Source organism: Spinacia oleracea, chromosome 3, assembly GCF_020520425.1.
Source record: "Spinacia oleracea cultivar Varoflay chromosome 3, BTI_SOV_V1, whole genome shotgun sequence".
NCBI classification, from domain to species: Eukaryota; Viridiplantae; Streptophyta; class Magnoliopsida; order Caryophyllales; family Amaranthaceae; genus Spinacia; species Spinacia oleracea.
The window spans coordinates 7,114,750-7,186,838 of NC_079489.1; the positions used below are offsets into that span (position 1 = coordinate 7,114,750).

The following is a 72,089-nucleotide window of genomic DNA, read 5'->3' on the forward strand; positions in this document are numbered from 1 at the left end:
AGACTTATTTTCAGCATTTTATTCCTAATATTTCTGTCTTTTCACAGCTGGTAGGTTATCTTCCTAGAAGTTGCTGATCATGGTCTTGTAGTCATCACATTCTGTGATGTCACCACATGTGAAGGAAATGAGCTAGCTGTAATTTTGGGGTGACAAAACTAATCAATGAAATAAGCAGCTTGGTTTCCAAACAATATTGCCTACATTTTTACTCTTCATGATATCAGACCAAGGTTCAAAAAATCTGAACTTTATTTAAGCAAATTACTTAGATTAATCAAGTTGATAAGTTCATTTATTTTTCAGTTGAAATCTGTTGTTTTTTCAAGTCTTATTCTTCGTATTTATTTCTTCCTATTTCAGCTTTAGTTATATAGATCTGATTTCATAGTGTGATACAAAATCAGTATGGTTGGATTAAGACATTCAGAGCCCTCTTCATTTGCATCCATCAGACAGTCAAGCTGTTGTGAACTGATTGGTTCTGGCCATTATAGAGAATGGAGTAGATCATTGGAGATTGTCTTGTCATCCAAGAGAAAGCCTTGGGTTTGTAGATGCTACCAAGGGTGACCAGTGGGACACATGCAACAACATGGTGGTTGCATGGATCCTAGCCTGTTGTAGACACCTACATTTGACCCCAGACTAGAAGCGATAAGTTCAATGATGAAATAAAACATCCAGTTGTCAAACGTATTCCTAACCAAGAAACGAACGTATCTGCTATTTATAGTCAAACGAACGTATTCCTCAAACAAATATTTCTGTTTATAGTAACTGCTATTTATAGTAGATGCCATTTTAAGTATCTGCTAAATATATTAAACCTTCCAAGATAGATTTACGTCAAATGGCAAAGTTGCACTCCAACTAAACCCTACAAGAGATGGAAAAGCATAAAAAGAGTTTTAGTTGGAAATAACTCGATATAAGATTGAAAAACGTAAAAACGTGTTTTAATCCGGAATAAAACCGGATTAAACTAGATAAAACGCGTGGATAAGAAACGTGCGCAAGAAATTCCTTGCGCACAGGACTCTGCACAACAAAATATTTGCGCCAACAAACACGCGCAAGAATTAGTCTCACTCTCTTATTTCAGTCTAATCAAAATACAAATCCTGAAGCTAATCGGACGCAAGCCAGACAAATCAGGCGCATACGCTTGTCCGAGAAATTTCTCACGCCCAGGTGTTGTGCGCGAGAAATTTCTTGCGCACAAAAGCGTTTCAGCAGTTTTAAAACTGCGAACATCTCTATCTTTCACGACACCTTTTCACCATAAATAGGGCTTTAAGCCAACTGAGTAAAGGGAACCAAATAAAAAACTCTATACTATACCCGAGTTAAGCCTAAGTCTAAGCCTTCCGTACGTCCCTATAATCGTCCCGTATTCATCGTAGTTCCGTTGTTCCTTTTGCACGGTCTGCAATGCACAATTTTACCTTAAAATGTTGAGTTAAACTAACAATTATGTAGTGCGTGGTAAGTATTAAACTTTCACAGTTTTCACCTTTTGGGTACTCATCTTTTTTCCCCACCGTTTAGGTGATCAAGGCTCAAATCCAGCCAAAAAAAAATTTAAACCCCCTCAAAAATTTAAATGTTAAAGGATACTAATACTTTTGAAATATGCTCGTTTTTCACATAATTCCTAATCTGCCGTTTATACCACTAACATTACACTCATTTTTTGCCACTAGACCAATATCTCATTGATACACATATACCTCTTTATATATATTAAAAAAATATGTGGTCCATGAACTTAGTCTCAATTACTAGAAAGTAGAGCTGTCAAATGGTTACTTGAATCGGGTCGGGTCACTTTGAATCTTGGGTTATGATCTGGTATGGTCACTTTATTACCAGGGTTTAAGTCGGGTTCGTTTTAGGTGGGGTCATGTCGGGTTTTTTTTCATTTCGGGTATAGGTCGGGTATGGGTCGAGTTATATTAGGGTTAAGTGTAATTTCGGGTACGGGAGTCATATTAGGATTAAGAGTAAATTTGAGTTTTATTCAAATCGATCGATCATCAACTCATCATGTGTTCTTTTCAAGCCAATACATATATAGAGTTATTATGGATTTCGAGTCTGATTTGGTCATCTAAAAATGTTAAAGCGTAAAATATAGATTTACTCCAAATAATTAAATTTTTGTTATGATTTTAAACTCACCTTTTTATTATTTCGCCACAGGTCGAGTCACTAACAAGCTGTATTGGGTTATAATTGAGTTCAAATCATTGTCGGATCGGGTGCCGGATTGGGTTCTTATAATTTTGCGAACGATCCATTCTCTTATCGACCATCTTCCATTCGGGTGTTGTGTTCGAGTTCGTGTCATACAATATCGAGTCAAATTCGGTTATCAATTTTGCCAGGTAGGATTAGGCCAGGTTACAGGTTTCACGTTTTAACAACATTTCGTGTCCCGGTCGGTTTCGTGTCCGAGTGGATTCAAGTCGGGTTCTCGAATCAAGTAATTAGTTTTTAACAACTCTACTCGAAAGTAAAACCCTACTCTTTATAACGTCCGTATCGTTTGGTATAGGTTGCGAGCAAACGAGTATTGTTACAATAGATAGCTAGGGTATAAAAATAACTTCCTCAAAGGCTCTAAAAATTAGGTTTCCCTTCTTTCCTTCAAAAACTTTTGGGCTTAGCCTGCCTCCTTTCATCAGTACGGAGTATAACACAATGAAACCCTAAAATAAATTATTTTTTCTTATAAAATCCGTCCCTCAAGAACTCTTAGTCTCTAGGGTTCACGAAATTGCAACCACATTCTACAAAACCTTTATCAATGTCGAACAACAACCTGACTTCATTCGATCTTCGAGTCGATGATCCTAAACAATTTCCTTGTTTGTGCAACAACCTTGGCAATGAAGAAAACAACGTTGTTTGTAGGATCGACGATTAGGTGATGACATATTATCCATCATCTTATCAAGAATAACAACATCATGGAAACCTTTAGTTCAATACCGATCCGTTTCGAAGCGTTGGAATACAATCATCTCTCAACCGGAATTCCATCGCCGTCTTTCCTTAAAGTTTTCCCCGTTCACCCTTTACCTTGAAAGCTGTTCGAATAAAATCTCCATAATTTCCGAGCACCCATTTTTCCAATCCAAGAATCTCCCTTTCAGATTCGATTTTTACCCTTCTTATGATCCTGAATCCGAGGTACGTGTCATAGGTTCCTACTCCGATCTCTTGATTTTTTTTCGTTGCGATCGGTATGTTGGTCGAATAACCGAACCACCTTATTATATAATTTACAATCCAATTACTAGAAAATACCTCATATTACATGAAGACCCCAATTCGTATAATCCGTTAGGCAATGTGAAGGCAATTGGACTTGCTGGGAATTTGGAGGGCGTTAGTAGTATTTGTGTTAAGGTTGATGGTGAGATCGATGGAGGTTTCAGATTTGTGCGTGTCCTTACAGATACCATGGAAGTATTTTCTTCAGAAACCGGTGAATGGAGAACATACCCTAACATAATTGAATTCAGTTTTCATTACGTAAATTCAGTAACTCTAAACAACAAGCTTCATTGGTTAGGATATGATGGTATTCTAGTAATTGATCCATTTAGCGATGACATCACACAGTATCGCATAATCAAGACGCCCAAACATTATTTTTGTAAACTTGGGGTATGCCAAGAAAGACTTAGGTTGGCGGAGTTGTCATATGACTATGGTGATGGTAGTACCACACTGACTGTGTGGGAGCTCGAAGATTATGATGATGACGGAACTTGGGCTGCTGTGTATTCCAAGACTTTTAACAACAGATTTCTAAATGGTGTTCATCCTTCATTTACGGTTGAACAATGTCATATCAAGGCAATTACATTTCATCCCTGTGATTGTGATGTTGTATATCTGGTGAACGAGAACAACAGAGTTTTTCGGTATAATCTCAAGAATGGGACATTCAAATTGGTGCTTGACTGTCAGGACTCATGGCGGAAATTACTCCCGCTCGTGAATCCTTTGGTGGCACCTTAACAAATGCATGCTTTGAATTGGCCGCATCAACATGTTCTTAGTAATGCTTTGTCCAGATACCAAATTATCCTTGTTTCATTTACTAGCACAATGGTATATATATAGCTTCACATTGCCTTTTCTCTCTCGCCGTTTTTTCTCTCTTTTTCAAGGGTTTATTTTCTTGGTCGTTGGAGGTTGGATTACACCATTTCCGACCCTTTGTCTTCAATTAATTTTTCTATTTTCTCTTAAATTCAATAAATTTTCACCATATGGACGGAGTTCGTCCTTGTTCGTTAGTCTGTGGAGTTAGTTTTAGTTTGTTTTATATCAATTTTTCGAGTACATTCAGATAAATCTGGTGGAAATCATCCTCGCGGCTACTGTGCAAGATCTATTCAACGTATGATTATATTCTTTATTAATGAATTAATTTTCCTTTCAAAAAAATTTACTAGCACAATGGTACAACACTTGTGGAGTAGTGGGGTGAATCGAATCCTAGCTAAAATGTCGAAATTGAACTGGCTAATTATAAAAGTCCTTGTGATCTTGATCGTCTATTAATCTCAAAAAAGCTCTGTCCATAATGCGAGAGATTACGAGTCAAAGTAATGTATTGAGAAGCGTATATAAAGTCAACATGGTGCAATATTTAAGTAACAGAAGAAGTATAGGAAACGATAAAGATAAGTTTCAAGAATCATAATACAAAACTCTATGTATATATACAATTCAGACCCTACTCCCTAGTCTATCGATCAAAAAAGAGTAGGCGTTGGACTTTTAAAGATAGAAGAGCTTCCAAAGGTTGAACTAAATACCTCCCACATAAGAGATAATTCTTGCGTGGTGAACAGGATAATAGTTATAAACACCAAGACAATAATGCCAAACCATGGCCAACCTTGGTTAAAAATGATATGAAACGTTGTAGTGAAAGTAATAAAAACTATCGAGAGGAAGAGCAACACAAGGCCTATGATTAACTTACGAGGCAACGAATCGAGAAAATCTTTTTCAGCATACGTCGAAATCAAGATCGATAAAAACATTAGAGTTGAGGCAGTGGATGTTATTAAGGATAGAGAATCAGAAATTGCGAACACCAAATACCACCCACTGTAACTAAGAGGGTTAACCAAAGATTCAGCGTTGTTTCGCGGCACTTTTAATAGAAATCCAAATACTGCAGATGCAATCAAAGTGGCAACAACACTGCAAGAACTAGCCGTTTTTCTCATCCATTCTTCTCCTGCTGCCCTTAAATCTTTGTGTTGTTCGGTAAATAAAGTGAGTGGTGTTTTCCCAGCTGAATTTTGAACTTCTGCAAATTGGGGCATGACAAGATCTTCAACCTCCTGTGCCAACAAATTATGAAACACCTTGCATTATTATCCTTAGATTTGCTCTGGCATAACATATTTATCCAATATATAAAATCTACCAAGTATTACATTACAAAAAAACCTTACAAAAAGAGTGATAGATAGTGGCGGATTAGCGAAAATTTCCGTAGTGTATTTTTAGTTCTAGCCCCCTTCAATTTTAAAATATAATTGTATAAATTAAATACTAATTGGCTCTGTTCAGTTCGTCTTATTTTAACTTATTTCAGACAAAATAAGTTCAGATAAGTTCAATTAAGTTCTGATAAGTTCAGTTAAATTCATATAATATATGTTCAACAAAAATAAGTTTTTTTCCACACATTTTCATCACACATAAATAAGTTTATTTCAGATAAGTACAGTTCAGAAAGTTCAGATAATATAAATTCAATCAAAATAAGTCCAATAGAACGAAGCGTAAATTAATATTGGTTTAAGATTCGCCACTGGACTACATGTGTCACTTACTTACTAATGCAAATTTTCCCGCCAAAAATATTTTTTCTTAAAAAATCTCTACTTTTTCTATTTATTTTCAATCCTTTTATGTATTTACTGTTTATGTATGAAATTGTTTATAAATTATGAAAATAATATATACCACATAATTACTTTGTGTTTTGCTAAATATTATTTTTGGCACTCTATAATATTTTAATCAAATCGTTACATTAATAATGAATTTATGAAAAATTAATGAAATAATTTTAGAATATTCGTCCATGCACGGGATCTAATCTAATTGCTACTATTTTCATACAGTGAAGATGAAAAATTATACCTTAAACCATAACATCTCACGCTGCATTTGAAGAGCTGCCCCTGATATACAATTAAGTCTATCTGAAGATGGTAACATCGCAGCCAAGTGGAGTATATTATTATTTGTGTCTGTTTCAAGATAAGCCGCCAACAAATCTTTAATTGCACCAATCTCATATATTAGCCTGAATATCTTTTCTTGGCGATGTATAACAGCCACATGAAATATGCTTAGATGTTTGTCATTAAGTTTCCATATTAGATCGGGATAAGCACGAAGTAAGGTAGTCACAAACTCCACATTGCCCACTTCTACTGCAACAAAGATTACTTGCCAAGGTTGTCCCATCAATCTATCTATTTCATCCTGGTTTTTACGTAATATTAATTCCCATAAGCGTTCCACAAGTTCCAGACCTATATGTTGTAGAGGAACTTCCTTGTGCCGTGACCGGCGTCTACCCCTTTTAACTGTAAGTAAGGATTGAAACCAATGTAATAACGAACTGTTTTTCTAATCATGTATGTACGGATTAAGACTTTGTTCTCTTTACCTTATTCTTATTGTTTATTAGGTCAGACCAAATCAGGAATACATTTTGACCATAGTTAAAAGATTTGACCAGAAAAAATCAGACCAGATGCGACCTGACTAGAGACTAGAAAAATCAGACAAGTCCAGGTAAAGAGAATAAAGTCTAAGAAAAATTGTTATCGTTAAGGATTTGTGGTAAATATTTAATAATATTTGGTGTCTTGATTTATTACTACAGTAAATATTTTAAAATAAAATGCAGGAAGAATCTAACAAAACCCTGGAATTCTAAAATAGCTTTACAACGTTGAGTTTGAACAACATCTACCATTGAATAAAAAAAATCAATGGCTCATATACTATCTTTCCAAAATATTCTTATTTTTCCTCATCAATATTCACCTCCTGATTTTCTCTTCCCACTAATTCAAGCAATTGATTTTAAAATATATGGTTTAGAAACAACTCTATTTAGAGTTTTATTAAAACTCTAGAGGATCCGGACTCTAGTGTTCACTACTTATAAATCACAACACATGGTCAAAGAGGGGTGCAGTGTCTACAGACTAAAGAGAGTATAATAAAATATTATATGGTTGCAATATTTATGGAATGAAGGAATAGCATACTGACAAATGGTGCAGCAATTGGAAAGGCTAGTTGCACTTGACTTGACACTCTTTTTAGCTAGAACATGTAGCGGTGTTTCTCCGATATTTATATGACCATCGTCATCCTGTGTCGCTTCATCCCTTGCCATGACCAATTGTTCATTACCACTCAGCATAACAAGAGCTATATCTGCATTAATTTGATAGGATATAGCTTAACAAGAAGCATAAGCAAAAACACAAAGTTCGAGACACCGCAACATACCATACAAATCAGAATTAATTGTGGTGATGAAAATAGCACAGCATTCCTCATAAGAGAGACGATCTTGAGTAAGTCGTAAGAGATACTTAACCATTTCCCTGTGACCAAGCAATGCTGCCATATGGAGTGGTGTCAAGCCTGATGTGTTTCCTGGGATTTCTAGCAGGCTTTCATCTGCTTCTACCATCACCTTCGCAATCTCGACAGTTCCAGATGCTGCAGCAAGGCAAAGTGCTGTATTTCCATTGTTGTTTCTCAAGAATAACAAGTGTGTACATCTATCTTGCACCATTAGAGCCACTAACTTTACCACAAAATCAGTCCGCTTTGCAATTGCAGCAATATGCAGAGCTGTATCACCCTGTCTTGTAATCTTTGTAGCAAAACAATGTTGATGCGTGAAATGGATTTGATTTGCAGCTTCCCAATCACCTTTTAGAGCAGCTTTGTATAATGGCACGCCATAATTCAAGTACTCCACCCGCCTATCATCTTTTATTTAACATTGTTTTAGTGAACCAGCAGTAAAGAAAAAAGTTGACCAGATGAGACCAAACCAGAAAAAGTAAAATACACTCCCACATAACTTTAGATCAGACCAGACTAGACCACAAAAAACAAAAACAAAATCACACAAAACATTTTCAAATCGATGGGCGTGGGTTCAGGACCCGCCCAGATCCGATTGGACCCGACCCATTTTTAAGGGTCTGGGTCTAATTATTTGAGACCCAATGGATTTGAGGCGGATTTGGATTCATGTGTTTGAAAACGAGTCTGGGTCTAGGTCCAATATTCTCAGACCCAGACCCGGTCCAGATCCGACCCATGTACCTGGTCATTTATTAGAAATTAGAAATAGTCTAATTAGATACATGCCCACATTAGTATTTTGGCACTAATTTGCGAATTGTGATATTTATGTATCGAATGTGAATATGCAATGGTAAATGACAGTTAAGTTAATGGCGCAGGAAAATTTTCTAACACAAAAATGTTAAAAATAAAAAAGTAACACTACCATTGTTGACCCGAGACCCATTAGACCTATTGGATATGTGTATCGGTCTGAAATTTTCAGACCCAATAGATCTGGGGCGGGCCTGGGTTTGCCTAAAAAATATGGGTCTGGGTCTCACCAGACCTGGTCCAGATATATTTATGTATCGAATGTGAATATGCAATGGTAAATGACAGTTAAGTTAATGGCGCAGGAAAATTTTCTAACACAAAAATGTTAAAAATAAAAAAGTAACACTACCATTGTTGACCCGAGACCCATTAGACCTATTGGATATGTGTATCGGTCTGAAATTTTCAGACCCAATAGATCTGGGGCGGGCCTGGGTTTGCCTAAAAAATATGGGTCTGGGTCTCACCAGACCTGGTCCAGATCCGGCCCATGCCTATCCCTAGATCAGACCTAATCATAACAGAAACTATAAAAAACATATCAGATCAGGTAAAAAGAACAAAGCCCTCAACAAAAAAATGTGTATTAAATGTGTGAAACCGTAAATACATACTCTACAAAATCAGCACTTGATTGTTTAACAATCAACGCATGAGTACTATGACACTTAATATCTTGAATTATGCATAAGTAAAAATTAGAAACTCACCGGATAACAAATCACGCGGACACTGAGAAAGAGGAGTAGCCCAATTATCCTCTTCCATCAAATCTACTGTCTTGCTAACTCACTTCAGAGTTTAGCCCCATGAACAAGAGGGCTTTTTATTACTCAATAAGAAAATAGAGTGTTACAAATCAGCAACATCACTTACATGTACTACTGCTTCATGATCCCCAATTTGGTAATTTTAAATTAAATCGATCTCCACTTCTTTTCTCCATTTTAATGATATGAGATGTACTAAGTGATTATTGAAACTAGTATAGTAGTATGTTTGTTAACCCAAAGCCATGTTGATTCCCCTACTTAAAATAAAAACCCGGCCAGCTAGCAGATCAAGCAATGTCGATCGATCCGATCGATACCCTTTGGATTCTCTTAATCGAATAATTTAAAATTTGTTTGTGACTAATTAAGGTCATTAACCAACTATATTTACCATGTGCTTCTCTGAGTTATCTTGTTGTTCCGGGTGTGGAACTGGGGGAGCCCTGCTTGGTGATGCTGCCCTGTCAGACAGAACGAACGTAAGCTAACCTCGGGGGTTTAACCGAGGAAACCCCCTCCGATGCCTAAGTCAGCAAATGAGATAATGTTCTAGAGAGAGAAAGTAGAGAGGGTTAAGAATTGCACTTGTATTGAACGTGTCCGCAAATGAATGGGGACGGCAGTATTTATAGGCGTACTATTCAGTACTTTGGCCTATTCAGATGTTGCCGCGTGTACGCTAGTGATGTACTTGTTGTTTGTCCTTTTGCTTAACGACGTGTCTATGTTGTCGTCTAGCAGGTCGTTTCCCCGCAGACCTGAGGGTCTGTGCGGTTCTTGAGGACTTGTGGTACTTTCAATAGGTACTTCCTGCGGTTGCTTTGCTTGATCTGTCTTATCTGATGTCCGATGGTCTGCTGTGACATGGATGATCTGCTAGGTTACTTCTACTCCGTACAACTAGTCCCCAAGAGTAGGGCTGACTACTTGGAGTTAGACCTGCTCTTTCAGTGTTCTTTGGCTGCATCCTGTACAACTAGTCCCCAAGAGTAGGGCTGACTACTTGGAGTTAGACCTGCTCTTTCCGGTCATAACTTGCGCGATTGTCTGTATGTTTTTTTTTTTTTTTTTTTTTTTTTAAACCGTCGTGGTTTTACTGTAGTTAGCATTCGAAAGGAGAATAAATCGTCATGATTTATTGCGCCCCACGTGTCCTTCATCCAGGTAGGTGACTCGAAGGGTCTTCAAATCTTGGCCGTTTATTTCTCCTTTTAAATACGGGTTTCAGTTACTTTCTTCTTCTCTCTCCTCTTTCTTACCTTCTTCATTTTCTTACTCTCCTCTAACTTCGCTTTGCTTCGAACTTAATTTCGCCATTTCCCGAGTACTCTAACTCCAAGTTCTTTGCTTTCTTGTGTTTTCATATTATTCCGGTGATTGCGCATTCGCTGGTGGTGGTGTTTTCTTCTGAAATTGTCGAGGTTTTCTGGGTTCGTGTTTTTCTTCGAGGGTTTCTAGTCCGCCATTATTGTACTTCTTTCTTCGCCCTTCTCTTTTCCAGGTAATTCTTTTTCTTTTTCTTTGCTGCATTCTTTGGTTTTGCATGTACATTCAACTGTTTTAGTGGTTTTTGTGAGTTTTTGTGGTATGTGTTCTTTGAATGAAATGTGGGAATGTTTGTGTTCTTTGGCTTCGCCATTTCTGCGTTTCTTGGAGTTTTTCGTCTTCTTCTTCCTTTTCTCTTCTTTTTTTTTTATTTTTACATTACATGTATATTTTTGTGTCGTTTTGCTCTTTTTTCTCTGTCGTTTTGCCTTGACTTTTCTCCTTCTACCCTTTGTTTATTCTTCTTTCTTTCTTCTTTTTTCTTTCAGTCAACATGTCTGATACCTCTGATAGTGCCAACCCTAGTAGCCCTGGGTATATGAGCGATTCCTCCGAGCCATATTCTCCTTCTTCCCCTTCCTCTGTCTCTTTACCCTCTGATGAAGAGGCTAGGACAGTAGCAGAGAATAGAACTAAGTCTATGCATGATGTTATCTCTCGTTCTGAGCCTGCGGTGATATCTATCTCCAGTGGGTCTTCCTCTGGGGGTGTGTCTCCCGTCGCTGGCAGGGCTACGCCTGTTGTGTCAGGGCCTACTCCTGCCTTTCGTCAACGTCTTAGAGAACTGCGCCATGAACATTTGGCCAGTGCGGTTCGATTGAACCCTCCCCCTAATGCCCCTATTGGGTTAGACATCCAACCTCTGGCCGAAGTAGCTTGGTTGGACAGTTTTGATCAACTAGACGGGCCTTTTATTGGGAGTACTGATGGGTCGTTGCATGTTTACCGCAGACGTTCTCCGATGGCAAGTGGTCCTAGCAGTGGTTTCGGCGACGCAGAGCATCATCCTGAGAATCCCATTCTCGAGGAGGTGGGGCTTCTCCGACCGTTTCCGTTGTATGTTGAGGAAGATCTGCCCGTTGGCTCGACTGAGAGTTATTTAACTCCTGAAGTTTCATATGGTCCCTTAAACGCTGCGCCGGATGCGGATTGGCTCAATGCAGCTCGTCAACATGATTATCCTGGTGTTGGAAAGGAGCTTTATGCTTTTCCCCTGGATACGAGCTGGTTGTCCCCGCAGATGATGCTCGTATTACTGCTCCTCCCCCAGGTCATATTGGGTTGTATTCATATCATCTGGACTTTGGGCTGCGTTTTCCCTTGGATCCAACCTTGGCCAAATTCTTGAAGGCTTTTAATGTCTGCCTGGCGCAGCTTCATCCGTTTGCTATACGGACTTTGGTCTGCTACTTGTGGGTGGTGCGTTTCAAAGGCTTCCCTGAGACTCTCTCTTTGTGTAAACGACTGCACTGTATTCGAAGCAGTGATAACAAGGAAGGGAGCATTGGTTGGTTTACCACTTACACTGCTCGAGGCAAAATGACCTGCTTGGGCAACCCCACTGGGCAGAGGGATTGGAAGGGTCGATTCTTCTGGCTTCGAGTTCCCGCTGACTTTCCTTTGCCTCGTAGCTTTGTTCCTCCAAATGGCAAGATGGAGGGTGTGGAGGTTTTGGTTGGTCATAACTTGGAGGATGCTGCTTATGAGTGGTTTGACTCAGTGATTAAGCGCGACGCGAACGGAAAGGACGTCGGCCGTGCCCCTAAGAATTGGCTGCCTCAGTCGATGTATATTCTGCGGAATGATGTTTTTTTTTTTTTTTTTTTTTTTTTTTTTTTTTTTTTTTTTACTTAGCTTTTTTTTATAGAACCCCTTGATATGAGCTCCCTGGGTTTAAATAACATTTTCTTATGTTTCCTTGTCCTGCTAGGTCGTCAACACCTTGATATGAGCTCCTTGGGTTTAGCTGCTGATGGAACCCCCCAGACTAACGAGCCAGCTGAAGACCCCGCCAATGCTTATCGTACCATAGCTGATGTTGTTGGCGGACGCAGAGCAAGCTCTCGACGAACTGTTCGAGGGGGGAGTTCTGCTGCTAGTCGTACTGCTAGAGGTGGGGGCTCTGTGGCTAGCCGCACTAGCAGGGGGGGAGGCTCTGCAGGAATAACCGCTGGGGCGAGCACCTCAACGCCACGTTCTGCCCCTGTCTCTCGGGTTACCCCTTCTATATCTGCCTCTGCTCGGCGTGGTCAGACCACACGGGGAGGGGGTAATATCGCGGGCCAACGTCGGCCTCGTCCTGAGACGGAAAGCGTTTCTGTTGACGTTACGCGAACTGCTGCAGGCCAATTGCAATCTGCTCATCCTGACCAAGTCGTGAATTCCTCTATCTCCGAGCAGGTGGAGATTGTGACCGAGGAGCAGGACGTCCCTTTTGTGCAGCGCCCAGGTAAGCGCATTTGCACTGGGGAGGGTTCTCGCTCGCAGGAGCAGGCCCAAGCTTCTGCCCCTGCTAACCAAAGCACCGCTTCCCTTCCTACTTCATCTGCTGCTCTTGCTGCTTACTTGGAGGAGCAACTGAGGTTGCCTGAGTCCTCTGTTCCTGCCTTTGTGAATATTAGGAACGGGGAATTTCTGGAGAAGGAGGCCATTGATGTTCGCCCTGCGGTGAACCCTGAGTTGGCTGCCTGTTTCTCCCCTGCGCCGATTAGCGATGACATCTTCGCTCCTCACTCGGATGTTAGAGCTAACGAGTCTTTGTATGCCAGCTTCCCAGAGAAAGGCGAAACGTTGGCATACCGGATGCTGAAGGTATTAACACTGCCAGCTGACCGCCCTCTTGAGCGTGTTTACACCCCTGGGGCTAACGCCTGCCAGAAGGTGCTAGAGGTAAGAAGCTTTTGAATCTATGCTGTTTTTATACTTAGCCATTTTTTGCATGTTTTTGTACTTAGCCATTTTTTGCATGTTTTTGTACTTAGCCATTTTTTTATTATTATTATTTGCAGACTGGGGTTGCTGTGAAGGAGCTCTGTGACTTCTTTTTCTTCTATCAGAGGAAGCATGATGAACATCTTGCTCTTCTTGAAGAAAAGGACAGGCAGATCCGAGACCTGACCTTGGAAAACGAAAGAGCATCCTCCTCTCTCACTATTGCCAATGCCAATGTTCAGACGATATCCGTCGAAAGAGACAACTTGGCTAGTGAGGTTGTAGCTCTGCGCCTAACTGGGGAGAATTTAGCTAAAGCTCAGGCGGAGGTGGAGGCGGAGAGGAAACGCACTGAGGATTTGGCGGAGCAGCTAAGCTTTGTTGAGCAGAGGCATGCTGATGAGCTGGCAGAACTTCGCCTTTCTGTGCAGAAGGAGGTGGCTGCTGCTGTGCGAGAATTTTGTCGCTCTGACGCTCAGTATGCCCTTCTAACGCAGAGGTATGATGGCGGGTGGAAAGCGGCCTCTCTCATAATCAAGCACAAATATCCGCAGTTTGATTGGAGTTTAATCGAAGAGGACTGGCTTGCTGGCCTGCACCTTACCATTCTTAAGGAACTGCGGGAGGCTGAAGCTGCTGAGGGTCATGCCGTAGAGCCTAGTGATGTGCCCGACTTCTGCGTCGAGAACATTCACCCTGGAGATTTGCCTTTCTCAGATGAAGATGATGTTGCAGGCAATGACGAATAATGGGTGTGGCGGCTATCCCCCTGTTCTTCTTGTGTGACTGGGCCTGTTATGTAATAGTTTAGTTTTTTAAACAATATTATTTAGGGTTTGCCCTGTTGGGTGGTGGCGTTTGTGCCATTCTGTTTTTGGAACAATTTACAGTTAGTTTATTTCTGCCTTTCTTCTCAGATATTCTTGAGCTGGGCTGGTGTATTTACTGCCCAGAGCCATTTTGTAGGGCTGTACTTTATTTGTTTCCTTGGTTTTTAATGAAGGTATAGCCGCCGGCATTTGATATGCGTATTTTTGCTAGGTACTTAGCCAATTTTTGATATCTTGTTTGTCTTTTGGAAGTTCTAGTCTTGATCAAAGTCAAGCTTTATAGCATGTTTTATTACTACCTCCCCTTCTGAATTGTCTTGGCTTTTGCCAAGGCAAACTTAGGGACTGCTCTGTGACATTTGTGCGGTATTCTAGCTAGCCTTTTGAGCTACCTTCAACCTTGAATTGCTTTGGCTTTGGTCAAGGCAAAAACTCGGAAATTGTTTTGCGTATTTTAAATAGGCTCTTTGGGCTGCTTCCAATTTTGAATTGTCTTGGTTCTAGCCAAGGCAAAACTCAGAAATTGCTCTGCGATATTCTAACTAGCCTTTTGGGCTGTTTCCAATTTTGAATTGTCTTGGTTCTAGCCAAGGCAAAACTCAGAAATTGCTCTGCGATATTCTAACTTAGAAATTCATCATGACACTGTTCTTCAGCTGACTTGAGTGATCAAGTCAAGTCATCTGTTGAATGTGTGTGTCATGACGTATTTCTAAGTTACGTCGTGCTTTGCTTATCACTTTATCTTTTCTTGGAACCGCCAAGCTCATTTTATTATATGTATTCTGTAAGAAGGAGTACAAAGAGGGATAATTTTGGCTTATCCTGCCTTATCATTGTGTAGGTCATCTGTACTAAACATAGTATTTTTTGAGCATGTTGGCGTTCCAACTATTCTTTAGCTCTTTTCCATCCATTGTCATAAGATGATATGAGCCAGGGGCTATCTCCCTTGTGATCTGGTATGGTCCTTCCCAATTTGCAGTGAATTTCCCCTCTGCCTTGCCCTTTCCTGTAGCTGCTGTTCGTCTAAGTACCAGGTCTCCCACATGCATAGGCCTGTGCTTGACTCTTTTATTGTAAGCTCTGCTCATTCTCTCTTTGTTTGCTGTGAGCCTCAGCTCTGCTAGCAACCTTACCTCTGGCAGAAGGTCTAATGATTCCCTCATGAGTTGTTCATTGGTGCTTTCATCATAATACTGCACTCTGAAACTGGGCAGGCCAACCTCCACCGGTAATACTGCTTCTGCTCCAAAGGCTAACTTGTAGGGACTTTCTCCTGTCGCCTCCTTCTCAGTTGTTCTATTGGACCACAAAATTTCTGGTATGAGGTCTGCCCATGCACCCTTAAAATCCTCTATTTTCTTTCGCAGAGCTCCAAGGATCTGTTTGTTCGCCGCCTCGGCCTGTCCATTGCTCTGTGGGTGGCATACTGATGCGTAAGCAAATTTGATTCTTAGCTCTGCGCAATAATCTTTTACCGGTGTGCAATCGAATTGTGTCCCGTGATCAAAGACCAGACTTTCTGGGATGCCAAATCTTGTGATGATGTTTCTCCAGATGAAGTCTTTCATTCGTTTCGCTGTTATGCTTTTTGTGGGCTCTGCTTCTATCCATTTGGTGAAATAATCCACTGCCACGATCAAGTATCTTCTTCCTCCACTCGCGGCTGTAAACGGACCTAGGATGTCCATTCCCCACTGAGCGAATGGTATGGGATTGACGATTGGTTGCAGATCATTTGAGGGCTGATTGATTACTGGAGCGAACTTCTGGCATTTGTCGCATTTCTTCACGTATGATTGCGAGTCACTCACCATAGTTGGCCAATAGTACCCTGCTCTGAGGGCTTTCAAAGCTAGTGTTCTACCCCCAATATGATTACCGCATATGCCCTCATGAATTTCTTCAATGATTCTCTGTGATTCCTCCGTTGAGACGCATCTCAGCAGGGGTAGGGAGAAGGATTTTTTGTACAATCTGCCCTGGTAGATCACAAACCAGTGTTCATTTCGCTTTATCTTCTTCTGTTCTGGCTCTGCTGTAGGGAGACCCCTGCCAAGCTTGTACGATACTATACTGTCGTACCACTGAGGCTCTGTGCTGATGGAATTTACCATGGGCCTCTTATCGATACTCTTCTCTTCCTGTACTTCCACCATCACTGTTCTTTCCAGGTCTTGCAGCGAAGAGCTTGCTAATTTTGAGAGAGCATCTGCTTGGCTATTCTCTGCCCTGGGGACCAACTGGATCTCGAAGCTTTCCAACTGGGCTACTGCTTCTTTCATCAGTGCCAGATACCTCTGCATGGACGGTTCTCGAGCTTCATACTCGCCTTTATACTGACTGGCCACTAACTGGGAATCTGTTTTCAACACGATTTTCTTAGCATCCGCTGCCTTGCACATTTGAATGCCTGCGATCGCTGCTTCGTACTCTGCTTCATTATTTGAGGCTTTGAATTTGAACTTTATGGCATATTCAAAGACATTACCTTCTGGTGAAGTCATTATAATGCCTGCTCCTGACCCTGTTACTGCGGCTGAGCCATCTACATATATCTGCCAGGTCCCCAGAGGTTCTTCTTCTTCTTCGTACGATGCCTCAGCTATGAAGTCTGCTAATGCCTGTGCCTTTATGGCTGTTCTTGGCCTGTATTCAATATCGTACTCTGAGAGTTCTACCGCCCATTTCAGCAATCTGCCTGAGGTATCCAGCCTTCGCAATGATTTCTCCAAAGGCTGATTTGTTAATACTTGTACCTTGTGAGCGTCGAAGTATGGTTTCAGTTTCCTGGCAGCTATCATAATTGCGAAGGCCATTTTTTCGATCAGTGGGTACCTCTGCTCTGCGGGGTTGAGAATGTGACTGACGAAATATACTGGTTGTTGGGCTTTGTCCTTTTCCACTATTAAGGCTGCTGCTACAGTCTTTTTGGAGGCCGAGATGTACAACTGCAAAACATCTCCTACTTCTGGTCTGGCTATTGTTGGGAGGCTCTTTAGGTGATTCTTTACCTCTGCGAATGCCTTTTTTTGCTCTGCTTCCCACTTGAATGTTTTGTTGCCTTTCAGTACCTGAAAAAATGGGAGGGATCTATCTGCAGATTTACTGATAAAACGAGTGAGTGCTGCCATCTTTCCCGTTAATTTCTGCACATCTCGTATGTTCTTTGGCTCTGGCAAGTTGAGTATGGCCTCCACCTTCTCTGGGTTGGCATCTATTCCCCTTTCACTGACCAGAAATCCCAGGAACTTTCCTGACTTAACACCGAACACACATTTCTTTGGGTTTAGTTTCATGCCGTACTGTCTCAACGTAGCAAATGTTTCTCGCAGGTCTGCGATGTGATTGGCCTCTTTTTTGCTCTTGACTATGGAATCATCCACATATACTTCCACATTCCGGCCCTTTTGCTGTGCGAATATCTTATCTACAAGCTTTTGGTAGGTTGCACCCGCATTTTTCAGGCCGAATGGCATAGCTTTGTAGTTATAAACTCCAGCGTCTGTGATGAAAGCAGCTTTCTTACGATCTGATTCGAGTAAACTGATCTGATGGTAGCCGGAAAATGCATCCATGAAACTCAAGAGAGCGTGTCCACTGGTGGAATCAACCAGCTGGTCTATTCTGGGCAATGGGTAACAGTCCTTCGGACAGGCCTTGTTTAGGTCCGTGAAGTCTACACACATCCTCCATTGACCGTTTGCTTTCTTTACCATCACAACGTTAGCCAGCCATTCTGGGTAATCGCACTCTTCTATGAACTTGGCTGCTAGCAATTTGTTGATTTCTTCTTGGATGGCCACATTCTTCTCTGTCGAAAAATTTCTTTTCTTCTGTTTCACTGGCCTAACTTCTCTGCTGACATTCAGTCTGTGGACCATGACACTGGGGTCAATCCCTGGCATTTCGTCCGCTGAGAAAGCAAATATGTCTGCGTGCTCTCTCATCAGACCGATGAGGTTCACTCTGAGGGATAGGTCTACGTCTGTGCCAATTCGAACCGTCCGGTCTGTCAACCCTTCCTCTAATTCTATCTCCTCAGTTTCGTCGGTTGGCGTGGGTTCCAACAGACCTTCCTCCCGATGCTCGAAGTTTTCCATGCTTAACAACTTGTCTTTTTTGCGCTCTGCTCTCTTTCTTTTTCGAGATTGGGGAAGTTCTTCTTCTGCCAGTGGTGGGGGTCTGGGTGGTTGTTTTAGCGCAGTGTGGTAGCACTTCTTGGCCTGCTCCTGACTGCCTTTTACCTTGGCTGAGCGGCCATCATTTGTCGTATACATCATGGTAAGGTGATAAGTGGAGACTACAGCCCCTGCGTCATGGATGAATGGTCTGCCAAGAATGACGTTGTAGGCTGCGGGGACTTTCACAATCATGAAGTCTACCATGATATCCTTGATATCCTTCCCTTGGCCAATCTGCACCGGCAAACTGACTATCCCCTCTGGTATCACTGTGGCTCCTGTGAATCCGATTACTAGGTAATTGACTGGTTTTACATATTTCTCATCAATTTGCAACTCTTGGAAAGCAGGCCAGAATAAGATGTTCGCAGAGCTACCTCCGTCTATCAGAATACGGTGGATTTTTCTGTTTGCTACATTCAGGGCTAGTACCATGGGGTCGTCATGGGGGTATATTATGCCTTTACAGTCCTCCTCTGTGAAAGTGCACTGCGGGATTTTTGGAGGGGCGGGCCACCTGCCAGAATTATGGTAATTAACCTGGTGTTTGAATTCGCTCACACTGGCCTTGGCCCCGCTAACAGTGGTTCCCGCGTAAACTGGCCCTCCTGTTATGACCAAAATGTCGCCCATTCTCTTTTGGTCTGCTGGGTAGCTCTGCTTGGGTTCCGCCTTCTTATTGTCGGACCTATTATCATTATCTCTGTTCTCATAGGTCCTGCTATACGAGCTTTTTGCTTTGAATTGAGTCAAGTATCCCCTCCGGATCAGATCTTCGATATTATCCTTCAAATGAGTGCACTCTTCTGTGAGGTGGCCATGGTCTCTGTGAAAGTCACAGTACTTTTTTGGGTCCCTGTACTTGTTGTACATTTTGGGAGGTCTCTGCCACTTCTCGTCTTCTTTGCTGATGGCAAAAATTTGAGTTCTGGATGCCACTAAGGGGGTATACTCATTAAACTTCCCCCTTTTCTCAGTTTTAAACTCGTTACCTTTGCCTCTGCCTGGTCCCTGCCAGTCTCTTCTTGGCTGTGGGTTTTCTCTTCTGTCTGAGTACTCTTTTTTGTATGGCTCTTTCTTGCTCTGACTACCGTAATTGTTCTCACTTGCCACATATCGACGTGAGGTTGCTCTGCCAATTTCTTCACTCTTTATAAATTCATTCGCCTTTCCCAGTACCTCTGCCAGGGTTGTGAATGATTTTCTGCCCAGATAACTCTTGAACTCTCCATCCCGCAGACCAGTCATCATGGCCAGGACTGCTACCTCTTGCTGCAACTTGGGTATATTTGACGCCTCCATATTGAATCTGGATATGTATTCCCTCAGAGATTCCTGAGGCCCCTGGATGACTGACATCAGCTCCCCTGTCATCCTTTCTCTGGCAATGTTTGCCACGTATTGGGTGCGAAACAAGATAGCTAGCTGCCGGAAAGATGTTATGGTGCCTTTGGGTATTTTACCAAACCAGCTCTGTGCCATCCCCTCTAGAGTGGAAGGAAAGACCTTACACCACATAGAGTCTGTGTTGGTATATAGCATCATGTGTCCCCCAAAGGCAGAGAGGTGATTCGTTGGGTCTGTCTTTCCGGAGTATTTGCAAGTGGGCATTTTTATCTTTTCCATTCCTTCAGAGAGTATTTCATCGCAGAAGGGAGAATTATCAGGTTTAACTACTGCTCGGATGGGATTGGGCATACCTGACATGGAGTGGTGTCTTTGACTGGGTGCTTGTTCAGTCCTTGCTCGGGGTTGAGCTCTGCTTGGTGTGATACTCTCTGCTTCATACTCTTGATTATCAGCCCCTTCCATGTCCTGCTGCAGATTCCTCCTCCAAACATTCGGACTATGCTGGGGTCTGGGACGTTTTCTCCTCTGCTCAACCTCAACCTCTGGGGCTGTTCTCATGACCTGGGCTTGTGGGGTTGTTTGAGTAAGGAATGTCAGGACTTCTATTGCTGTGCGCATCTGGTCGGGTGAGAACTGTGCCCCCAATCGTGCTAGTGAAGCACTGGTTGGAATTGGGACACCCTGGCCCTGGCTAGGGGTTGCCATAGCTCTGGGTTGTGGTGTCTCTCTTGGCGGACCAAGACTCTGAGGCATGCCGAACAAGGGTACATTTGTGGTTCTCTGGTTGTTTTTTGAGGTGGGTGGTTCTATCTGCTGGATTATCGGTTCGCTTGACTCAGTCATTGCGTGAGAGGGTAGGTCTTTCAGAAGCAAGGTCTGGGATTCCCCTCCTTCTAGCGCCACTTGTTCCGGGTGTGGAACTGGGGGAGCCCTGCTTGGTGATGCTGCCCTGTCAGACAGAACGAACGTAAGCTAACCTCGGGGGTTTAACCGAGGAAACCCCCTCCGATGCCTAAGTCAGCAAATGAGATAATGTTCTAGAGAGAGAAAGTAGAGAGGGTTAAGAATTGTACTTGTATTGAACGTGTCCGCAAATGAATGGGGACGGCAGTATTTATAGGCGTACTATTCAGTACTTTGGCCTATTCAGATGTTGCCGCGTGTACGCTAGTGATGTACTTGTTGTTTGTCCTTTTGCTTAACGACGTGTCTATGTTGTCGTCTAGCAGGTCGTTTCCCCGCAGACCTGAGGGTCTGTGCGGTTCTTGATTACTTGTGGTACTTTCAATAGGTACTTCCTGCGGTTGCTTTGCTTGATCTGTCTTATCTGATGTCCGATGGTCTGCTGTGACATGGATGATCTGCTAGGTTACTTCTACTCCGTACACTTGTAGTTGCAAGTTGAAACAAATTTAATATTTAGTACTCCGTATGTACTCAATTCTAAAATGCATCAGCAAAGTTGATAAGGTGGGTTGGAAATAATATGGAATTGATACTTGACAACAAGCATGGCAATAGAGAGTATAAGATGAACGGTTAGACTGGAGTGAAGTCTATGATGAATAAGGGTAGATGGAAAAATATTCACTAAGGGTCTGTTACATATATACTCCGTAGTAATATTCCACTTTCTATTGTTCACGTTAGTTCATACATATTTTATATCACTTTTATCTCTAACTATATACATTAGTAAACATTATTAGAGTACTCATTGAAAGTAATCAAACAAAACCCCACCTAAAGATTATTACCAAAAAAATAACCCACATGAATATGTTTTTCATTGTATATAGGAAAGAAATTACGATATTCTCTTCGAGTGTAAATAGTTTTCAAAATTCTAAACTGTAACATTATTATAGAATGGAATTAGTAAAAATTATTATTTTTTTAAAAAATAAATATTTAAAAAACTTAAACCAAGACTAATCCAACAACATAATAATATTACACAAAAACATTTATTTTTTACTTCGTATTCATTAGTAAGAAAATGTGGTAAGATTAATGTATGAGCTAGTTGCCTAGTAGTATAAAAGTCAAAATGATGCCATTATTCACTAAAGAAGGGAGTATTAAATGAATAATATGAATTAGACTCTGTTCTCTTCACCTTATTTTCACTTATTTCAGGTCTGATAAGATAAGATAAAATAAGATAAAATAAGGGTCAATAAGATAAGATAAGATAAGTTCAGGACCAATAATATAAGATAAGATAAAATAAGATAAGTTCAGGGTCAATAAGATAAGATAAGTTCAGGGCCAATAAGATAGGATAAGATAAGATAAGATAAGATAAGGTGAGATAAATATTACATAAGGTAATACTATAAGTTTCAATAAGATAAGATAAGGGTCAATAAGATAAGATAAGATAAGGGTCAATAAGTTCAGATAAGATAAGATAAGATAAGATAAGGGTCAATAAGATAAGATAAGATAAAATAAGATAAATTAATGGCCAATAAGATAAGATAAGTGAAATTCAGGTGAAGAGAACACTACCTTAATATTGTAGAAATCTAAACTAGAGGTGTGAATAATTGAACAAAAAAATAGAAATAAGAGAGAGAAAAATGATAGAGAGCTAAGCTTTCATGAGGAGGTTACCTCCTTGATCTTTCCGCCCCTCTTTTATGGCCCTTCTCTGCATGATCATGGATTTTACTCCTCAATTAACCTCCTTCCTTCCATGTCCCCCTTCTTTGTTGATAAGAGTTTTAGTTTGTTTGTTTTGTTTTTTTTGGGAAATTCAAACAAGATTAATTGCTTCTTGACCGGCTTCTAGCCATGGCTCACATCTTAAGATGCCATGACATTCAATTTGAGGAAAAAAACATGAATTTTCTTGTACTTATTGCAACCTAATTTGTCAATGACTACAGAAATTAAAACATGGTGTGCATCTTATTTTGTCAATTGCTGAAATTATAACACGATCTTCCTGTCATTGTTGAATTACTCTACATATTATGTTGGATATGGTTGTAATTTCACTACAAGAAATTGTACTATTAACGACGGGAAATCCCGTCGCGAAAGGCCAATAATCGTTGATTAACGACGGGATTTCCTGTCGCGAACCCGTCATAAAAAGGGGCGACGGTTATTCCCGTCATTGTTTGGTTGTTAGTCCCGTCGCAAAAGGCTTTTGGGACGGGATTTTTGACCCGTCGTAATTAGGTTGTCGTTAAAGATACAAATTCTTGTAGTGTTTTAATTAATTTGACATTTAAGAGATATTTCCTTTTTAATTGGACTTGTTTCTTCCCTTGCATGTTTGCTTTTATATGATCCACCATCATTACCTTCTACTGCGTATCTATCAATTATTTGACGTACTTCTCTTCAATAAATTTCACATTTTACCGACTCGTTCATTTGTTTTTTTGGTTCTACTACAAGGAGTTCCCACCGCTTTCGGCGAGTGGACTAATCTACCGCGGGAGTTTGCATGTGTACCTCGATGGGCAGCATCCCTCCCAGTTGAGATTTTTTCCATTACCAAGGCTCAAACCCAAGACCTTGGTTAAGGAGCAAGATGCCTTTAACCACGTTTATTTGTGATACACATCTCATCACACACTTTGTTGTTGATGCACATTATCACCAACGCCATATTTTCGGAGCACCTCTATCCGCACAAACTTGTGAAGGACTTCTCTTCACCCATGATGCACATAATCATCATCATCAACAATATGTTTTTCTTTAACCACTCTTGCCACGGTGGTTTTCCCAATCATTTCTTCACTCACAAAATAGAAAATGGCCTGCAATAGCTTACTTATTCTCTCTCTCGCCTTTTTTTTATATTTTTCTTTTATGTGAATACTTGGAGATGAAGGAGGAACTTTCATAATTTATATTCCCTCTATGTCTAAAAGATTTTCTTATATTATTTTTCCAGTGTCCCTTTAAAGTTTGTCCCATACCTTAAACGAAAATGTTTTCTACTTGCTTTCTTTATGTCTCTTGCTTTACGAAAATGTCTCTCTCTTTATATTGCTCTCTTTACGAATCTACATGTATTATTGACACCCAAATGATGGATTTTTATCACAATCATAGAAACTGAATGATGTATCATAAGCAATCAAGCTGCTGCTTTTCATGCTTCCACTAATCATATACTTCAATTTATCCACTTGGCCATTTGACAGAGGCGATCTGAGCATGAGCAGGGTAAGACGGAACATGCCCCTCAAACCTATACATCTCTTATTGACCCATTTAACAAAGGTCAATTAATTTTCAAAATCCCTCATCTCAAACATTTTGTGAAATTCTTTTGTTTTAAAAAAATTAGGTATTTTATTTATAGGTGGTTGATACAAAATGTAAAATGAGTACATTATGTGTATGGAAGACGAGTAAACGCGTTCCCTTAGTACATTTGCCATCCCTAATTTAATAATCTTGAGTGTACGAATTAACAGAGTATATTATAAAACAAAAAAACGAAAAGGCAAATTTGCCAAAAAGGACCTTTTATAACTCAAATTTTGCGAGAAAAGACCTTATATAATTTTTTGTGAAAACACACCTTAAAATATATTTTTTTGCGAGAAAGGACCTAAGGGAAGTTTCCGGCATTGACTACGATTTTCCGGCCATTGACTTGCACGTGAGCAGCACGTGTGGCTTACGTTGGCTAAAGACATTGATATTCCCGAGTCTTGAACTTTCAAACTTGATTTTATTTCGATTTTTTTTCAACTTTAGGTTTTAAAGCTTAGAATTTTGGAGGAAAATTGGGTGTGATTAGCAAAATAAAGTCACACGTGTTTCTCACGTGCAAGTCAATGGCCGAAAAAACTCAGTCAATGCCGGAAATTTACTTTTGGTTGTCCGTCGCAAAAAAAATTACATTAAGGTGTGATTTCACAAAAAAAAAATTATATAAGGTCCTTTCTCGCAAAAAAATTTACATTAAGGTGTGATTTCACAAAAACAAAATTATATAAGCACCTTTCTCGCAAAATTTGGATTATAAAAGGTCCTTTTTAACAAATTTGCCAAACAAAAAATATAATAAAATAAACATCAATCATGTTTCTGGGTTCATAAGATAACAAAGTTTAATTTATTAATTATAGACCAATTCAATTAGAGTTGTCAGCAAATCTATATTAACAGTTTCGCCACCCATTTTACTTTATTAAACTGCTGTACACCTTATATTCCGCCAATTGGATAATAAATATGACTTACTAAATTGTCAAGTCTTCTCTTAAGGAATATTATATCGTGAACAAGTCTGAACACCAATAATTGTAAATAAAAAATATTACAAGGTGATTAAATCCTTAATACATTACTACAATTTCCGTGTTTTAATACTTGGTATACATTTACTAATCTTAGGAGATGGCCTCATGGATGACTAAGTATGTTAATGTGTTATGTCGTCGTGGTGCACGCAACTTGAATATTAGCTTATAGTAGTAGTAGTAAACTAGTAATGCTTTGCACGCCAAATACGAAATCGATGTTTCAGCGAAGATATAAGCTGGTCGATGTTTGGCGTTACCGAAGTTTGAGAATTCCTACATTTGCTTCCTTTTCATTTCATTCCAGGTATGGTACGTTAATTTTGACAATGTCTTGCTATTATTTTAAACTTGTTTTTATTTCCAATTTGTATATAATATTATTTTTATTTTTGATGCAAGCAAAATAAATTAAAAGTTAAAGTTATTTCGTATTATTTTTGGTCTATGAAAGGCGTAAAAGGCACATATTATTCTTATTTTTCCTTATTCTTTTTATTTAGCGATGTAGTATTAGTTGTTCTTTTATTTATAAAGTTATCTCTTTAGAGCAACTCTTATGGTGAGCTACAAAATGTTGTGGCTAAGTTTACCACATCAAATTTCTAGCTACAATTGATTAAAGCTACAAAATGTTGTGGCTAAGTTTGCCACATCAAATTTTTAGCTACAATTGATTAAAGCTACAAATTTTCACAGTGGTCGACTACAATACCTTATAGCTCCCTATAATATTTAATTAGTAATTTATTTATTTGAGCTATATTTTTGTTTGACCTATCTGCCCAAAATAGCTAAAAGGTTCTAACAACTGCTTATGTCATTGATGTACCAACGGTGGACTACCTGCTCACATGTTTTTTTTTTTGTGAGCAGGTCATTTTTTAACCATTGGAATTGCTCTTAGAACTATCAGATATGTTCCTATCAGATATGGGGAAGATAGTGTCAAAATGACTCATAGCTAGCTAGATTTTAGGCACATGGTGTATGCATTTTGTTAATGGCTCATGGTGGGTCTTTGCATTGGTTTATCTTTTGTTACGTACGTACTTATTAATTATTACGTAGTAATTGGTTAATGGGTTATTGAATTCGCTCTATTCTTATTGTGTGAATTTAGATGATACAATGTATTTTATGCACTTATAAAAGGCATTGATGTAAGATGTGATTATTTGATGAGCTTATTTTGTTGCGAATGTTTTTCTTTTGTTTTGGGTCCATTAATTACATATCATCATAAAATACTTTTATTATGAATTGGTATCAAGAGAAAATGATCTTCCAAGAATCCAAGGCCGCAAGGTTATCCAAAAAAAGAAAATTTGGGAGTGTGCGCTAAATATTGCAAACAATCGTGGGGAGAGTACGCGGCCAAAAAACGTAAAAAAAAAAAAAAAAAAAAGTGTATCATGTAGAAAAGTGCAACAAGTAGGGAGAGAAACGCTACGAAGATAGGGTGTTAGTGATGTGAATCAATCAAAATTAAAAAAAAAAGTAGGCCGGTGATGGAATTAATTAATATGCATCACAAAGTGAAAAGAAGAAATCATACAATTTCTATTAGGCTCCGTTTATTTTGATGGGAAATACTCTCTGGAAAAATAATTTTTAGATCAATTTTTATTTATTTGTTTCGTTAACGCTACGTGTAAAACAATGTTCCGAGAGGTGAAAAACAACTTTCCTTTTGAAAATAAGAAATACCACATTTTTCTCTCTAATCTCTTACATTTATTTTGCTTCTCTAAACCTATATTCCATTTCCTTTGAAATATTTCTAATTAAAACAAGCCTAATTTTGAAATACGATATCGTGTTGGAATTAATGATCGAAAGTAGTGTACAATTGGTCTTTAATTTTAAAACGTTATTATTACACGCGTTTTAATTTTTTTAATGGCTAATAACGAGTCTATGTAATCATGCATAATGCCATTTTTTTAGTGATTTGGTGCTTTTTATTAACCTATATATAACTAAAGGAGTTTGATGTAGCAGTAGGCGATTTGTGAAATTATTTTGTTGCAAATGATCTTCATTTACTGCTTTATTATTTGTTGCAGGTTTTCCAAAGTGGGTTTTGAGATGAAGTATTAATTATTGTATGGTATAGGTTCAGTGTTCTTTCTTTCATAACAAGGAAACTTAATTATGAGGGATGGAACATTGATCTTAGACTATCCAATGATTTTTGCAATGGAAAACTGGCTAGTTGTTCGTTGATGATCCAAGGATCGATTCTCGACCGAGACTGTATTATACTCCACGTAGGTATACAAAACAAGTAATTTCCTCCCTCCCTTCTTATTATTTAACTTTTGATTGTCATGTTGTTTAAATGATTAAATCAACGGTGTTATGTTTCATTATGTAGCTTTTGCCTTAGGAGTTAAAGTACATAATAAGTTGAAATACTCAAAATCCCCAAATATGCCCAAGCAAGTATGATAAACTTTAAATTCATTATCACTACAAATTATGCATCAATTAAAGATGGATTTTGAGACGGATACAATAAACGTCTCAAACTTGAGACGAGTTACTAAAATTTGGTCTCTAAATAAAAATTGAGATGGAATTGTATATGGAGTTTCATAAATTCCGTCTCAAGTTTGTAATGAATTTGCAAAAATTCGTCTCAAACTCTTAGATTTGTCCTATTTCCATCTCAATTCACCAAAACTATTCTCTTAAGAATCAAATAAAGATCGAAAAACCGTTACGTGTGTTATGTTCAAAATGTTGTACCATGGGAAATATTTCTTGCTAATCAAATCGCTAAAGAAAAATTCATCTTTTTTTACTAAAAAGATTTTTGCTAATTACTTGTTTTCCCTTGAGAAAATGCAATTACCTCTTAAAATTAACTACTATTGCACCATTTCTTTTCATAAATGTATCAAATAAGTCAATAAGATATTGAGGTGCTCCAAACTTTATAACAGAGGAGAGTCGACCTCCTCATTACAACCAGTATACATTAGGGAATCATATACTAGTTATTCAATCTGTCTGCTGCTCGATTTGCTTTTCTTTAAAAACAATACGCCGTATTGACCAATTCTCGGAATATAATTTGTCCCGAAAGTCAAATATTCTAATTAGGAGTGCCGATTGGACCGCCGGCACAACATTCACCGGCCGGTTAACCCAAAACTAATTTTGGGGGACGGAAGGGGCCGGGCTTTTGGGCCTTTGGCGGGCATGCTAACTTGCCAATGACTACCTGATATTGGTGCACTGGTAAATCCCATTATTGCCCTTTACCAACTAAATTTCGATTCCTGGCGCACAGGGTCGCGAACTCTGAATTACGATAAGTCTCCCAGAATCCTAGAAGCTGCATAAACACAAATGAGATGGATATTATAAAGTTGTTTTCCATAGATTTTCCATGTCCAAACATCTCTAAATTTAATGTATATTCCCTCCGTCTCTTAATACTCGATCTATTTTGACCGGACACGTTTGTCAATGCTCAACTTTGACCACCAATTTATTTAACTACAAATTATAAATACTTATAAAAATATTATATTTTGAAAATATATATTAAGATGAAGCCAACAATATATTACGGAGTATATACTAACATTTGTTTTTATATACTAGAAATAAAATAGGGTCAAAGTTAATTATGTGAATAGTACAAAAAGTCAAAACATGTCGAGTATTAAGGGACAGAGGGAGTAATATAACTATACTCCGTAACACGGAGTATAATCACAAGTTATAACCTATACACTAGTTCTAAATTACAAAAAATAACTATATAAGAATATGTGAATAGTGCTAAAACAAAGATGGTGCAATTATTAAAAAATGGAGGAAGTATATACTTTCTTCGTTTGTTTTAAAATGTAACGTGTTAACGTCTGAGCTATATAATATAGCTTGACTAATTTAGTAATTTTATACTACGTAAAAGAAACACATGAGAGCATCTATTCTAGATTTCTAGGTGCAACCCATCAAATTTCCCTGGTTATAGAACTTACATGAGTATGTGAGCTTGCCTATGTTAAAAGGTGCACTTTATTCATGAGTACATATAAGAAATTTTAGAAAATATATTTATTTGAAATCTTTTTATATTTATCTTAATATGTATTTTATAATTTTAATTTATGGAAAATTAAAAAATTAATGTTTGAACTTGAATTTATACATACATAAGCGTAAAAATAAACAAAAGGTCTTGCGCGCACAAGATGTACAATAAATTTATCGTACACCAAACTAACTTTTACCTAGTTTTTTGTAACTTTTACTATGTTTTGGTTAACTTTTATATTATGAAAAAAAATTGATAGATTAACATTTTAAAAGGTTAAATGATTAATTTTTATACATTATTAATGATTTTGAAGAATTTTTTATTAAAATGAAAAAAATTATCAATAAAAAATAGATAACTTTTACATATATAAGGGTAACTTTTATGTATTTTGAGTCAACTTTTAATTCGGTGTACAATATTTCCCTTGTAAATAAGAGTTTGTGAAAAATAAATTGTAGCATCTTGGGCAGGAAGTTCGTTGGGATAATTAGGGCCAGGTTCGGATATAAAGGACTCTTGTCCCTATCATATTTGTATTGGTTAGAGCTTATAAGAGGCCCACAAGAGAATATTTATATAGTGTGATTGGTGAATAGTCTGAATACCAAATATAGGTTCAGCAATAAATAGCCCAATAATTTAGTGGGTTTTGAAACGGACGCAATTGTTTTGTAGTGTGCCGTAAACCTGTCAAATGTATTGGGTCGGGTCAGGAAATACATTATTTTCCAATTTGGGCTAAAGGTCATCTTCAGGTCGGTTCGAATAATGACACGACAACTTTAGATATGGTTTGAACCAACGAGTTAAGAAATTTCAAAATCTATTATATTTTAATTAGTGTGATAAATGTAAAATATAAAATATACTTCCTTGTAACGTTTGGACTTTTAACACTATTCACATCTTCTACTTTGATTCTTGTTGGTGATTTATGTGTAAGATAAAATATAGTGTTGTGGGATCTTGTTAATTCGTCTCAATGTGTATTTATATCAATTTTTTATAATTTTTAATTAAAGAGATTTAAAGATATTAATAATCAAAATTGTGCATTGACATGCAACGTTGCGAGTAAAAACGATCGGAGGAAGTATAAAATATACGTTCCAAATAACAAAATATATGCTAGGTAGTAATACACAGACTTCCATGAGGAAACTTATAAGATATTTGATGTCTACCTAAAGTGTTTATATTACCTCTGTTTCATAAAGATTTTTACGGTTACTATTTGCACAAATATTAAGATAAAATTTTGTTAAATATATTATTAAAATATGGATAAAGTAAGAGAAATATGTAAAATGGTGGGGGTGTAAGGGGAAAAAATGAATAAAGTGAGTAAGAGGAAGTGAATAGAAAGTTGTAAATAGTATGGGATAAAAAATGTATGGTAGTAAATTTCATGTCCAGAGATAGAATAAAGTAGAGTGTAAAGAACATTATTAAACGGACTAAAACAAAAAGTGTAAAAATCATTTTGATACGAAAGTAGTACATATTATTATCTCTCGCAAAATAGTTAGGAAAAATTGATTCTAAAAACACAACCTTGAAACAATCCGGTTAAAAAGGGTTAACTTTTAGTTTAATTAAGAATATATAACACAACTTTTTAGACCAATCTTCTTTTAAAGAGCCAGAATCACCAAATAAAAAGTTTCATAAAGATGTTTATAAAGTTAAAGAATACATAATTATTTAATCATACTCCGTATAAGATAACTTGAGAGTTAGATTAGTAATCATATATTCTTTGAAATCTTCTAAGATAGTAGTAGTATATATATTGTATAGGTATCATAATATACATACTACTATTTCCTTTATTTTTACAATCAAGAACAAACACCAAAATAACTGTATATTACTTGATGTTGCCTTAAATACGTCGAAATACCTAAAGCCTCGATCTAATGATAAAATATATAAAATGTACAGTTGACTCAATGCAATGATGTTATATAAAATATAGCACACATAGGGTAAGTGGGGGGTTGAACTATCGGAGATCAAATGTTTTCCATACTAACTACGAAATGCAATAACTAATGAACTATCGGGGATCAAGTACCATTGGTTTGGTGTTGTTTACACACTTGTCAAGAATTGCACAAACGGTGAGATCTATATTAAGATATAGATTTATGAAAGAGGGATTCCTCCTAGCATGATCGTGACAACATAATTCTCTCGTACTTCACTCATACATGAACACAAGTTGATTTACTTATAGCCTATTGTGCACTAGCACAAAGAATTCTCAGTTGCAGTCACGACGAGGTTAATAATGTTTTGGGTTGCGTTTTCAATTCATACCTAAGCTCTGATCGGTCAACCGAAACACTAAGTTAATATAAATGATGCTCAACACGCATTATGGTCACTCTCTTAGGGTCGACACGAAGAACAAGCGATTTTGTTCTGGGCCCGTTTCCACTGTCAGTAGCGGAGAACAATCATCATCCATGCAACACATTTCCCTTGGGTTTGGAACAAGACACAAAAAACATACAAGGCCAACCTAAGTCACCTAACATGCTCATATACCATCTCAACCAAAGGAATAAAGTCACAACACCTATCAAAGACTAAAATACACCAAGAAACTAATTTAGGCAAAAGTAAACCATTATTTTTTAAAACTTTTTTTGTTTGCGAAAGAACTATAGAGACAATATAAATTAACAATGGGGGAAGGGAATACGAAATGAGACAACATATTTACATAGACCTTCGGTCTTTACAACTGTAGTGGTTTGTAAGTTATATCTATACAAGCGTATATCTTCATAACTTTAATTACTTTTTATACACAACAATTTGTATCTTATGTTTGCTATACAGTGGACATAATGTTTATATTGATTATTGTACAAAACCTTTTTTCCACAAGAAAATAATTAGCCACACAACAAAACGAAGTTAAACGCTGCCACACCGATTCACAAGTCCTCGGTAACAAGATCCAAGGCGAGTAATAAACCCACTTGACATAAGCCAATTCAACACTAACCTGCTCTATTCTATTTAGAATTTTTTCTAAATAAATTGAGATAAGTTCCGATGTCGTAAAAATAAAACTACCCAGATACACAACAGAAAAGTAAGTGAAATCACGTGAATAGAACACACTAAATACATAAATCAGTTAAGGTTGTACTTGCTATTATTGTTTGTCTGATTTGATTTAACCTATCTAACCTATATGAACTTTATTTGAGGGTAAGTGACGAATCCACCAACCTCATATTATGTCACCCAATCCTCAATCTAACATCAACCCCTCCTATACAGATTGGAACGATATGAGCCACTCCTATACGGATTGATAGATCCATTATCTAACATCTAAAACCCATTGTTTGACTCAATGTGTTTGGGCAACTCTTTAAGGTCAACAACCCTAAACTCCTTACCCAAAAAAAAAAAAATTGAAGAAAACATTGGAAGCTAATTCAAATATTAAACTCTAAGTAAAATATGTGAACCATTGTATTTGCACCTATTCATAATCGATCTGTGATAATAAAGCGAATATCATAGATCTTAAACTTTAACACTGAGGATTATATTTTCACCCAGTTTTTTTCAAAAAAAGGACAATAAATAAAAAGGATAAAGAAAGGAAATTACCTAGGTAAAAAAATCTGTGGGGTGATTTAGGTGGAGGTGGAGGTGGTTCATCGACAGCCTGAACGGAAGGAGAGCCAACAATGGCGGAGAAGAGTATGGAGCTACTACGACTCCGCCGTAAAGGGAACTTATCCGGTGTCGTCTGCAGCGGTAGTGGGTCGCCGAGGATGAGAGAAGCTCGCGACAATTTTCTTCGCTTGATTATCACGGTATTAGATCCTGCCGTTTCCTCCTGAATGGATTTTCGATCAGGCGGTGGCGGCGGCCTTATCATAGTCATAGATCTGATTCTACGAGGGTGGTGGTGGTTTCTTACCGCCGATGTTATAGAAGGACCAGCGTCTAATCCTGTGATCGCACGTATATTAGAGCTGCACATTTTGTAAAATTGAAACAATTTTTTTTTTTTTGGGTTTTAGGGTTTAGAATAGAGGAGGAAAAAGGAGGCTGGGGCCTGGGAAATATCGATTAGGTCGGGAAGTGTTTCACAATTTAGTGAGTATTTATACGAAGTACTTGTTAAGACACGTGCATCGTCATCATTTTTATAGAATCCTCTAAAATGATTTTCTGTTGCCGCGAGTTTAGGAATGCAATCTAATGATGAATGACGTGGCTTTTAACGTTAATCACATCCCCAAATCAATTTCATTCACAGCTGGTATTTGACTGGGCGATGGGTGCAGGGCCGGCTAAAGGGAGGTCCAGGTGGACCTCCATCACCGGGCCACAAAATTTTGGGGCCCCAAAAAGAAATTATGTTGGTTAAACCCCAAAAAACAAATATTATATATTTAATAGCTGCTTTATAATTCAATATGTAATCTTTATCCCAGTTGGTTTGGACTCATAAGTGTGGTAGCTGAAACCTGGGTTCGATTCTTCCCCATGCCCCCTTTTTTATTTTATTTTATTTTATTTTTTTCATGTCCATCGAATCTTTACATCAATTTTCTCAAACCATCACACATAAAACGTTATACCATATTATTAATTTGACTCTATATTTTGTATAAATAAAACAATATTAATATAAAAATTATGTGTTTATCTTAAATAATTACCCGTAAAAATTATTAGGGGCTCAATATCTATATTTTAGCACAGGGCCTCCAAATTGCCGGAGACGGCCCTGGATGGGTGGGTGGTGGGAGAAGGGTCAGCAGGACTGAAAGCGTGGGTGATCCGTGTTCATTTCTTCGTTAAGATTTAAACTTTTCTTAACGTTGAAGCGTACGTGGGTCTTGTCAATTAACGGTGTCACTAGGGGGTTCAGTAGGGGTCTTGTCAAACTGAACCCCTAATGGAATTTGTATATTCTGAAAAGAGAAAAAAAAAAAGGACAATTAATAAATCCCTGCTTAGCCAAACTCTTAATGTTTGTTCTAAGGTTTGTTTGTTTTAATTTATATAGTTATTGTTTTTTTAATCAAATTAATTCATTGATAAAAAGTCATATGACGTTTGCAAAAGAATTTGAATCTAATAAATACTACCTCCGTTTCAAAAATATCTTTACAGTTACTATTTGCACGGACTCTAATGCAATATTTAACTAATAATATATCTAATTTCATATGTGAAAAAATTATAAAAATTTGATATTATGAAAATACATCTCGAGACCAATCTAACAAGATCTTACATGTAACGTTTTGATGTATATAATGGTGAGAATTTACGGTCAAAGTTTTTATAATTTGGACACATTTTCCAAAGCGTAAAGAACTTTCTGAAACGGAGGTAGTACATAACAAACGAATTAAATAAAAACTTATTTTCACCATAGCTATGACCAGAGTATATCAAACATTCTTTCGCTGTGTTTTACAGCCTTTTTCGGCGAGGGGATCTATAGATTTGTTGTAGCCGTGACAAATATGATTTATGCCTGATTTATCTAATTGTAGTCGAAAGATTGACCTCCTATTCGATCCCGCACAAATCTTTACCAAATAAACAACCTGAACTAAACTAAACACACAAAACTTAACTAGAATCGAACCTACCGTAGGGGTACTTACTACACAACAATGTAGTTTAATTGAGATTTAACGCAAAAACAAAACAGAATTGAAGAGAAAGGGTCGGAAATAACCAAATTTCCAAAAAAAAAAAAAAAGGGCTATTTCGGCCCTAAAAAGGCACTACCTTTTGAGAACCCTAAAAAGAATAAAGGAGAGAAGAGGAAGAGAGGGAGAAAGTGGCCAAGTAACTTTACAAGTTCGCATATAGTTATTGTTCTTTGTGTATCCTTTGTAGGTAATGGTTTTTTTTTTTTGTGTGTAAAAGCTCAATAGTTTAGGGGGTCTTTTCCTTTTTTCAATCAAACATTAACATTTAAAAAAAACACTTTTTTTTAATAGTTGATGTTCTTTGCATATCCTTTTTACTCAATGAATTTTTTTGTAAAAGCTCAATAGTTTTGGAGGTCTTTTCTTTTTTCAATTTTTTTTGTAAAAGCTCAATTTTTTGTGTTTGGGGGAACAAGGTGGAGTATTTTGAGTTTGAATTGAAGGTTTGGAGCATGGCTTCTTGGCTAACAGTTGTAATCCTCAACCAGTAAATCTGCTTCTAAGCTTGACCAAGAAGTTTGTCAGGGAGAACATAAGAGGAATCTTTAGCTGATCAGTCAAACAAGTATGACGACATGGACTCATGGACTCACTAAGGTTACGGTGTACATGCTTAAAAAATCTAGTCTGATTTCAGTAGTTATCTGTATTCATATACTCCGTATTTCGTAGGTAATGAAGGCATTGGATTTATGTTATTTTCTCTTGAAGTTTGTCATATGCTATGTTAATTCAATTTGCAGTAGTAGTTGCCTTAATGGCTAATGATAGTAACTAAAACCTGGTAGTACAAAGGCATATAATTCATCATACATACTAACTTGAATGTAAGGGTGAGTTTATCTCAAGCCTTAAAGTGATCGAGTCTTTGTTTAAGTACGTCTTAGGAATAATGTGGTAGAAGACATTTAAGACTCATTTAAGAGTACACTTTTTCTCCAACCAAATCAAATTATATTACGTCATCATATTTTATCCTATTTAATTATCAATGCATAAAAATAAAGGGAAAGTCTTGTGTTGAGATTGGGATGAGTGTGAGGGATAAACTCACCCTGATCTCGGATTCTAATTTGTTTAAATCTGTCAAGATGATCAGAATCGCAAGACAGACAAAGTAAGTAAATTAAATTGTGCAAAGTAAATTAAGATAATAATAGCATTAGTGGCAACACAAATTCTTATTTACAAATTCTTATTTGCAATGGGTGTACAATAAATATTGTACACCGGAGTAAAAGTTAACTCAAAATGCTTAAAAGTTGTCTATTTTTCACTGATAAATTATTTCATTTTAGTAAAACTTATTTCTTCAAAATAACTAATAATGTATAAAATTAATCATTTAACCCTTTAAAATATTTATCTATCAATTTCTTTTTACTAACCTAAAAGTTAATCAAAACTAGGTTAAAGTTAAAAAAAAAAAGTTAAAGTTATCTTGGTGTACAATAAATTTATTGTACACCTTGTGCGCACAAGACCTTTTGTAGTAGCAAAACCAACATATTTAATCTTTAATACCAATGTAAGAACACAAAAACAAGAGACATATATATTCCTATCGAAATTCATTCAAAGGCCCATTGGTTCTCCTTCTTAATCGCCTCTTCCTCCTCCGGTGTAAAGTCGTTCTTGATGTTGAATATCTTCCTAATTTCCTCCGGATTCTTTCCTTTTATCATATCAGCGACTGCTTGGCAAGTCAAGTCAAGCAGACTCTTGATGTTCAAGTAATTAGCAGCCAAGATGAGATCGAATAGGGTGCTCTGATCAACATTAACAAACTCCGCATCCCACTTCTTGAGTTTGCCATCAACAGCAGTACTACTACTACTAGACTGATTCTCGGAAGAAGATTTCGAAGCAGCAGCAGCAGCAGCAGAGTCAACGTGTTTCTTACAGTACTCGATCACCTTCGCCAGAATCTTGCTCGTGACGTTCGGCAGAGGAATCGCGTTGTCGGCGCAGTCGTCTTCGATCATGTATGTGCTTGACTGTCTCTAATTCCAGGGCGACTATTTCGTCGATGCTGAATTCCTCGTTATCGGACGATTTCAGGATCACCTTCTTCGATGATGTGGATGCCATTGATGTGTTTTTTCTGACGACAGAGAAAAAAAGAATTCAAGGAAAGCGAAAACCCTGGCAGATCGACAGAGAAAAAGCAAGGAAGAGAGAAAGTGTGAAATTGTTTGATCCTATCGACCAATATTTATAAGGTTACCAAGTGCTAATTATATTCTTATTAGGAATTTGGGAAATTAACATCTTACGTAGTAAAAATATTCTTTTATTGTATGTTTGATGTTGATTAGAATTTGGGAAACTAACATCTTACGTAGTAAAAAATAGATTAGGTTATTAATTTATCCTAAACCTATAAGGAAAATATTATGCGTTTATTATTTTAGCCTATATCTATAATCTTCTATTCTTACTAAAATTGACACTAAAAATTGACACAGGTAACCCCTATTTATAATTCTTAAATGAATTTGGTTCACAATAAATGTATTGTAGACCATGTCTTAAGATAAAGTTAACAACTTGTGCTTAATTTATTTTGGCATTTTATTAGGATTATTATGGAAAAAAATACCTAATTAGTGTCGTGATACATGTTGTGCTTGAATAATGTGATTTTAAGTCATAATTCGCTTTTAAAAACATAGGGTTACTATGCTTCAAAAAATAGTTACTATGTCTAAAAATGTTGGTGTTTAATTTATTATAGTTACTATATGAACCATAAAGGTCACTATGAGTGTAAAAAGGTGCTAGTGAAAATTACTCCGTATTAATTTTGGGTCCACACTAATATTATTGTGGACCAGGTCCACGCAAGAATATTCCAACTCCTATAGTGTAAATTTTTTCGGCCAAAAACTTTTTCCTAAAAAAATCTCCTACTTTTTTTTAAAAATAAAAATTCTATCTTTTTTTTTAATTGTTTATGGAAAAAGAATATTGGTATATACTCCCTCTGTATTTAACTAAAAGATACATTTTCTATAATCGTTCGTACTTAAGTAAAAGATACAATTTTTTTTTTTTTTGTCATGTGATGGCTTTCATTTTTTATTATTTAATAGTTTTCTCCTTCTTGTATTCCCCCACACTTACTCACGTCATCTTTTTACTACAATAAATAATTCACTCACTATCTCACATTCATCATATTTTAATAAATTTAACTCTCTCTTTACACTACAAGAAATTGTACTATTAACGACAGGAAATCTCGTCGCTAAAGGCCAATAATTGTTGATTAACGACGGGATTTTTCGTCGTGAACCCGTCATAAAAGGGGGCCGTCGTTAATGGAAAATTCCGTCGTTAACCTGTCGTAAAAAACATTTATGACGGTTGTTCCCGTCTTTGTTGGGTTGTTATCCCTGTCGCAAAAGCGCTTTTGTGACGGGATTTTTACCCGTCGTTATTAGATTGTCATACACTACAAAAAATTGTACTATTAACGACGGGAAATCCCGTCGCGAAAGGCCAATAATCGTTGATTAACGACGGGATTTCTTGTCGCGAACCCGTCATAAAAGGGGGCCGTCGTTAATAGAAATCTCGTCGTAAATTCGTCGTAAACCCGTCGTAAAAGACATTTGCGACGGTTATTCCCGTCAGTGTTTGGTTGTTAGCCCCGTCGCAAAAGGCTTTTGCGACGGGATTTTTGACCCGTCGTAATTAGATTGTCGTTAAAGATACAAATTCTTGTAGTGATAAAAGATACAAACTTTTGTAGTGTTAAACCACTTGTCTGTCAGAGTGTGTCTTTTAATTAAATACGGAGGGAGTAGATTATAAGATGTCACGTAATAATAATTTGCCAAAATTGGGTTTTGTAATATTTTAATAATTTAATCAAATCGGTATAGTATAAAATATGTGATTTATACGTAGTAGGAGGTAATAAGACGAAAAGCGCATATTACTCCATATATAATTGAGTATGTTCAAAATCTGTTAATTATTCGGTAATTTTAGGGAGAGGAATATGTTGGTCAAATATATTTTACAAAAATGGTCAAATAATTGTAGAATACTCGGGCGTGCACGAGACCGATTTAGTTCTATATAATATACAGAGTACTTTGTAGCTTCCACAACTATATATTCCAACCAATTTAATTTGTGCATATGCAAACTGCAAAGTAATTAATGATGTTTTATTATCCATCATACGGAAAGTACGTAACTAGCAATGCCTTTGTCAAGTGGAAAGGATTGCATCTTTCAACCAAAATGTTGAGTGTTCAATCTCCATTAGTGGCATTTTGAGAGATGGTTCCCGTTACCATTATAAAGTTCTAAACAAAATAAGTTTAGTTAATGTTTGATTGAACAATACAACTTACTCCCTCCGTTCCACATCACTCGTTATATGTTTTCTTTGCATAAAGTTTAGGTGATTAGTGGTTTTTAGATTATCAATTGTTAATTTATTAAAAAAGTAGATGTGATAGGAGTTAATGAGATATTGTTTTAATTGAATGAAAGAGGATGTATGTCCAAACTTTTGTTAATGAGAATAAAGAAACAACATAGAAGTAATAATTATGGGATCATTCATAATTTAAAAGTGTAACAAGTAATGTGGGACAATGTTACACCAAATCTTATCTTGATGGGGGAGATTAATTTCATAGTTTTTAGTAAAAAGGAATCACGCTATCAGAGAGGCCTCTTAAAAGTCACAGAAGGCTGTGGTAAACCAGGTAGAGTCTCCTCCTCCTTCAGGCTTTTTCCAAATATGGTTGGTGTTCATATAAAATCTTATTGATCATGACCTTTAGGTCCAAGTAATGAGTAATTCTGTTTTGAAAACATTCTTTTCATGTTATTTAACTTATTCTGCCTGCTTAAGTGATTCCATTTGCTAATTTTCGTATGTTCTTTTTTTTTTAGTGTCTCTGACAATCAAGTATAGTACGACTTTCAGTGCTGGCAGAAAGTTGAAGTTGTAAAGCGGGAGCTGTGAATGGTGACAATGGTTAGCTTTAGGGATGGCAATGGGTCGAATCTGGACCGGGTCCGACAAGATTCAGATCCAGACCCGCTTTTTAAGATGTGGATCCAGATCCGCTGGGTCCAAAAAAATCAGATCCAGACCCAGATCCACTGGGTCTAATGGATCCAGGGTCGGATCTGGATCCTAAATTGGTCTAAGCGTATTTGTTTTCCAAAAAACCTTGTCCCTCATTTTTCTTATATTACGTAATTTTTTCGCCCATTTTTTGTATGCAAACGTAACGTTGCTTTAATAAAACCACTAAATATGGAATATTGGTTAATTTTGTTTAGGAAAACAATCATATTAGCCTTGTAATAAAATAAGTATTTAAAGGGTCCAACCGGATCTGGGTCGGGTCTTAGACCCATTGCCATCCCTAGTTAGCTCTGTTTTTTTTTTGTTTTTTTTTCTATAGTTTTCTCTCATATTTTTCTGGTTTTGATGCCTGAAATTTTATTTTCTTGTCTAAGGTACTTGAGGTTTGTCCTGTGGGTTCAAAGTTAAAAGATATTGTTTTTGAAGTTAAAAGAAATTTACAAAAGTAGGAATATAGAGCTGTTAAAATATTCTTTATATAGCACCTTATAGGCGCTCTTATGCTCAACGCTTTATAAATATTACTCCGTATAAAATGGTTAGAAGAGACGCTTTATATGTCTGATTATACATTGTGGTGGTTTGAGAAAGGCGCTCTATATACCCTTTCTAAAATCAATAAATGGAGAAGGAATATAGAGCGGTTATCATAGTTAACCGTTAAATAAACATTAAAATAGGTAACAGTTACGACAGACAACCGCTTTATATGCTACAACTTTTCCTAGTTAACCGCTTTATAGTTAACCGTTAAATAAACATTAAAAAATTGAAGAAGAAAATATGTTTTGAAGAAGAAATTATTTGAAGGATGCTAATGACAAGGGCATTAGCAGAGTATGTTGGTGACAAAAAAAATATTCACAAAAATAATTTTTAAGTTTGCTAATGACATGAGCATTAGCAGTGATGGGTGGTAACATGAGTACCACAACAAAAGAAAAATTTGGAGAAACAAATGGCAATGAAGAAAATGTAGAAGAAAATGTTTTGAATTTTTTTTTTGAAGTTTGCTAATGACAAGAGAATTAGCGGGATGGTTGGTGACATGAGCACCAATAACAAAATAAAAATTGAAGAAAAATTTAGGAGATGACTGGTGACATGTGCATCAGTGGGATAATTGGTAACATGGATACCAACGAGAAAATCATCAAGATTAATAAAAGGTATCAAGAAGATGGAGGTTGGTAACACGGGTGCCAACATTATTGGAATTCAAGCGTTAATGAAGATTTGTGGTTGATGACAAGTGCATCAACGAAATTTTCGAAAGATAAACATTTTGGAGTACAAGATTTTTCAAGATTAAGGGGTAGTGTTGAAATGTTAATCTAGAAAAATCTAGATAATGTGGTTGTAAAAATATAATAGTGAAATGTATTGTGTAGAAAAATCTAGAAATATATTTGTAAATTATAATCTAGAATAATCTTAGGAAATATCTATAGAAAAATTTAGTAAGTAAAATGTCTAGAATTATCCTAAGAAAAATCTAGATGATGAGGGGAGTAGAAAAATCTAGAAATCGTAATACAACAACTATAAATAGGTTGTATTTGCATAAGTTTAGGGTGAGCCAATCAAGATAGCTCCACACAAATATGAGTGAGGGGTAGAAGCAAGAGTTCTACCAGAGAGATAAGTGAGAGACATGAGCTCTCCCAAATATTGTTGTAAAATTCTTGTTAATGTGATCAATGATAAAAATATAATTTTGTTATATTATCCATGCCCATCAAAACTTACACGTGCGTCCTCGAATTTCTATCAGGCGATATGTCTTCTTATTGTACACGTACATGTATTTTTGTTTTTATCGATTTAGAGATCCCTGAAGGAGAGGCGCTAGGGTAATTAGAAAAGTAAACATGTTATCAAAGTGACGTTGTTACAATAAAATTGCCTTAAATTTATATCATAAATCACAATATATACAGTAATACAGGTCGTGTGAAGTTGACTACATCATACGAGTTTGTTCTGCACTAATCCCGGAATAGCTCATGTTGAGGACGGAAAAGATATTTAGTTCCGAAAGTAGACCGATAAACAACAACCAACAACGGAAAATGCAGCCGAATATAGACAACGCCGGTGAACCAAGCAAACACAGCAACAATAATCCACACAGATTTGTAAGGCAAAAGGATAATGATTGATATAGTAAAAACTAGTAGTATTGTCAATATGGAGAAGAGAAGCATAGCAAGACCAACCATCAATTTCAATGGTAGTGATACTAAGAAATCCTCTTCCGCATACGTTGATGTCAGAATTGAAAGGAATGTTAATATTGATGCAGCTGATGACAACAAAGAGAATGCATCTGAGATGACAAACGCCCAAAAGAGTTTCTCATTGTTTCCTTTGTTCGGTGGCTGAAAGATTGCTTGAAAAACTATGGTCGCGACAAGAGTTGCGACTACCATACATGAAGTCGAGGTCTTCCGCATCCATTTCTCCCCTTCTATCCTAAGATGTGCATGTTCTCTATTGAACATCTCTCGTGGCGTTTCATTGCTTTCGGTTGCTTCTGTATCGCTTATTTGTGTTAAGATAGAATTCTCTGAATGAGCATATTGGCGTGGTACTATATTTTCAACTGCCTGCCATCATCATCATCATCCTTGCATTAGAAGTCAAATACATAAAAACTATTACCCATTCATTCCAAATTAGTTATATGGACACTTTCCCGGCGTACAAGCACATGCAAACTAATGTACAACACAGTTAATGATGTATCATTCAATCAATCGTGTGCAAACTAATGTGGAATAAGAGTACTAATGCATGCGTATATTACTAAGTCTTTCGAATTGCATAATTCAGGCAAATTAAAACTAAGGCTCTGTTTTATTCGACTTATTATATTGATTTGTTTCAGACAAAATAAGTTCAGAAAATATAAGTTATTTTCATATATTTTAATATACAAATAAGATTATTTTAGAAAAAAAATTCAGATAAGTTCAGTAAAATTCAGATAAGTTCAAATAAGTTCAGTTAAGTTCAGATTATATAAGTTGAATAAAACGAAGCCTTAGTTGGAAGATGAATCACCTGAAACCATAGGAGCTCACGCTGCATTTGAAGAGCTGCACCAGACGCGCTATCAAGTATATCAGGCTCAGGTAAGGAGGCTGCTAAGTGAAGAATGTTATTTCCATTAAAAGGATTCATGTAAGCGGTAAGCAAATGCCTAATACCTTCTAGTTGAAAAATATGACTAAAGATCTCCTCTTGACGGTACTCAACAGCAGCGTGAAATATGGTTCTACTCTTATGGTCCTTTTCCCATATTAGATCTGGGTAATGCCGGATGAGGGTTGTGACAAACTCGTAGTTTCCCATCTGTATCGCAACAAAGAGCAGTTCAGGCTGAGGGAATGATAACATATCGGAGATTTTCTGATGATTTTTGGTTTCTATGACTCTTTTCCATAGGTGCTCAACAAGTTCATGTTTGCGGTGATCTTGGTGTTGCTTTCTCACTGTAGTGCAAATAACAAGTTTAGCAAATAACATCTATCGAATTAACTGTATTACAAAGTTGAGAGGGTTGTAAACTTACGAGGGTTCCAATTCCAATTGTAGTTGAGGTGACTATGGCTCTCCGTTTGGGTCTTTCTAGCCAAGACGTGTAATGGCGTAAGCGAGTTTCCATTCCGTCTAGTGGCTAATCCATCGTCTCCATCTTCTTTTAAGATAGTCAAGGCCACATCTGCGTATATTTACTTGTGTTATAACGGAAGCAAAGAAAGATTAAATAACGTAATAAAGACGTAGAAATTTAACGTGGTTCGTTAACTACGTCCACATGCAGAGGGGAGGAAAGTTTATTGATCTTGAATAGTACATATTACAGAATCGATTAGGCTATGACTAAAGTGTTTATATAGTACTCTCTAGACAGAGATCTCCGTGTTGGGGCGCTGCAGTAAGGGGTTTGACCGATTCAAGACATTGTTCTAACAAATTGTGTATATGTTTGTCATGTTGTAAATAAGAAAGCCAAGAAATCCAAAAGGACATAGACATAAAAACTAACCATAAAGATCTTTTTCGAGGGTAGCAATAAGTAGATCGGTACGTTCCTCGTTCAATAAATGTTCAAAACAATCAGGCATGAGATGATTGACCATCTTCTCATGGCCTTGCAAGACAGCAATTTGAATTGGTTTCATTCCTTTGCTACCAGTAATGTTAACAAGATTTCGGTTAAGAACTTGCATCTCCTCCACAATTTCAACCACACCCGATGCAGCAGCTAAAAAGAAGGCGGTATTTCCTTCATCATTACGCAGCCCCAAATCCAATTGTTGGCCAGTTGATTGGGCATATGCTAGTAATTGCTTCACGAAACTATAGCGCCCAGCTGCTGCTGCTATATGCAGAGCAGTATCACCATTTCTCGAAATTTTCTCATGGAAACAATCAGAATGTCTTGCATGGATTTGTTCAGAAGCTTTCCAATCACCACGGAGACAAGCTTTTTGTAGACATAGATGGTAATCTTGGAAGGGTTGGCCTGCATCTTTTTATAGCATTAGTATGCCACTAATTTTATGTTTCGAGACAAAAACTAAAAACCAAAATATGAACAATACAAAAACTACTCCCTCCGTCCTGGAATACTTGACCTGTTTTCATTATCGGGTCGTCCCTTAATACTTGACCTGTTTCTAAAAATGGAAATATTCTAACAATATTATATTATTTCTTACTCCACCCCTATTAACCCACCTACCCCCTACTCCATACAAAAAATAATTAAAAATTCATTCCCTACTCTCCCTCAACCCCACCCCTTTACACATTTCCCACTAACTACATTAAAATAATGCCCCACTATCAACTACTACCTATTAAATTAAATAAGTCAATTCAAGTCCCTTAAACTCTGTGCCGGTCAAACCGGGTCGAGTATTCCGGGACGGAGGGAGTAGTTTCCAGTTTTTGTTGCCGATTTACAAAATTAACATGATTTCTATAAGTATGATTATTTTTTATTCATGATTCAATATATATCATATGACTATCAAAACCAAAAAAATAAAACATGCAAACAGACAATGATACCGAACGAACCCTTAACTAATACAAATATGAGCTATATAGTGTTCTATCATTGTTGTGATGACAATCAAAGATTGCAAGTTGCACAATTTTATAAAGAAGACATTTCAAAGAATCACAACCATATATATGTGATTCTCATATTACGAAGTAGTCAAGTACTACGTATAAGAGTAAATGAGTAATAGGACTATAAGAGGATATATAAGAGTTTTTCCTTAATTACCAGAAGAAAGCAATGGTTGAGATCCCTGTGCATCCCGTGTGATCCCAAGTTCAAGATCATTTCGATCGGGGGGCGCCATCGAAGTACACCTTTTATTGCTAGCTGTGAAATAACTCTGGTTTTTGGATGCTTTTCTCACAGAGGATACCCAAAAATGATCAGCAAGTTATATAATGAAGTAACATATATGTAATAGATAGGCTGCTGAGTTTGAACTGAAGCTGCCCTAGCTTACACATACTGACATACATATATATATATATATATATATATATATATATATATATATATATATATATATATATATATATATATATGACATGGATTACTACAGAAGCTAAGCTTGCACTTTTTATAAAGCTCGTACTTTCTGAAAATTCGGCGAAATTTCCTTCTGATAAATGGCGTAGGAAGAGCACTTGAGTCACAAATCATGTTGTTTATCTTTTCTTTCGTCTTTGTTTAAAGATTCTGTAATTCCATTTTCCATTCCCTGAACATGAAGGTCATTCGATCTGCCTCAAAAGCAGAATGCCTTGGTACCTTTACAGCATCTATCGGTCAAAAAAGTTATACATTTAGTACAATTGATCGCCTAATATAAAAAATTAAAGAACAGTAAACAATAGTTAAGAGTAGGAAAAGCAATCTAATAGGATGAGAAGATAAGCTTGATTTTATTTTATTGGTAATTAATCTTTGCAGAAAGTTATATTCGATCTTGCGGAGAGGGTAACCAAATTCTGTGTTCTTGTCCTTTTGCAATATATGCACTTTCCATCTACCAGTACGTAGCATACATATGTAAAGACTAAAGAGTGATAGAAGTTTAATTAGGAGAGTTTACACATTTTAGTTATGGATCTTAAACATTTAAACTTGAAGGAAAGGATTAAGAATGTGAACCGAATTAACAGTATAAAGTTACGTGCGTGTTACAAAGTATTGTCTCGTAGAAAAACTCGTCTTATCGGCTACATTGCAATTTGAAACTGCTAATTAGCATCACAAGCACTCACTCAAACCAAAACAAAATCACAAAGCATCCATTCAATGCACAATGGAAGTTCATCAATAAATCCCACCGGTGGGTTGCTTTTCACCGACGGAGGATAATTTTTATAGTCGGTCTTACGATTTTCCTATGCTCTTATACCATCTTAAATTATATGAATTTTTTTATTATTTTAATCTCTCCTATTGTTTGTGGACATATGTCTCTTTTTATATTACAAACTGCATATCATACACTGCGTAGTTTCCTAAGTCGATCATAAGGACTCTTATCTTATACTACGTATCATATAATATAATTCTATCTTATATTATTATATTTTATCCTATGAAATAATTGCTTTATTCTCAACAGAAACGGCAACTTTTGTGTGTCTTACCGAAAAAACCACTTGATTGTTTTACTAATTGGTTGCATTGCTTAACTAATTGGTTTCAATGCTTAACTAATTAGTTTCAGTACTTAACTAATTGTATACAATGCTTAACTAATTGATTTTATTGCTTAATTTATATGACATCGATGTGATCTTTTATATGACATCGATGTGATCTTTTATGTAACAACGTCTTATATAAAAGTTTACAACATAAATGGAGTTGATTCCCAATATTTAAGACAAAGATCCTCCCAATTGTTCACACTAATAAGAATGGTTTAGAAACTCATCATAGGCTCAATAGTGTGAGGAACTTTTGAGGAGGAAAAGAATCAACACACGTCGATCACGTGTCATGAATCATACATGCCGAAAGACGGTGGCACGCGTAAGATGCCAATTATAGGCATTATAACCTACACCATTAGTAGAAGCACTTCAAACAATATTTATAAGCAAGGTATAACCCGTTTATGATTTCAATGTAGGACAAAGGTTTTTCCACAAAACAAATTTAATTAAATTAAGCTTCTGCTCCCAACCTTTGCTTTGTTCCAACCACGTCACCGAGGTAGGAGGCCAAGGAGTGTCGTGTAGTTGAAGACTAGATTAGATCCCGTATATGCACGGGTTTTGATAATTATTTTCATAAAATATTTAACTGATTATCTCCTAAATTATTGTATAGTTATAACATTTTTAACATCCCAAATTCTTATATGAGACTGTCCTCACCATTAACTGATGGTGAGACCAATTCACACTTGCAAATTTAGGTATGTTACTTCTATAGTTTAGACATGTTACTTTTTTTTTTTATAATTTTAGAGGAGGTACTTTTTTTAGTTTATACATATTACTTTTTTTATACGGAGTAGTTTTAGGGGAGATACATTCTTAGTTTAGGTATGTTACTTCTATAGTTTAGACATGTTACTTTTTTTTATATAATTTAACAAGAAGTACTTTTTTTAGTTTAGGTATGTTACTTCTATAGTTTATACATGTTACTTTTTTTATATGGAGTAGTTTTAGGGGAGATACCTTCTTAGTTTAGGTATGTTACTTCTATAGTTTAGACATGTTATTTTTTTTAATAATTTTAGAGGAGGTATTTTTTTTAGTTTAGGTATGTTACTTCTATAGTTTAGACATGTTACTTTTTTTTTATAATTTTAGATGAGATACTTTTTTAGTTTAGGTATGTTACTTATATAGTTTAGACATGTTATTTTTTTTTATACGGAATAGTTTTAGGGGAGGTACATTTTTAGTTTAGGTATGTTACTTCCATAGTTTAAACATGTTACTTTTTTTTAATATATAATTTTAGAGGAGGTATTTTTTTAATTTAGGTATGTTAATTCTATAGTTTAGATATGTTACTTTTTTTTATATAGTTTTAGGGGAGGTACGCTATTGGTTTCGTGCTCGTCACACCATCAAGTTGATGGTTTGACTGGTCTCACAAGAGACGCGCTGTTTTAACATACGCGTTTAAATTTATTCATCTAATGTGCATATTTAAAATGCTAATATGGTAATTTGACCAAAATATTGAGTGATATATTTTTAATTATTAATATAGCGATTTGACTAAAATATTATCAATTTAGAAAAATTATTATTACGTCGCATCTATTATTGCCATAATTTATAAACTATTTTTTTTTCATACATAAATAGTTTATAAAAAAAGGTAGAGAATAAAATAAAATAAACAGATACACTTTTTTGGGAAAGTGTTTATTGGCGGGAAAAAATTGCACCAGGAAATGACATGTGTCATTTCCGGTGTCTCTTTTAGTATATATGTACTCCCTCCGTCTCTTTTTGTTTTTTACGTATTCCATTTTGGGTGTTTCATTTTGTTCTTTACATTTTCTTTTATATTGTCACATAATGCATTAATATTCTATCAAAATTTGTGCCCAAATATTATTTTAACCAATTAAACCCATTGGACATTAAATATTTCTCATTTTCCCAATGTCAGATTTTTTATAAAAGTGAAAACATTATAAATAAACGTAATTTTTCTTGTTTAAATAAAAAAGTAGAGGAATTCCAATGCACATTAAATAGTCGTTAAATCGCGTGAAAAATATCAATCGTAAAAAACAAAAAGAGACGGAGGGAGTAATAGTAATAGATTAGAAAAGTTAAGCGAGGGTAACTACTCCGTATTTTGTAGGGGCAAAATTAAAAATTCATATGCAAATTTTAAATCTGGTTGCCTTGCCCCTGTAGATCCCAATGTGAAACACACTTTATCTTGGAACTAATTTTTGACTTTATGGGCCTTGAACGATACCCACGTTATTTAATGGATAACTATAATTATGCTCGTATTGAATTCATGTTGTTTTATGGCAAATTTACTAAAAACAAAATGATCTTTATAATAAATTTTGTGAGAAATGATGTTATAAATTTTTTTCTTTTTGTGAAATTATATCTTAATGTAAATTATTTTGTGGGAAATGACCTTATTTAATTATTTTTTTGTGAAACCACACCTTAATTTAATTTTTTTTGCGAAAGAAAACCAAAAGTAAGTTTCTGGCATTGGCTGAGCTTTTCCGGCCATTGACTTGCACGTGAGAAGCACGTGTGGCTTTATTTTGCTAACCATACCCAATTTTCCTCCAAAATTCTAAGCTTTAAAATCTAAAGTTGAAAAAAAAATCAAAATAAAATCAAGTTTGAAAATTCAAGACTCTGGAAAATCAGTGTCTTTAGCCAAATTAAGCCACACGTGTTGCTCACGCGCAAGTCAATGGCCGAAAAAACTCAGTCAATGCCGAAAACTTTCCTTAGCTCATTTCTCGCAAAAAAATTACATTAAGGCGGGAAAGGACCTAAAAAGTGTCACTTTCATCTTATCAATCAATACCTAGTATTTAAAAAGGAAGACCAAAGTTTATTAGATGACATGTGTAATCACATCTTTCCTCCATTAATTTGTTTTTTTTAAAATTTCTCCTTTGTTGTTTGTTTCACAAATTATTTTATAGTTTTAACACCACAATTCATCTTCCTCATTTAAAATCAATTCACCCTTTAATTCATATAACTTTTTCACCCATCTCCCTCCTTAACACTCGATATTAATCCACCATCTAATTTGTATAATTTTTCAACTTTCAATCCACGGAAATCACAATCCTTTAACAAAATTAACACTTTAAAAGACCGTTTAACAACCACTATATTACCCGTTCATTGAACAGGCTTAGAAGCTAGTTTTAATTAAATTCAATTCACCTTCCTAAAATTACGTGTCGATCAAACTGTGTTTGATTGCTTATAAAATACTCCACATACGGAGGTATTGTTCACGAGTGTGTTTATGGAATGTGGGTAGATGAACAAACAACGGCCTTCTTATTGACCATATGTTTGGAACTGGGCCATTGTTGCGTTAGCCCAGAAGGCAACAAGTTTTCCGCTGGGGTAACTGTAAACTTTCAGTTGGCGGTTAGGCCATCAGTTGAGGACTTGAGATAACATTAAAACACATTTGGGCTTTCCCTAAATAAAAAAACACACATTTGGGCTGAAAAAAATTTCAAGGTAAAAATAAGTTCATCGGTTTTATTTGGTTTGTTTTCTTATAAGAAAAATCATAAAAAAAAAAAAAAAAGAAAAAAAAAAAAAAAGAAGCCACATGTGATGACATATAAAAGTATAGAACTAGAAGGAAAGAGAAAAAGGAGGCTAGGAGGATGGCGAGTAAGTGGTTAAAGTAAAATAGTTTTCATCCTTAAAAGAGATATTTTCTATTATTATAACAAAAAATATGATTGAAAATGGAATTTTTCCGAATAATAAACCAAAAATTCTCTTAAAAGCAAGAAAACATTCATGGCGTCTCTTTACCCAATTGGCCGCTACCAAATGACCATATCAAAATGGATCAATTTACCAATGAGGCAATGCCAATTACCATAAACATCATATCCAAGAACAAAATAGTAATTTCTTTGTTTCACAATATTTTTAACTTTTACATATGATAAGGCATTATTTTAACCATTAACATTCTAATCATATGTATTTTTAATGATTTGAAAACTATATATTGAAAATGAACTCATCAACTAAAATCATGACATTATTTGTATATGGTACATTAAATGTGGTTGAAGTTGAGCTATTCCGATCCGTATGGACCATATCAGATATGACTCGGGCGGACCTACATGGTTCTTGAGGGGACCAAAGGGACCCCATTTTTCTGAAGAAAAAAAACTGCATAATTGTATATTACACTACAAGAAATTGTACCATTAACAACGGGAAATCCCGTCGCGAAAGGTCAATAATCGTTGATTAACGACGGGGTTTCCCGTCGTGAACCCGTCATAAAAGGGGGCCGTCGTTAATAGAAAATCACGTCGTTAATCCATAGTAAAAAGACATTTGCGACGGTTGTTCCCGTCTTTGTTTGGTTGTTAGCCCCGTCGCAAAAGGCTTTTGCAACGGGATTTTTGACCCGTCGTAATTAGTTTGTCGTTAAAGATACGAATTCTTGTAGTGTATTAGTAATTAATGTCTGTTTAGAGCAACAAGCTAGGAATCTCTGTAGCTCAATGGTTAGTGGACTTGCCCAAACTTAAGACTTTGCAGCATGTTAAGATAGAATATGTTAGATATTATTCTGTGAATATTCTGTAGAGTCCTAACTATGGTATGTTACCTAATATGTAACCTAGGGTTTAGGTAATGAGTTGTACTATATATATACGTGTGTTATTAATGAGAAGGATACGAGATTACACAATATTTGACATGGTATCAAGAGCCTAGGTTAAAAACCCTAGATTTTTTTTCCGCACGAGTTTGAGAGAGTTTGAGAACAGCGAATTCCTTCGCTTGTTGAGTACTGAGTTCTTAGGAGTTACAAATTCCTAGAGTATAACAATGGGTAACGATGAGGAGACACCACAAAAGATAATCGTCGCCGCCGTCGACCTAGACTACTATCTCGGGTCGGGTGACGGCCCCGGTATTGTCATCACCCCTGTGAAACTTAGAGGAGCGTCGAACTACGATGAGTGGGCCAAAGCGGTACGTCGCTCGATGATTTCAAAATTTAAATTTGGCTTCCTTGATGGTTCTTTGAAGGAACCCATGGCGGATGAGACAAAGATGAAACATTGGATTGCGGTAAATTCGATGGTGGTGTCTTGGATCACAAACACCATAGACGAGAGTTTGCGTTCGAATTTGGAAGAATTTGATATTGCTCACGAGTTGTGGAGTCATTTGAGGACGCGATACTGCGTTGTGTCGGGCACTAGGGTTTGTCATATTAAGATGGCTCTGAGTGGCTGCAAACAGGGCACGTCGGAGAGCGTCATGGAGTACTATGGCCGCTTATCGAAGGTATGGAAGGAGTACGTACAATATGCACGAGTACCAAGGTGTATATGTGCGGGTTGTACGTGCAACATAGCGAAGCAGGTGGAGGGACATTCATGATGAAGATCGTGTACTCCATAGTTCGTGTTTTGAATATTGTGGTCGCAGGAATTATATTGAATAGCAGGGAAATTATATTGAATAGCAGGAATTATATTGAATAGCAGGGAAATTGAATATTGAGGAGCGTGGATTATATTGAGTAGCAGTTAACGACTACTTAAGTAGTCGTAATTTTCAAGATGATGAAGTGGCAGGATTTCTATTTTTTGCGACTATTTTTGTAGTCGCTAAAAAACGACTACTATAGTGGTCGTGAAATACCGACTACATTTTTAGTCGGAAGTTTAGCGACCACTGTAGTAGTCGCTAAATTTCCGACTACAAATTTAGTCATTAAAATTGCGACCACAAAAGTAGTTGGAAATCACCGACCACAAAGTAGTCGTTATTTTAGCGACTAACTTTGTAGTCGGTAATTTCAGACTACTTCTGTAGTCGTGATTTTAACGACTACTTTGGTAGTCGGATATTTTGCAACTACAATTTAGTCAGTAAAGTGGTCGTAGAAATTTAACGACTACTTTTCAGTCGTATTTTCCTAATATACCGACCAGTAATATTCCGACTACACCCTACCGACCACTTTCAGTCGCAAAACTATTTAGCGACCAATTTAACCATTTTTCCGACCATTTTTGTCGGTCGGAAAAATGAAGATTTCTTGTAGTGTGCACTATTTCCTAATTGGCCTAGATGATCACTATGAAGCCATTCGTGCACAACTGTTAGCACGATCGCCATTTCCAGGCCTCGACTAGGCTTACCAGACGTTTATGAATACCGAGACTAGACCTGTTAAAAATCGACCCGACCCGAAAACCGACCCGAACCCGACCCGAATTACTGGGTCCTGAACAAGATTTTACGACCCGTAACCCGATTTTATCCGAACCCGAGCAACCCGAAAAGTAATGGGTCAAAATCCGACCGAACCCGTTTTGGACCCGACCGATTGAAAATCGTTGTATTTATAGTAATAAATGCGATTATGAGAAAATTTAAGCATAATAAACACGCTGTTTTTTACTATTATTGTGTGTAATATGATTTTAATTTGAATTATACGCCATTTTACGGTTGAATTTGACTAAATATAAACTTATGTAGGAAAATTTGTTAATTTGTGCCCATATTTTGTATATTTATCACCCAAATTAATGAAAATATAATGCGCGTTTTAAAATCTCTCAACCCGTTGGGTCGACCCGAACCCGAAAGTTCTGGGTCTTGAACAAGCATTTGTAAACCCGAACCCGAAAGTGACCGACCCGATCTAACCCGAACCCGAAAATAATTTTTTACAACCCGACCCGACCGACCCGTTTGACAGGTCTAACCGAGACCATGCGCGCCAAGGCAACGAGGGGTACGGAGAGTGTCATGGCTTTCAAGGTCGAGACTAAGGCGCGGTCGAGGTCGGGAGATGCGAGTGACAGATTTTGTGGTCATTGTAACCGTGAGGGTCATGAGGAAGAAACTTGTTATCAGCTGATTGGATTTCCCCAATGGTGGGATGAGAAGAAACGAGGTGGACGAGGGCCTGATCGAGGAGGCAGGCCGACAGTTAGAGGAGGTAGAGGAGGTCGTGGGGCAGCGCCGTCGACCAGTGGTGTCGCTCGTGCCAATTCCGTGAGCAATGCCACAGGAGGGGCGAAAGCCGCTGTGACGAGTGGAGGCGGATCGCAGGGAGCAGTGACGACAACCAATCATGAGCTTGTTGGTGTGACGAAGGAGCAAGTCCAGCAAATTGTTGACATCCTGTCACGACCACCAAATAAGTTGCAAGGTAATCTTGATTTACGATGGATTGTTGACAGTGGGGCCTCACGTCATGTGACGGGTGATATTTCAATTCTGAGAAATATCAAAACATCAAGAACTCAACAGGTTGTGCTACCAGACGGTCAACCTGCAAATTCAAATCAATATGGTTCGGTGGTCTTGGAGGATGGTTTCGTGCTCGATAATGTTCTATTTGTGCCTAAATTGAATTGCAATTTAATTTCTGTAACTCAATTAAGTGACGAATTACATTGTGCTGCTCAATTTACTAACAAAATGTGTATTCTTCAGGACCGCTCGACGAGGATGGTGATTGGCGTGGGTGATCGACATGAAGGACTATATTTTTTCCGTGGGGCTCTGAGGGTTTGTGTGCTAGCAGTGGAGTGCGTGGTGGACTTGTGGCATCAACGTATGGAGCATCCTTCAGAAAAAGTGTTGCAGTTCCTTCCTCCTGTGAGTCATAAGATTAGGAAGAATAAAAACATTTGTGATGTATGCCCACGGGCGAAACAATGTAGGGAGAGTTTTCCAAATAGTGATAGTCGTGCAAGTCGCCCATTCGATCTTGTTCATCTTGATTTATGGGGGCCTTACAAAACACCCTCGTCGAGTGGGGCGAAATATTTTCTTACCATTGTGGATGATTATTCTAGGGGTGTGTGGATTTATTTATTGTGCAATAAAATGGGAGTTGAATTGTCGTTTCTTAAGTTTGTTGCCATGGTTAAATGTCAGTTTAATCAATCCCTGAGGGTTGTTCGTAGTGACAATGGTACTGAGTTTAATTCTTTGCAAGGTTATTTTCTAAAAAATGGGATTTTGTTTGAGTCATCGTGTGTTGGGACACCTCAACAGAATGGGAGAGTCGAGAGGAAGCACCAACATATTTTGAATGTTGGGAGAGCGTTACGTTTTCAAGGGAATCTTCCTATAAAATTTTGGGGGGAATGTATTCTGGCTGCTTGTCACTTGATCAATCGTACACCTACACCGGTCCTTGCCTATAAAACCTCCTATGAGATGTTATTTGGAAAACCACCATCGTATGTGCCTATCCGGGTATTTGAGTGTCTGTAATATGCGTATAACCTGCGGAGTAAAGGGGATAAGTTTGCGTCTCGTGGTCGCAAATGTGTGTTTTTGGGTTACCTGTTTGGCAGGAAGGGATGGAAACTGTACGACCTAGAGACACACGAGTTCTTTGTCTCACGGGATGTTAAATTTCATGAACGGACGTTTCCATTCGCAGACACGTCGACTATGTCGCCTGCAATGCATGATGGTGATGGGGTGATTGACCAGTGGGGTTTGGATGAGAGTGGGACTGGATGTGCCTAGGAGGTGTCGCCTGCAGGTGACAATGAGGAGGTGTCGTCGCCTATGGGTGACATGGAGGAGGTGTCGTCGCCTGCGGGTGACACGGAGGAGGTCTTGTCGCCTGTGAGGGAGGAACAACAACATGATACACCTAGTCGAGTGGAGTCAGACGTCGTCTCATCAACGACATGTGTGGATGAGACGACTGGTAGTGATGAGAGTGAGACAAGGCAGTGTGTGGAGGATACGGAGTTAGGAATGGGGAAGCGTGCGAAGTTTCCGTCGACAAAACTAAAAGACTGTGTGATACATACAATACGGGAAAAATATAGTACTTCCGACAAAACACCTACGGCGTCACCACCCTCAGGTACTCCTTATCCTATCACATATTTTGTTAATTATGAGCGTTTTTCGTCAAAGCACAAGCATTATATAGCAGCATTGCAAGAAGGGCAAGTTCCTAAGAGTTTTAAACAAGCGATGCAGCATGAGGAGTGGCGTCAAGCAATGGCTGCTGAATTCGACGCGTTGGAGGAACATGGGACATGAACGTTGGAAAATTTACCGGAAGGGAAGAAAGCACTGGGGAGTAAATGGGTGTATACTGAGAAGCGTGATGAGGATGGGAATTTGTTGAGACTGAAGGCCCGCTTGGTATGTCTGGGGAATCATCAGGAGGAAGGGTTGGATTATAATGAGACGTTTGCTCCCGTCGCGAAGATGGATACAGTTCGGACTTTCCTAGTTGTCGCAGCTGTCAAACAGTGGGACGTGCATCAGATGGACGTCCACAACGCTTTCTTGCATGGTGACTTAGAGGAAGAGATCTATATGAAGATTCCTCCTGGATTTCAGAACAATAATTCTGACAAGGTGGTCGAATGAGAAAGTCATTGTATGCGTTGAAACAAGCACCTAGATGTTGGTTCCAGAAGTTGTCGACTGCACTGACGCACTATGGGTTAGAGGTGGCACGCAGTAGTCAGGGGTTCTATGTGTGTCAGAGAAAATATGCTCTCGACATCATCTCAGAGGTTGGATTGTTGGGAGCAAAGCCTGTGGACTTTCCTATGGAACAGAATTATAAGTTGGCATTGGCAGATGGGCCAGATCTGTCGGATGGTGAGCAGTATAGGCGACTGATCGGACGTCTGGTTTATTTGGCTGTCACACGGCCAGACGTCGCCTACTCCGTACATGTATTATCCCAATTCATGTAAGCACCAAAGGAGGCACATTGGGAAGGAGTTTTGCGAGTCGTGAGATACTTGAAGAAGTGTCCGGGTCAAGGTATATTACTTCGGTCGGACAGTGCGTTGCATTTGGAGGGGTGGTGCGACTCAGATTGGGCAGGTTGTCCAATGACGCGTCGGTCGGTGACTGGATGGTTTGTGTTACTTGGGATGTCGCCAGTTTCTTGGAAGACCAAGAAACAACATACTGTTTCTCGGTCGTCTGCTGAGGCAGAATATCGGTCGATGGCAGCTCTGACGTGTGAATTGAAGTGGTTGAAACAACTTCTACGCGACTTGGGGGTGACACACGACCAAGGTATGAGGATGTACTGCGACAGTCAGTCTGTGTTGCATATCGCACAGAATCCGGTGTTTCATGAAAGGACAAAACACATCGAGTCAGATTGTCATTTCATTCGAGATGCAATCAAGGAAGGGGTCATCAGTCCATCGTATGTGTCGACGAAGGTTCAGTTAGCAGAATATCTTCACGAAAGCGTTGGGGAAGGCGCAATTTGAGTTTTTTTTGAACAAGATGGGCATTCGAGATCTTCATGCTCCACCTTGAGGGGGGATGTTAAGATAGAATATGTTAGATATTATTCTGTGAATATTCTGTAGAGTCCTAACTATGGTATGTGACCTAATATGTAACCTAGGGTTTAGGTAATGAGTTGTACTATATATATACGTGTGTTATTAATGAGAAGGATACGAGATTACACAATATTTGACACAGCATAATAGGTCTTGAGTTCGATTCCCGACGCTTGCATTATTTAAAGTTGAATTACTTCTTCTTTTTTTTTTTTCTTTTTTTTTTTGCTTTCTTTTTCCTCAAGTTTTCTCTCGGCGCATGAGGTCTGTCGTGCTCCGAAGCCATGGCGAAGAAAACTGGAGGTAAATTGCGAAGCAATAATCATGGAAATTCGAAGAAGAAACCTCGTGGCCCTTCGTCCGATTCTCAAGCACTCAGAACTCGTCCCATTGATGAAGTTTTGGGAGTGGAGGCATTGGATTTTGGATTGGAGAATGAAATTTTGACGCCGAAATCTGGATTAAAACACTTGCAGTTACGATCGGAAGTAAGGCACTCATTCAATGAATGGATGCAGGAAATTCACAAATCGGCCTCAGTTGTTCGTAATCCTCAAACCAGAGCAAATGTAGACATTGGTATGGTCTCTGTTCCCATTTTACAGCAATTCAATGAATCTAGTGTTCATGATAGTTTGGATAATGATGAATCTAGTGATCATGATAGTTCTGCTAATGAATCGAAGGATTTGAATGTTCAAACTGATAGTCCGGTTCAGATTGAATTGGATGATATTCAGGAGGAGGTGGAATTCTGGAATTCATCTGTGATTTGCTATATTATAGGGGCAAATCCACCTGCTCATGTCATGGATGGTTTTGTTAGGCGTATTTGGAGAAAATTTAATGTGGACAAGGTGATTATGGTGAAAAAAGGGATTTATCTAGTTCGTTTTCTCACCATGGACATGAGGGACAAGGTTCTGCTTGGTCATCATTTTTTTGATAGCAAACCAGTTATTGTTAAACCTTGGAGTGTAGAGATGGATATTGAGAAAGAGGAAGTCAAATCTGTTCCAATATGGGTTCAAATGCAGTTGAACTTTAAATATTGGGGTGAGAAATCTTTGTTCAAGATTGTGCATCAGTTTGGGAAGCCTATTAAGAGGGATGCTGCAACAGTAAATAGGGATAAATTGCAATTTGCTAGAGTATTGGTGGATATGCCTCTTACACAGGACTTGCCTTCTCATACTGACTTCATGGATGAACATGGAGTTTTGACCAAAGTGGCACTCACTTTTGAGTGGAACCCTACCACTTGTGGCAAATGTAAGAAGATGGGACATAGAACTGATGAATGTAGGTCAGGTTCCAAGAGAGTTTGGGTACAGAAACAGGTGGTGGTGCCATCTGTGGAAGCCCCAATTGAGGTGGATCAGGAAGGCTTTCAAAGAGCACTTAGGCCAATTAGAGTGAGGTCTAATGACCCTAAACCTACTCAGCTTAATAATACTTTTCAACTCTTGAACACTGAACAAGGGGGAGATGATGCTAATGAGCAAAATGTAGTAGTTGTGGGTGGTTCTGGAGAAAAGATAGGGGGGATTGTAGGGAGGGGGAACCCTCCATCCTCTTATGGATAGAGTCCTCTCTTGGAATGTCAGAGGTCTCAATCTAATCCAGAAACAAGATATTGTGAGGCAACTCATTCACAAGTATCATGTTGGATTGGTTGGGCTTCTGGAGCACAAGGTAAAGACTGCCAATCTAGGTAAGCTTTACCAGAGAATGTTTAGTACTTGGTGTTTTACAAGCAATGCTAGCTACCATGATGGAGGGAGGATCATTGTGGCATGGAATCCCAATAGTTTCATAGTGAACATTATTGCTGTAACCAGTCAATTTGTTCACTGTTCTGTTACTCCAGTGGGAAGTACAACTAAATTTTTATGTACTTTCATATATGCATTCAATGAAAAGAATGCTAGAGAGGAGTTGTGGAGAGATTTGAGCCACCTGAATACTCATGATCCATGGGTGCTATGTGGGGATTTCAACTGTGTCATGGCTTTGGATGAAAGAATTGGTGCTCCAGTGAGGACTAGTGAGATCACTTCTATGTGTGATTGTATGCAGTATTGTGGCATGGAGGATGTTAAGAGTGTAGGCAATTTGTACACTTGGAACAACAAGCAACAAGGAATGGCTAGAGTATTTTCAAAAATTGACAGAATCATGGCTAATACTGGTTGGCAGAATGAGTATGGGTCTGCAGAAGCTTGTTTCATGAATGAAGGTTCTTTTGATCATTCTCCAGGTCTCCTTACAGTGTATCCTAGGAATTCAGGAGGGAAGAAGCCCTTCAAATATTTTACAATGTGGAGAAATGCTCTGGATTTTAATACAATTGTCCAAGAACAATGGAACACCCAGATTCAAGGAAGTAAGATGTTCACTGTTGTAACAAAACTGAAAAAAGTAAAAGAAGCTTTGAAGGAGCTGAATAGAGCTGGATTTAGTGATGTTCATGCTGCTGATCTTAAAGCTCACCATGAAATGATTGCAGCTCAGAATGCAATGCATTTAAATCCAACTGATCAAGCTTTAGCTGATGCAGAATTACAAGCTGTGCAGGAGTACAGAACAAAACACAAAGCTTATCTGGAATTTCTGAGGCAGAAAGCAAAACTAGAATGGCTCAAAGCAGGTGATGAAAACACAGCATTGTTTCATCAGAGTATCAGAAGTAGAAACACTCATAACCAGATTTACAGCATACATGACATGAATGGGGTTTGGACTGACACTGCAGATGGTGTTTCTAAAGCCTTCTTGGATTTTTATTCCACTTTGTTGGGTAGCACTCATTCTAATAGAACTGATGTTCTCAGTCAGATTGTTCAAGCAGGTCCAATGGTTACAGATCAACACAAGCAGATTTTGAATGCTCCTTACACTTATGATGAAGTTAAGAAAGCTTTGTTTTCAATTCCTGGTATTAAGGCTCCAGGACCTGATGGCTTTGGGACCTTCTTCTATAGAGACACATGGAACATTGTGGGAGAGGATGTACTTGCTGCTGTGCTAGATGTGTTGCAGCATGGGAAACTGTTAAAAGAAATCAATCATACTGCCATTACTCTTATTCCAAAGACCAAGTGCCCTAGGAATGTGAGTGAATTCAGGCCAATTTCTTGCTGTAATACACTTTACAAGTGTGTAACTAAAGTCTTGTGTGGGAGACTCAGGCAAATCCTTCCTGATTTAATTCTTGAGAATCAAGGGGGATTTGTACATGGGAGGTATATTGTACACAATATTATGGTGGTTCAAGATTTGGTGAAACATTATGGTAGGAAAGATGTGAAGCCTAGCTGCTTAATGAAGATTGATCTGCAGAAGGCATATGATACAGTGGATTGGAACTTTCTGCTTCAAATGTTGGAGCAGTTAGGTTTTCCTAAGAAGTTTGTTGATCTAATTATGGAATGTGTGACTACCCCCATGTTTTCTCTGGTTATTAATGGCTCTCTTCATGGTTTTTTCAAATCTAAAAGGGGGCTGAGACAAGGGGATCCCATGTCCCCTCTGTTGTTTGTAATCTGTATGGAGTATCTTTCCAGAATATTTCATCAAATGAGTGAGCTTCCCATGTTCCAGTTTCATCCAAGATGCAGAGAGTTAAAGCTGACACACTTGTGTTTTGCTGATGATCTTATTCTGTGCTGCAAAGGTGAATTTCCTTCAATATATTTGCTACTTCAAGCTTTCAAGTTGTTCTCTGATTCATCTGGTTTAATGGCAAATAAGCAAAAATCATCTATTTATTGTTATGGCATGGCTGAAGATGATGTGAAGAGAGTAGTGTCAGCTTCTGGTTTTACTAGGAGTACCCTACCTTTCAAGTATCTGGGTGTACCTATCTGTGCTAAAAAGATTACTGCTGCACAATGTGAAATGTTAGTGGATAAGATGATTCTCAGAATCAAAGTGTGGAGTTCTAGAAACCTTTCCTACACAGCAAGAGTTCTTCTGATTAATTCTGTTTTGCTGAGTTTGCATAGTTATTGGGCTCAGATTTATGTCTTGCCTAAGAAGGTTCTGAAAGAGATCACCATGGTGTGTAGGTCATTTCTGTGGAGTGGGCAAGCTTATAGTAGCAAGCCAAGTAACATTTCCTGGAAAAGTTCTTGTTGTGAGAAGAAAGAGGGTGGTCTTGGCTTCAGAGATATTCTGACATGGAATACTGCAGCTATTGGTAAGTATGTGTGGGCTGTGGCCACAAAGCAAGATAGTATATGGATCAAATGGGTAAGCTCTGTATATGTCAAGGATGGGGAATGGTGGGAGTACCAGCCAAACAATTCTGCAAGCTGGTACTGGAGAAAGATTTGTGAAACAAAAGAAGTTCTGAAGCAATACTACACTATTGCTGAATTTAGTAGTATGTCCTGTTATTCTGTGAAAGATGTGTATAAAAAACTTACAGGTCCAAAACCCTTGGTGCACTGGGATCATATGGTTTGAAATAGATTGAATACACCCAAGCACAAGTTCATCTGTTGGATGGCTGTTCAGGATAGGTTACAGACAGCTGCAAGATTAGCCAGAATTGGTGTTTGCTCCTCCCCAAACTGTCTGTTGTGTGATCAGCAAGAAGAGGTCCATGACCATCTGTTTTTTGCTTGCCCCTATAGCAAGAGGTGTATTGAGGAGATCAAGAGTTGGGTTGGCTTTCACACTACTCACAGTGGGCTTCAGATTCTCATTAGCAGAATTGGTAATAGTCATCAAACCAAATTTCGAAGGCAAGTCTGGTATGCTGCTTTAGCAGCAACTGTGTATTCTGTATGGAGGAGTAGGAATGGCAGTTTATGGGATAAGTGTATCCCAACTGTGCATAGCACTGTTACTAGAATCAAGCAGATTGTGAGAGATCGAATTAGGAGTGTAATGCCTAGAAAAGTAAGTCGAAAGGATAGCTTATGGTTTTTAACTCTTTAAGAGTTGTTTAGTTGTTTTGCTTTCTCCTTTGTGAAAGGGTCCAACCTAGTTGGTTCGTTTCCTTTGGAGTTAGCCTAGCTTGTAATCTGTTTTGGTGATTAATATTATCCTTTCTTACTTAGCAAAAAAAAAAAAAAAATTACTTCTTTTTTTTTCTTCACCGGTGACCATTTAGTCTTCATGGTTCTTATACTCTAAAATATTTGTGTCATGCTTTATATTTTATAATTGTTCTATTTTATTAAATTTTTTAGGGCTTTAATTATATAATAACACAATGGCCCATAAACATTAAAAAAGATACAACTTTTTTAAGAAACAAATATCTCGTAGTGTAGTTTTGTCATTGTTTTTGCTACTTGTCAAGTGTAATTGTAATGAATCAAATTTCTTTTACCGTATAAAAACTCATTGTATATGTACACTCGTAATATTTTTTTCTTTTAAACGAATCGTTTTAAACAACGATTGTAATTTGGACTAATATATTGATTTTTGTTGCTAGTTTTCCGTTAATAAAAAAGGTAGAACAGAAGGATTACATAAGCAATTTTTTTTTTCAAAAAAATAAAAATAAATAAATAAATAAATTGGACCCCTATTTCTGAATTTCTGGGTCCACCACTGGATATGAGTATATGTATTTTGGCATGCCACGTGCTCATTAAGTGAAAGACTTCGTATGGATTCCCTCCGTATTTATTTAAGAGATATACTTGGTTGGACAAGGGTATTAAGAAAAAGAATTGAATGAAATAAAGTAATAAAACAAGGGGGGTTGGGTAGATATTTTAATAAGTAAAACATATGGGATCATATGTCATTTTAGGGAGTGGGTGTGGGGTATAGTTCTGAAATTATTTGTTTAATACGGTGGTGAAACATAAAATATATTAGATGGTGAGGTTAATAAGTTACTAAAAATTACAAGTGTATCTTTTAAATAAATACGGCCAAAAAGTCAAGTGTATTCCTTAAATAAATACGGAGGGAGTACGTAGTACGGAGTAGTACATAACTTTACGAGAGCAATGTCACCAATGGGAAAGTTTTTCCTATCAGCACACTTCACTTCTTTACATCAACTCTCCTCGCGATGATTTTTTCCTCTTTCACTCATACTCCCTCCGTCCCGGAATACTTGACCTGTTTTACTTATCGGGCCGTCCCTTAATACTTGACCTGTTTCTAAAAATGGAAATATTCTAACAATATTATATTATTTGTCACTCTAACCCTATTAACCCACCTACCCCCTACTCCATACAAAAAATAATAAAAAATTCAACCCCTACTCTCCCCCAACCCCATCCCTTTACACATTTTCCACTAACTACATTAAAATAATACCCCACTATCAACTACTACCTATTAAATTAAATAAGTCAATTCAAGTCCCTTAAACTCTGTGCCGGTCAAACCGGGTCGAGTATTCCGGGACGGAGGGAGTACGTAGTAAGTGTTAGTGAAACAAAAAAATGTCACTGGTACAAGCTAAATTTTAATTGTTCAACACATAGCAAAATAAATTTATTTTTATAGTGAATTAAGGAAACATAGTCGATGGATAATGATACACAAATAAAATTAAGATAACATTAAGTATTTGTGTTAGGGTATAATTAAGTGTATAATATCTTTTGGAAATTAGGTAATTAATATTATCTTTTAGAAAGATTGTTTCCTATCTTAGGTAATCTATAGCTTGTATAAATACGCAAGCATTGATGAATAATAAGGACAAGAAATTCAAACCTACGGATATGGAAAATATTCGAGTACAGAGTTGTGGAGTGGTGTATATGTTGAATGGGATTAGTTATTTAGTTAGATATAATATATTACTATTGGGATATATTTAATTGTATTCCGTACTTAATTAGGGATATTATATTGTGAATTACAGGGAAAATGTTTGGTTGACCCTAAGGGTTGGCAACCCTTAAGATATATATAACATAAAATAATATATAAGCATAATTAATTGGAGAGAGAAAGTGTTATATGTAAATTTTCAATGCATTCATAACCAATAAAAATTCAATATTGAAAGGGTTACCAACCCTTAGGGTTACTCTATCATTATCCGTATATGTTAATATTAATATGCTATGTGTATATATTTATTGTGACATTATGAATGTACAAGTGTGAGATAACAATTTTGAGATACAAATTGCCAAAATTCAGTTTGGAAGTTTTGGCATGCTTTACTGTGAAAAATGTGAGTTGAACCACCAATAAGCGTACAAATACCCTTTAATATGCTATTCACAGCTGGAAAACCTAAAAATGTTTTAAAAGGAAAGATTAGAGAGAACCATGCTATTCTTTATACATTGTACGTACAAGTAAATCACAATAATGCGTATATATACAAATATACAAAGTAAATCACAATAATGCGTATATATACAAATATACAATACACGGCTATTTATTACATATATATTACATATTTTTGAGAGAGAGCTGAGGTTCCCCTTATCATTTCCCTCAATCTCAAATTATGTCTAATACGGGCTGCATTGACCCCGCCAAAGCACTTCATCGATCGATCTTACCTTATTAAAAGTGAAAGTATATTACATATCTTAATACACATATACTGTAGAAGTATATCACATGACACACGTATACTATAGTATAGTATATCGTGTGTACGTTGGACGGCCACGCATCCTTAATTCCTTATAATAATTAAGTTTAGACGTGCATGCATATGATATAATACCATATTACCATATCATATATACCAGGGCACCAGGCAATTATTAGCTAACCCTTCCTAACTTTAAAACAATCCCTTATCGACACAGCTTTGGGTCGCGCAGAATAAAGAGCGCCGATAATTTGTTGTATTGCAGCTCCATCGACACTACTATAATCGTTCACGATACGACCAATAGCCTCATATTTCTCACCCAATTTAATCGACCCACTTTCCGTTGAGCTAATGATGATCGACGATTCGTCGGTCAAGAATACGACGCCGCGACCCACTGTCGAACCCCCCTGGGGACGAGATATTTTCCGATGAGAGTTGATATCATTAACGTCTCCGGCGACGTTGAATCTGACTCCATAGGGCTCAGCCATTTGGATACTTGAGCCCTTGTACTTTCCTTTTTCGATCAATTCCATGAAGTATTCATTGAAATTGAATAGCTGCACTGTGAAACGCCTTGCTGGTTTCGAGCTGATTTCGAAACAGAATGTCACTTCAGGGTTTACACCACCTGTTTATTAATTTGTTAATACAATCAGATTGATTAGTAATGTAAAGATATTAATCAATCAATACCTAATATTTTAAAAGGATAACCATATATGATTAGTTGACACGTGTCACCATACCATATATAATTAGTTGACACGTATCATCCTACCATATATGATTAGTTGACACATGTCACCCTCATATATCTTTCATCCATAAATTTGTTTTTTTTTTCAATTTTTCATTTTGTTGTTTGTAATACGAAATATTTTACAGCTTCAATACCTATTTCACTTCATCTTCCTATTTAAACATCAATTCACAACTCAATTCATATATTCATTCAATCACTTCCACTCGGTCACTCCATCTCCCTCTGTAACACTCAAATTAATTCACCATCTAATTTTTTTTTCAACTTTCACCTCTATATGAATCATCTATTCTCATTAAAAACGCAAGCCCTCAATAAAATTAGCACTTTAATTAAAAGACGGCTAGCTTAACAACCACTATATAATTGTCCGTTCATTGAACTGGCTCAACAGCTAGCTAGTTTACTATCAATGCGAAGTAAAGTACTTAGTAAAAAGCACGGAGGCCTGATGTACGTGACACGTGTACGTACTAAAACCCTCGAGTATATATACTATACGTACTATAATGATTAAGCTTGATGTCAAGCGTATCTTAGTAATGTACTCATATATGTTATGGACACGACATTAAATAAGTAATGTACTATTTACTAAGTATGAAGTATGAGTTTTTTTTATGATCGATGCTGGCTGCAATGCATGGCTAAGCTATTTATATGTATGCCTAGCTATATTATAACGATGATGTTATTACAGAATTAATTCAATACAATATGCTAATTTAAGGAATCAAACTATATATGTAATTAACAAGACAAAATGTAGGGTGACTAGGGTCAAATGCAAACGGAAAGGGTTATAGTATAGAATTCGAAAGTCAGCTATACATGATTAATTGTGTTAATTAATGCTTAATAATAATCGGCACAAGTAACTAAATATTCTACGGAGTAATAATGAACACAATCGAACAAGATATCTTATCTTGACTTATAATGATTATAATATTAAGTTAACGCAAGGATATTATTAGGACTATTTCCCAATTTAGAAACCTAAGTTATTTATTTGAAGAATAGAGCTATTTTATTTTTATTTTTTGAAGGTAAAAATAATTCGTTAATAAGAAGAATATATATAGAAAAGTGAGCAAACACTTTGAGAGAGATTAATTTTAGAACACCTGACCAGTGACCAGTGACCACTATGTTTTAAAAATTAGTAATTATTATTCCTTGTCGATACGACGCACCGTGCAAGCAATGTTAATCATGTCAAAGAGAGAAAGACATAAATGTCAATAAAGAAAATTACAGGATATAGATGAAATAGTACGTGTAAGATGGAAGACTAATTTAGAAGAAGAAATGTTTTCTTTAGAAATCCGTCTTTCTCCTCCTGGAAAGCTCCAAATATTATGTTATGTTATTAATAAAATTTAAGTGACGATTGACTTTACCCAAATTGAATCACAAAGTGCTTGTTTAGGGTTTAGATGGAGTATTTACCTATTATAACTGGATTTTCTAAAATAATTCACCCTCCGAACTTAAAAGTTCTTCCATTTCTTTTTAAATGTTACTCATTTTGTATAATCTTTTTTTTAGTTAGAGGTAAAAAAAACGAAAATGATAAAGGTCGCAACATGCGATCTTTAAGCCGTGTCACAATAATGACATGTCATGCTTATGTGTCATGATTTAAATTGGAAACTAAAATATTTACATTATATAATCTATTACGAAAATGATAAAGGTCAAAACATGCGACCTTTAAGCCGTGTCACAATGATGACATGACATGCTTATGTGTCATTATTTAAATTGGAAACTAAAATATTTAACTTATATACCCTTTAATACATGTTTTAAAAAAAGGTAGGAAAATCTTAATGTTTTAATTTGTTTCCTTCTTTATATCGACTACTTTATTTACATATTTTCATATTAAAAATATTGCATACATAGTAAAAATATTCTGATGACGCATAGCTTACGTGACACTTATATAGGTCAATTAAAATCCGACACGTAAGATTGCGACAACTAAATGTTGTCGCAACTTGTGACCTTTATTATCACCCAATCTATTATACATGTTACAAAAAAAAGATCGGAAAATCTTAATATTCTAATTTGTTTCCTTCTTTATATCAACAACTTTATTTATATTTTTTCATAGTAAAAAATATTGTATTGATAGTAAAAATATTCTAATGACGTATATCCTACGTGGCGCCTATATGTACCAATTAAATTTCGACACGTAAAATTACGACTGATCGACCTTTATCATCACCCAAAAAAATTAGAAGTACTTCAGCACTTTTTGGTTAAACTTATCTCATTTTTGCCTTTTGCATATTTCTCAATGCCCGCATTTAAACAAAACGTATATGTAAATAACACCTGAAGCAGTTCTTCACTCAGTCTGACTTCAGAGGTATGACAACTTATTCTGTGAAGCAGGTTTATGAAACCATAATTGGCAATAAACCTAGAGTACATTGGGACAAAGTAGTTTGGAATAGATTGAATAACCCCAAACATAGATTTATTGGCTGGCTAGCTATGCAGTCAAGACTCCAGACCACCTCAAAGCTGGCCAGAATTGGAGTTAGTCAGTCAGCTATGTGTTTGATCTGTGGGCAAGGAGATGAAACTCATCAGCATCTGTTTTTTCAATGTGTTTATAGTTGTGACTGCATCAGAGCTGTTAAATCCTGGTTGGGTATGTCCACTAATAGTAACAGCCTCACCAGTTTGATTAATCAAATTGGTCATAGCAGGTGGTCTAAATTTAAGAAGCAGGTATATTATGCAGTTTTGATGGCTGCAGTGTATCTGATTTGGAATTGTAGGAATACTAGTTTCTGGGAAAACTATGTTCCTACTGTGAATCATACTGTGAACAAGGTGAAGCAAGTGGTGAGAGGTAGAATACATGCTGTCATGCCTAAGAGTGTTAGCAAAAGAGACAGTGAGTGGTTCATGAGTTTGTAATGTTGTAGCTTGTTGTTTTTTGCAGCTTTGTATAGCTGGTTGTTGCTGACTCCTTGTGATTAGGGTCCAACCTAGTTGGTTCATAATGCTTGGAGTTAGCTTAGGTTGTATTCTTGTTTGACATTAATATATCTCTCACTTGCTTAGCAAAAAAAAAAAAAAAAAACAATTATAAAAATTTATAAAACAAGGTATATATATTTGGGCATTTTTTATGAGCGCTAAGGATAATGTATTTGTCGTAGAGTACACTACAAGAATTTGTATCTTTAACGATAAGCTAATTACGACGGGTTAAAAATTCGTCGCAAAAGTCTTTTGCTACAGGGCTAACAACCAAACAAAGTCGAGAATAACCGTCGCAAATGTCTTTTACGAAGGATTAACGACGGGATTTTCTATTAACGAGGACCCCCTTTTATGACGGGTTCGCGACAGGAAATTCCGTCGTTAATCATCGATTATTGGCCTTTCGCGACGGGATTCCCGTCGTTAATAGTACAATTTCTTGTAGTGGTACAGAATATCATATGTGGTAGAATTACTTATATCTGAATTTATATATATATGGTATAAAATAAAAGTGTATATGACTATAAAAAAAACATACAGAGTGTTGAATATCTAATTGATAATATAAATAAAGGTGTATGCCCACGAATAATAGAACACATACCGATATTTTCGCATGAGTAATATTTTACACAAAGCCACTAGTGTTATATAATCATATTTCGTATACTCTATATAAAATATGAGTATACAAAATATAAGGTCAACCATGTGCTTTGAAGATCGTGCAATTTTAGTTAATTTTTTCAACATTTGACCTTTGCCAAATGTATAATTGAGTGCAATGCTCTTGTCAATTAAATTTTGTACGGATTATGTTATTTTAGTATGGAGGAGCATAAATATGATGAGGGCATACCGCATTGCCACATTGGCGGTGCGTAAGGGTTCAGTGGGTTCAACTGAACCCCTACTAGATTTCGTAAGCCTGAAAAGAAAAAATAACCCAAAAGGTTACATACAATTGCGCGCATAACTGATATTGGTGGACGGAGAACGCTTAGTAGTCCAAGTACATCTCTATTATCTTGTCTTGTTTTTCCTTTCTTTTCTATTTCTCTTTTATAGTTATTGTTCTCTGTGTATCCTTTGTAGTCAATGGGGGTTTTTGGCTAGGAAAAGTTTAAGGAAAAAATAGTTTCTTGAGGTGAATTAGTGGTTTGACTTTTTGAAAAAGCCAATTAGAAGTGTTTGGTTATGAGAGGTTTGGAAGAGAGTTTTGGGATGAAAAACTAATTCTCAAAAAGCTCAACAGAAGCTTTAATTTGCAATTAAAGGTCTGAGAAAGTGAATGTAAAATTACTATTTTATCCTAATATTGCCTTAACTTACAACACTTACTAATCTTAGCACCCTACATTATTTTCTTTCTCCCATCTACTCCTTGTTTCTTGTTGTAATAAATATTATATTAATACTTTGAAGCACACTTCAAATCTATTGCAATCATATTTGTAATTTCATTAGTAATATTTCTCTATTTGCATATCAAGACTTCACATATTATAAATTTTAAATTAAGAATAATTTGAATAAAAAAATTGTTTTCTTTTTTCTTTTTTGAAGGGATAATAAATTTGTTTTATTTAGTTAATCTTTATTCAAAAATAAAGAGAAGATAATTAACATAATAAACTACTTCGTATTTGTCTATTATTATAAGAAACAAAGCATATATCCAACAACAAAGTAAATCATTGTCCTTAATGATCATTTTACCTATTAAACAGCCAACAACTAATTTACCAAATATTTTTACACGTACAAGCAAATAATTAATTCAACTAGCTAGTCAAACCAGCTAACAACTACTAAAAAACAAGGCCAATGATTTTTTGAGAAAGCTTAGTAGATTAGGGGGTATTTTCCCTTTTTTGATCAATTATTTTTTATATATTTTTTAAAAACTACGAAAAATTAACAATTTTTTTTCAAACTCTGAACCCTTTAAATTACAGGAAATTTCTAGCACCGCTACTGGCATACCATTTATTCTAAAAACAGCTAAGGTGAGGGATAACCTCGACAGGCCATGGCAATTCATTATGCCATAAAAAATCATCATAAACACCCACCTGACGTTTATTGATAGAAGTTCCTAAGTGCGTTCCATTCATAACTTCTAAGGGGTCGTTCGTGGTTACGGGTGGGAGGGATGGTGGGTTGGTGGTGGGGTGCGTTCGTGGTGGGTTTATCTGGTGGTTGAGTATGGTGAGGTCCGTGTGGGGGTGGTGTAGATGGCTAGGTGGTGGTTCAGGTGACCTTTTGGTGTTATAAGGTTGGTTAAGATTAGTTGAATGGTGATCAACGTTTTTTAGAAGTGTTGGGGGAATGGGGAATGAAAAAGTCTGGGGGTTGGGAATCAGGGTAGAAGGTTTTAAAGGTAACCCAAAAATGAAATTGGGTAAAGAAAATGGTGAAACATGCCAAACAAATAACAGCAAAGGGAATGATATGTATATATATATATTCCGGTATCTAATGGCGAAGAGAAAGAGATGGAGATGAAGATAGAAGATAGAAGATAGAAGATAGAAGATAGAAGATGAATATAAACATAAAACATATATATGCATGCAATGTATGAATAGTATACCTCCTAGGTTGGAGCTGCTTGCCATGCCGTTGCACGATCTACAAGCATCACAATATAATAAATAATAATTAAGGGCTGTTAAATAGAATATTAGGAGTAATATGCAAGACAATCGAAATGACAAGTTATCAGCTAAACCTTAAGTTTTTCTGTAGGTGATAAGCAGATAAGGTGAAGGATATGGGAGTATTGAGATGATAAGCTAGACTTCTTATTACTTGTTATTAGTCGATATGCGTATTAATCTCGAAAATAAATACCGGTTTATATAGAAGGTTGGAGGGACAATGAGGTCATTATGATGGAAAATTTATTATATATTCTCATTTTTGTTTCTTATTTTTTTTTAATGTACACAAATTTAACACAACTGTAAGGGTGTCTAATAGATATTTCACAATGGGACACCATGCAAAAAGTCGAAGAACTCCTAAGTTCCCTTATAAGTTACAAAATAGAGTTATTTAACTAAGCACATAAAAAATTATACAATAATGTATTGGTCTAGTAGTTAAAACAAGGAACATGTCTACAATTGATCTCATATTCGAATGTCCTTCCGTATTTATAATTTATAATTCCCTTATGACTCATTTGCTCGAAGAAACTAAACACTAATGAATTGTGCAGTAGCGCCCTACATACACCTAGTATACTTTGATTAAAAAAAAATTAAAAATTATAAACCCGGCATTTACCTATATATGTTGGTTATTTGCTCTAAACAGATCTTCGACTTGATCTTTCTCCATATTGAAATTTTTTAATATTAGAGACCCTCCCTTTTAGGACAAGCAATGGGTCAGGACAGCTAGCTCCGATAACATGATAAACTTACTGAGTTATAGAATTAATTAATTGTCCATATACCGACATTTATTATCTTATATTTAGAATATACTACGTACGAGTAGTAATACTAGGTAGGCTTTGTTACTATTCGTCACTTTG

At 36.8% G+C, this 72,089-nt stretch overlaps 2 protein-coding genes, 1 long non-coding RNA gene and 1 pseudogene across 8 annotated transcripts; 1 reads left to right on the forward strand and 3 right to left on the reverse strand.

Annotated features, from left to right (window-relative positions):
- Positions 1–4,650: 4,650 nt before the first annotated feature.
- Positions 4,651–9,483, reverse strand: LOC110796584 (uncharacterized). The gene is made up of 5 exons (XM_022001647.2): positions 9,204–9,483; positions 7,582–8,073; positions 7,339–7,506; positions 6,190–6,641; positions 4,651–5,378 (listed from the first exon to the last, which is right to left on the reverse strand). Exons 1-5 carry the CDS (start codon positions 9,259–9,261, stop codon positions 4,779–4,781), a joined length of 1,770 nt encoding a protein of 589 aa, XP_021857339.1. The 5' UTR covers positions 9,262–9,483; the 3' UTR covers positions 4,651–4,778.
- A 15,704-nt stretch (positions 9,484–25,187) lies between these two features.
- On the forward strand, positions 25,188–35,575 carry LOC110797486 (uncharacterized). Of its 3 annotated transcripts, none has more exons than XR_002535846.2 (3): positions 25,201–25,479; positions 27,242–27,462; positions 35,369–35,508. It is a non-coding gene; the product is annotated as an uncharacterized lncRNA (long non-coding RNA). The 3 variants fall into 3 exon arrangements; XR_002535845.2 differs by having other exon boundaries at positions 25,202–25,479; positions 35,441–35,575; XR_008929828.1 differs by lacking the exons at positions 27,242–27,462; positions 35,369–35,508 and adding an exon at positions 26,049–26,374 and having other exon boundaries at positions 25,188–25,479.
- A 935-nt stretch (positions 35,576–36,510) lies between these two features.
- Positions 36,511–37,343, reverse strand: LOC110797470 (SKP1-like protein 1A; annotated as a pseudogene).
- A 4,449-nt stretch (positions 37,344–41,792) lies between these two features.
- LOC110796601 (uncharacterized) lies at positions 41,793–45,615 on the reverse strand. 4 transcript variants are annotated; one of them, XM_056841152.1, is made up of 6 exons: positions 45,383–45,615; positions 44,129–44,614; positions 43,652–43,801; positions 43,287–43,571; positions 43,141–43,220; positions 41,793–42,683 (listed from the first exon to the last, which is right to left on the reverse strand). In XM_056841152.1, exons 1-6 carry the CDS (start codon positions 45,459–45,461, stop codon positions 42,063–42,065), a joined length of 1,701 nt encoding a protein of 566 aa, XP_056697130.1. In that variant the 5' UTR covers positions 45,462–45,615; the 3' UTR covers positions 41,793–42,062. The 4 variants fall into 4 exon arrangements, with proteins under 4 accessions (XP_056697130.1, XP_056697131.1, XP_056697128.1 ...); XM_056841153.1 differs by having other exon boundaries at positions 41,794–42,683; positions 44,129–44,608; XM_056841150.1 differs by having other exon boundaries at positions 41,795–42,683; positions 43,141–43,571.
- Positions 45,616–72,089: the final 26,474 nt, after the last annotated feature.

Bases quoted from the DNA above. Each gene is read 5' to 3' on its own strand.
- LOC110796584 (XM_022001647.2), bottom strand. From the start codon at position 9,261: ATGGAAGAGGATAATTGGGCTACTCCTCTTTCTCAGTGTCCGCGTGAT. The intron at 8,074-9,203 runs GTGAGTTTCTAA...GTTAAATAAAAG, and splicing joins TCCGCGTGATTTGTTATCCG to ATGATAGGCGGGTGGAGTAC. The intron at 5,379-6,189 runs GTATAATTTTTC...TTGTTGGCACAG, and splicing joins GTGAGATGTTATGGTTTAAG to GAGGTTGAAGATCTTGTCAT.
- LOC110796601 (XM_056841150.1), bottom strand. From the start codon at position 45,461: ATGGCGCCCCCCGATCGAAATGATCTTGAACTTGGGATCACACGGGAT. The intron at 44,615-45,382 runs GTAATTAAGGAA...TGCTATAAAAAG, and splicing joins TCAACCATTGCTTTCTTCTG to ATGCAGGCCAACCCTTCCAA. The intron at 43,802-44,128 runs GTTAGTTTTTAT...AAATATACGCAG, and splicing joins CCTCGAAAAAGATCTTTATG to ATGTGGCCTTGACTATCTTA.